This window comes from Sciurus carolinensis, chromosome 6 (assembly GCF_902686445.1).
Source record: "Sciurus carolinensis chromosome 6, mSciCar1.2, whole genome shotgun sequence".
NCBI classification, from domain to species: domain Eukaryota; kingdom Metazoa; phylum Chordata; class Mammalia; order Rodentia; family Sciuridae; genus Sciurus; species Sciurus carolinensis.
In genome coordinates, this window is record NC_062218.1 from 97717298 (window position 1) to 97777585 (window position 60288).

General features: G+C 45.7%; 5 protein-coding genes and 2 non-coding genes across 11 annotated transcripts; 2 read left to right on the forward strand and 5 right to left on the reverse strand.

Moving 5' to 3' along the window:
• Positions 1 to 209: 209 nt before the first annotated feature.
• Positions 210 to 20583, forward strand: Paip2 (poly(A) binding protein interacting protein 2). Of its 2 annotated transcripts, none has more exons than XM_047555660.1 (4): positions 210 to 354; positions 14223 to 14386; positions 16762 to 16941; positions 19557 to 20583. In XM_047555660.1, exons 2-4 carry the CDS (start codon positions 14249 to 14251, stop codon positions 19611 to 19613), a joined length of 375 nt encoding a protein of 124 aa, XP_047411616.1. In that variant the 5' UTR covers positions 210 to 354; positions 14223 to 14248; the 3' UTR covers positions 19614 to 20583. The 2 variants fall into 2 exon arrangements, with proteins under 2 accessions (XP_047411616.1, XP_047411617.1); XM_047555661.1 differs by having other exon boundaries at positions 257 to 388.
• On the reverse strand, positions 16260 to 36367 carry Slc23a1 (solute carrier family 23 member 1). Of its 3 annotated transcripts, XR_007109102.1 has the most exons (17): positions 36170 to 36367; positions 34687 to 34748; positions 33934 to 34068; positions 33341 to 33498; positions 32409 to 32497; positions 32183 to 32250; positions 31852 to 32033; positions 31602 to 31722; positions 31187 to 31343; positions 30741 to 30888; positions 30210 to 30315; positions 29847 to 29976; positions 29603 to 29746; positions 28909 to 29004; positions 23469 to 23734; positions 19010 to 19063; positions 16260 to 16985 (listed from the first exon to the last, which is right to left on the reverse strand). XR_007109102.1 is itself a non-coding variant. In XM_047555658.1 (16 exons), exons 1-15 carry the CDS (start codon positions 36249 to 36251, stop codon positions 23487 to 23489), a joined length of 1926 nt encoding a protein of 641 aa, XP_047411614.1. In that variant the 5' UTR covers positions 36252 to 36366; the 3' UTR covers positions 17507 to 19063; positions 23469 to 23486. The 3 variants fall into 3 exon arrangements, 2 of the variants coding, with proteins under 2 accessions (XP_047411614.1, XP_047411615.1); XM_047555658.1 differs by lacking the exon at positions 16260 to 16985 and having other exon boundaries at positions 17507 to 19063; positions 36170 to 36366; XM_047555659.1 differs by lacking the exons at positions 16260 to 16985; positions 34687 to 34748 and having other exon boundaries at positions 17507 to 19063; positions 36170 to 36327.
• Positions 36368 to 38335: 1968 nt separating this feature from the next.
• Mzb1 (marginal zone B and B1 cell specific protein) lies at positions 38336 to 41735 on the reverse strand. The gene is made up of 4 exons (XM_047554937.1): positions 40147 to 41735; positions 39208 to 39332; positions 38789 to 38899; positions 38336 to 38685 (listed from the first exon to the last, which is right to left on the reverse strand). The coding sequence occupies exons 1-4, from the start codon at positions 40345 to 40347 to the stop codon at positions 38529 to 38531; spliced, it is 594 nt and encodes a 197-aa protein (XP_047410893.1). The 5' UTR covers positions 40348 to 41735; the 3' UTR covers positions 38336 to 38528.
• Trnap-ugg (transfer RNA proline (anticodon UGG)) lies at positions 41723 to 41796 on the reverse strand. The gene has a single exon. It is a non-coding gene; the product is annotated as a tRNA-Pro (tRNA).
• On the reverse strand, positions 41735 to 45784 carry Prob1 (proline rich basic protein 1). Its single transcript, XM_047554930.1, has one exon. It carries the CDS (start codon positions 45718 to 45720, stop codon positions 42682 to 42684), a length of 3039 nt encoding a protein of 1012 aa, XP_047410886.1. The 5' UTR covers positions 45721 to 45784; the 3' UTR covers positions 41735 to 42681.
• A 1756-nt stretch (positions 45785 to 47540) lies between these two features.
• On the reverse strand, positions 47541 to 55562 carry Spata24 (spermatogenesis associated 24). Of its 2 annotated transcripts, none has more exons than XM_047554935.1 (6): positions 55395 to 55562; positions 54106 to 54171; positions 53749 to 53879; positions 53589 to 53659; positions 47821 to 47923; positions 47541 to 47739 (listed from the first exon to the last, which is right to left on the reverse strand). In XM_047554935.1, exons 1-6 carry the CDS (start codon positions 55509 to 55511, stop codon positions 47580 to 47582), a joined length of 648 nt encoding a protein of 215 aa, XP_047410891.1. In that variant the 5' UTR covers positions 55512 to 55562; the 3' UTR covers positions 47541 to 47579. The 2 variants fall into 2 exon arrangements, with proteins under 2 accessions (XP_047410891.1, XP_047410892.1); XM_047554936.1 differs by having other exon boundaries at positions 47545 to 47709.
• Positions 52963 to 53069, forward strand: LOC124987800 (U6 spliceosomal RNA). Its single transcript, XR_007109310.1, has one exon. It is a non-coding gene; the product is annotated as a U6 spliceosomal RNA (small nuclear RNA).
• Positions 55563 to 60288: the final 4726 nt, after the last annotated feature.

The window sequence follows — 60288 nt, forward strand, 5'->3', positions numbered from 1 at the left end:
CCCACTCCTGCCTCCCAGAGAGAATGCAACAGGACTATTGATAAAGACCTGTGGTCCATCGCGGTTGCACACACACACGTGAGTGGCTCAAGAGACCAAGAGACCAAGAGACCTTTGCAAGCACGCGTTCTCCGGTGCGCTCTCTAGTGGCCTAAGGAGCGCAACCCTGACAGAACGAGAGGGCGGGGCCGGCGGCGGCGGAAGTGAAGTCACTTCCGGGCTGGGGTGTTTGTTTGGACTGGAGAAGGGAGGCGGCGGGCGAAGCGCACGTCGAGCGGGGGAGCGGCGCTGCTTGTGGAGATCCGCGGAGGCCGACAGGATTCGTTGGCTGCCGTCCCCGCTGCCGTGCACTGGGTGAGGGGTCCCTTCGGGCGGAGCAGCGAGAAGGGTGCGTCGGTTCTGGCGGTCCACCTCGGCGACTGCTGAGGGGCCTAAAAGATTCTCCAGATTGTTGGCCACCAAGTCTCGTACGGCGTTCGATGTTCCCTGCCTATTTCCACCTAGTCTGAGGGATGAGCTTGGGCCGACTTAATTTTTCTTTTCTGAGAAATGGCCGTCGCGTTTTTTCTCATTGTCATTTATGATTTGGATCTCGCAGCTTTCTATCCGGGTCCTCGGTGGCGCGCGGGGGTTGCCGGGATAGCACTTTCTCCTGTTCCTCAACCCCCCAGTCCCTCCCCCCCACCCGTTTTACCCACTCCCCTGCCCCCCACTACCGCCTGGGCAACAAAGCTCATTGTTTCTACCCACTTTACGCCTGCGCGTCGGCACGCGCGGCTCCTACTCGCTGCGCGTGCGTGCTCCTGCTGAGACTAGGGTTGGAGAGAGGGGCGGAGGGACGGGTGGAGGGACTGGCGGGCTAGAGACGTCCTAGGGCTGCACTCTTCAACCATAGGCGGCCTTGTACTTTTCTGAACTACTGCTCCCTTTTCTTCACCATTTCTGCCTCTTATTTTTTGTTATGTTCCATGCTCCAGATCGGATAACCTTTGGGGGTACTGGGAATTCTTATTCTAGAAGGACTTTGAGCTTAATAAACTATTAAGAGCCCATCTGGTCCACAGTCTGATTCTGGTCCTCTTACCTTTAATTAATATATGCTTGCTCTCCTCCCTCACCTACACCAAAAAGTGGGATGTGGGGGAGTTGTGGTGAAGTTAATGCTTTGAAAACATTTGTTGCTGCAGCCAGCAGTGATATTTTTTTAATGACTCCTAAAAGGTGCCCTTCTTCCTTTTGTTGTTTTGCTTTTCCTGATTTTACAGCCCAATTCCTTAGGGAAATCTCGAACTAGAAAGAATTGACTTTGAATTTGCCTAAGAGAAGGTCTAACAGACCTAAGACAAATTCCTGTTTTGAATGTGCAAGCTAATCTTTTATTGTACCCTGGTGGCATTGTTTTTCACAGACTTCATTTGAGCACTTAAACAGGTACACATTTTCATTAAATGGCATTTGAAATTTCGACTATAGATTATGTTTGCAAACAGTTAAATGGTGGCTAAAAATTTTTAACGTGCCTCCCACCATTTGCTCTTTTGAGGTTCTGTTTCTGTTTTGTGAAAGATTATTTGGACCAAATAGTCTGTCACTTGTTAACTGTGACTTTGAACAGATTTCTTATTTCTCACAAATAAGCGTGTCACAAATAAAGATAGGTGACTTTCCAAAAAATTATAGCCTGTTTATGTTTCTCTAGGGTATGGGGGGAATGGAGATTAATAGTAAAGGCTGGCCTATTGCTGCTTGAGAGCTCAAATTGAAGTAGGTAATTTCAGCTTTTTGCAGATTTTTTCCTTGAATAAGCCTTATACAGGTTTGTTTATCCCTTTATAACTCTAAAGAGTAATTTATAAATTTTTCATTTTCATTATCATGACAGGCTGTGAGATAGATAGTGCAAATTTTACATTGCCCATTTTAATCTGAGGAAATAGAAGCTTGAGAGGTTATTCTTATTTTTTTTTAGTACTTTTTTAGTTGTATGTGGACACAATGCCTTTTTTTTTTTTTTTTAATGTGGTGCTAAGGATTGAACCCAGTGCCTCATGTGCTAGGCAAGTGCTCTACTGTTGAGCTGCAACTCCAGCCCTTATTTTATTTAGCAAATCTGTAGCTCTTAGTAATGCCAGACCTTGTTGTAAGTGCTTTTATAAATATAAACCAATCATCAGTTTCTCTAGGACGAAGGCACTACTGTAAAATAAAGCTAACAAGAGATGTGAAGTATTGCCCAATGTCACACAGCTAGTAAGAGCTAGAATTCAAAACCACCTAATCCAGATAGTGTGTGCTCCTAACTGTTATACTGAACTGCTTGTGATTTGGTAACATGGCAGTTCCTGTAGGTGGTTAGTGGTATAAGTGGAATTTGGATCTGGTTCTTTTGATTCTGGTCCTTGATTAATATTGTCCAAGACATTTCCTTTGTATCTGGATCACCCATTTCATGGGTGCATTAATATTTTGCATTTGATACTGCCTAAAGTTAAGTCCTAGTAACTTTTTTTGTAATTTCCTTGTTTACAACAGTTCTGTTCAATAAAGTAGTTACCAATTACATACATGTGACTGTTGAACACTTAAAATGTGGCTCTTGCAACTAAACAGCTAAATTTTAATTCATTTAGATAGTTATACATAGATAATGGCTGCCATATTGAGTGATATATAGGTTTGTAGAGTTTTAATTCCTGCTTATTTTTTATATCAGTTTGTGTAAGTTAGGACGGTGTTTCTGATGTGCTTGAGCTTTTAATAATGACAGTGGGGTTTGTGAGCCATTGTTTCATATAATCCCCTTTTGTTATATTATAGTGGAAATTAGGGTTTTAACCTTTAGGATTTTTTTTTCCTTCAGTACTGGGGATTCCACCCAAGGCCTTCGTGTTTGCTAGACAAGTACTTTACCACTGAACTACGTCCCCAGCCCTTTCTTTAAATTTTATTTTGAGATAGGGTCTCACTAAATTGCCCGGTCTGACCTTGAACTTGACACCTTCCTGCTTAAGCCTCTCAAGTAGTTGGGGTTACAGATGTGTGTCACCATGCCAGGCCCCACTAGGATTTGTATATGATATTATTTCGTTCCTACGGATTTAATACCTGTGATTTTTACCTTGCACCTTGCTCTAGAACTTTTAACTTGTATAAATGTTTAATAAACACCAAGATAGACAGTACTACTTGTTATGTGCCAGGTGGCTCAGTACTTTGTTTATTGCTCCTTTTACAGATGCGGAAACAGACTCAGAGAGGTTAAATAGCTTGCCTATCCATAGTCACAAAAGCTAGTGAGGCAGACTGGTTCTAGCACTCATAGTTTCTTTTTTTTTTTTTTTTTTTTTTTAAACCATTATTTTACTCTGCCAAAAATTAAAACCGAAAGCTGGGAACAGTGGTGCATGCCTATAATTCCAGTGACTTGGGAGGCTAAGGCAGGAGAATTGTGAGGTTGAGGCCAACCTCAGCAATTTAGCCAAATCCTGTTTCAAAATAAAAAGGTCTGGGGAATGTGGCTCAGTGGTTAAGCACCTCTGGGTTCAATCCCCAGTCCCATGCCCCCTCAAAAAGTGTGTGTGTGTGTGTGTGTGTGTGTGTAACTAAAGGAGTCACAATAGTTCAAAGTAGAGTCCTGGAGAATAAAGTGATGCCTATGAAGGTGGATTAATGGAAGAAGCGGAAGGAAACTCTGTTCGAATTTTAACCAGATTTTTTTTTTTTTTTTTTTGGTGCTGGTGATAGAACCCAGGGGCACTTTACCAGTGAGCCACATCCACAGCCCTTTTGATTTTTTTGAGACAGGATCTCACCTGAATTGCCCAGGCTAGCCTTGAACTTGTGATCATCCTGCCTCAGCCTCCCCAGTAGCTAGGATTATAGACCTGTGCCACCACATTTGGCTTTTAGTGAGAATTCTTAAGAGCTGAAGCTAGGGGAGAAAGACTTCTGTATTTTGAAACTTCATAAAGAATATAAAAGGACACTGCTGTAAACCAATATGTCAGTAAAGCCAAGAAGGGTAAAAAGCAGCTGAAGATGTAATTTAGTGAAGACCTGAGTTTGTAAATTGAAAGGGTTTGCTGACTTTCAGGAAACATTAATAGAATCAGAATTGTTCTTACCCAACCAAAATCTGCTGAAATATAAGAATTTAAGTGTTGACACATCTTAGCTGTCACCAGGTATGGTAGTGCAGGCCTGTGATCCCAGTGAGGCAGGAGGATTGCAAATGTGAGGCCAACCTCAGAAACTTAGGGATATACTGTCTCAAAATTTTAAAAAAGGGCTAGCATATAGCTTAGTGGTACAGTGCCCTAGGTTCAATTCCCATACAAAAATCAAGACAAAACAAAAACCCCCAAAAAACTTTAGCTCTCATTTTAAATTCTGTTTAAGATGTTTACAAAGGAAAGAAAACTGTGGGTTTTTTTTTCCTGCAACAGGTGAAACTTGGAATGATATAAAAATACAGATTATTGACCTAAAGGACAGACGTTTAAGAATTCTATCTCAGCTAAAATTTTTATTAAAATATAAAGGCATTTTTGGGCATGCAGTGGCTTAGAAATATGTATCCCCTGGTGACCTTTTGAAGAAGTGCTTCATTTAAATTAAAATCAGCTGGGCAAGGTTGCACTTGCCTGTGATCCTAGAGACTTGGGAGACTAAGGCAGAAGGATCACAAAATCCAGGCTAGCAGGGGTGACTTAGCAAGATCCTGTCTCAGAATGAAATTAGTTGAGGATGTAGCTCAGTAGTAGAATGCCTCTGAGTTCACTTTGCCATACTGCAAAATAAATAAATTAAGTAAACAAACATTTTAGGCACAGAGGTATAGGCCTATAATCTCAGTGACTTGAAGACTGAAACAGGAGGATTGCAAGTTCAAGGCCCAGCGTCAGAAACTTAGTGAAGATTTTCACACTGGGTCAAATAATCCCAACTGTTTTAGGGGAGGATTTGAATGAGGTACTTTAAAATTTTAACAGATCAAATGAAAAAGATTAACTTTATGTGTACATATCATGTTTGTGCCTTTGAAATAGAAGTCACTCATTCTTCCTTAGCTTTTTTTGGTACTGGGGTGCTTTGCCACTAAGATATACCACCAGACCTTCTTATTTTTTGACATGATCTCACTAAGTTGCCCAGGCTGACCTTAAACTTTCAATCCTCCTGCCTCAGCCTCCTGGATTTGTTGGGATTACAAGTATGCTTCTCTTTAGGCCCAAGGAACATTTTGCAAAAAATAATCCAAAATGTGAAGGTTTTTGTTTTTTTTTTTGCGGTGCTGGGGATTGAACCCAGGGCCTTGTGCTTGCGAGGCAGGCACTCTACCAACTGAGCTATATCCCCAGCCCACCAAAATGTGAAGGTTTTTATGGCTGCATTTTTAAAATTTATTTTTGTTGTCAATGGATCTTTTATTTATTTATTTATATGTGATGCTGAGAATCGACCAGTGCTTCACACATGCCAGGCAAGTGCTCTACCACTAAGCCACAACTTCAGCCCTGTGGCTGCATTTTATATTGTAAGATAAGAAATTGTGGCATTAGATGATAACCAAAAGAACAGGGCGCTATGGTGCACACCTATAATCTCAGTGATTTAGGAGGCTGAAGCAGGAGGATCACAAGTTTGAGACCAGCCTCAGCAATTCAGCAAGACCCTGTCTCAAAATGAAAAATAAAAAGAACTGGGGATATGGCTCAGTAGTAAAGTGCCCCTGGGTTCAATCCCTAGTACTAAAGAAAAAAAAAAAAAAAAACTTCCGGGGAAAATTTATAGATACATATTTTATTAAGTGAAAGAAAGGTAGGTTTTTTTTTTTTTTTTTTTTTTTTTTTTTTTTTTTTTTAGTAATGGGGATTGAATGGGGATTGAACCCAGGGGTTCAATTCAGCCACTGAACTACACACCCTACCCTTTTTCTTTTCTTTTTCTTGGTACTGGGTATTTAGCTTGGAAGCATTCTATCACTGAACCCAATCTCCAGCCCTTTTAATTTTTTATTTTGAGACAGTGTCTTGCTTAGTTGCTTAGGACCTCCACCTCCTGAGTTGTTTGTGCCACTGCTTCTGGCAAAAATAAATGTGTGTTACCTTGAGAAACTAAAGAGCAATGAATAGTCTGACATAAATACGAATGGAAAATAATCCAGAAATGCTGAAATAAATAAAAGGCAAATGTAATTAGAAAACAGTCATAAGACTTGGAGCAGAAATTGAAGTTGAATTATTTTAGTAACTAATTCATTTAAAACTCAAAAATTAAACCAAAAATATCTTTAACCGCCTAATTCTCCTCTTTGGAGTGACCAGTGTTCTTAGGGTTACGTGTTTTGTTTTGTGTCTTTTTTTTTTTTTTTTTAAGAATTTTATTGGTGAGTGTGGTGTTGCATGCCTATAATCCCAGTGACTGGGGAGGCTGAGGATCACAAGCTTGATGCCAGCTTCAGCAATTCAGTGAGGCTCTAAGCAATAGTGAGACCCTGTCTCAAAAAAAAAAAAAAAAAAGTGAGGCTGGGGTTGTGGCTCAGTGGTATGGCACTTGCCTAGTATGTGTGAGGCACTGAGTTCGATTCTCAGCACTATAAATAAATGAATAAAGGGTCTATCAACATCTAAAAAAATTTTTTTAAAAGTGTGTGGGAGTGGGTAGGGCACTGGGGATGTGACTTAGTGGTTAAGTGCCTTTGGGTTCAATCCCCAAATCTGTTTTATGTATGTTTTCCTTCACGAATCCCATGATTCTTATAACTCCTTCTGAATCACGAGGATCACTGGTGTGTACCACACCGCTGCACTTTTTTAAACATTCTTTTTGATATTCTGCAAATTGACTGTCTTGTATCTCAGTTCATTTCTGTTTTATCTTATTTTTAGAGACTTGCTGGGATTAGAGGTGTGTGCCATCAATTCCCAGAATTTCATGTACATTTGTGTGTGTGCGCGCATGTGCATTGTACATGCACACCCATGCTTACACGCACACCCGTGCTTGTACACACACTTTGTTTCTTGAACCCAGGGCCTCACACATGCTAAGCAAATGCTCTGCAGTAAGCTACATCCCCAGAACTTTCAGTATTTTTTTAGTTTTTAGTTTTGTTTTGTGTGGTTTTGGTTTGGTTTAGGGTTTTTTTGACACTGGGATAGAACCCAGGAACGCTTAAACACTGAGCTACTTCCCAAACCTTTTTTATTTTTTGAGACAGGATCTTGCTGAATTGTTTAGGGCCTTGCTAAGTTGCTGGGGCTGGCTGAACTTAATCCTCCTGCCTTCAGAGTTGCTGAAGGCATGTGCCATTCATGCCTTGGTCCTTTATATTGGGTTTTATTAGGCATTAGGACACTACCAGTTCAGGACCACCTTATACTCACTTCATAGTTTAGAGCATTTTGGTCTTCCTTTTTTTGCCCCTTTTTTCTTGATTTGTTAGTGCCAAGGCAACTTGGTGGGCAGTAGGAATTTCTTTTGGTTCACCTTTACCTTAAGACTACCCTACTCTTTGGGATTCCAGCTTAGAATGTTTTCCATAGACAAGCATGGTGGTAATCCCAGTGACTTGGGAGGCTGAGGCAGGAGGATTCCAAGTTTGTGACCAGCTTTAGCAACTTAGTATGAGACTGTGTCTCAAAATAAAAAATAAAGGACTGGAGATGCAGCTTAGTGGTAAAGCACCCCTAGTTTAGTCCCTGTTATCAAAAAAGAAAAAAAAAAAGTTTTTCATCACTTTTACTTTTCAGTGGGAAGACTGGTGCAAATAATCTAGCTCACCATTATTGGAAAAAGAAATCTCCATACTTTTAAAAATATATTTTAGTTGTAGATGGACAGAATGCCTTTATTTTATTCATTTATTTTTATGTGGTGCTGAGGATAGAACCCAGTGCCTCACACATGCTAGGTGAGCGCCCTACCACTGAGCCACAACCGCAACCCCCTCAATATATATAATATATATATATATATATATATATATTTTTTTTTTTTTTTTTTTGCGGTGCTGGGGATCGAACTCAGGGCCTTGTGCTTGAGAGGCAAGCACTCTACTGACTGAGCTATCTCCCCAGCCCTCCATATATGTTTTAAGAGACTAAAATCAGAATATTCATACCATTTTCTGACCATAAGAGATACTATTAAAATATCAATCCTGATCATATTGCAAAAGTAATGAAATGGCAGATTATTCTGGGCAGAATGATTCTAAAGCAAGTCTAGGAGGGAGTTAGGGGTATGACTTAGTAGTAGAGCACTTACTTGCCTAGCATGCTTGAGGGAGTGGTTCAATCCCCAATACTGCAAAAGAAAGTCTGGAAGAAAATTTGTGCTAATAGCATATCACAACAGTAACATGATGGGATTGAAATATCTGAGAATGAAAGGGTATGATGCAAGGTCCTCAGGGTGCAATTTATCAACAGGTTAAGCAAAAATGAGAGAAAACTATAGCAAAAAACAGCTAATAAATATAGGTGAACGGTAAAAGTGTTTATTGTACTGTTTTAGTTTTTCTGTAGCTTTAAAATTTTTCAAAATGAACTGAGCATGGTGGCACATGCCTGTAATCCCAGCTACTTGAGAAGCTGAGGCCAGAGGGTTACCACCTTGAGGCCAGGCTAAGCAATTTAGCAAGACCCTGTCTCAGAATAAAAAGGGCTGTTATGTAGCTTGGTGGCAGAGCACTTCCCTAACATGGGAGGCCCTAGATTTGATCCCCAGTACCACAAAAAAATAAAGTAAAAAAAATAAAAAAGTCTTACTGACACGAGGTTAATGCTGAAAAATTGTAATGTTTGAAATACATTTTCTGATAGTTTTAGTGGTTTTGACCTTTTATTTATACACACACACACACACACACACTCTCTCTCTCTCTGAGGATTTAACCCAGGGGTGCTTTACCACTGAATAACATTCCTAGCCCCTTTATTCTTACTGTTGTTTTGTTTTTGTTTTTGTTTTTGTTCTGCGAGTCTTGACAAATTGCTGAGTATCTCACTGAAATGCTGAGACTGACCTTGAACCTTTGATCCTCCTGCTTCTGCCTCAGGCACCACTATACCTGACACATACTTTCTTGTTTCATTGCATAGCATGATTTTTGTGGAAATGACATTTTGGATATTATAATGTGACAGCTCTGAAAATTATCCCCCTCCCCCCCCCCCCGTTGTTGCTACTTACTTTTTGTAGTTGTCTGTTTAGTGACCTTCTGAAATACTTTGCAAATTTTGTATTCTCTGTGTGTGTGTGTGTGTGTGTGTGGCCATCAGGGTTTCTGTTTCATTAGAAGAGTGGTCAGCTTAGTGATTTAAGAGATTTCTTTAAATACCTGAGAGCAAAAAACAAAACTCTCCAGGTCTTCACAAATGGGTTCTGTTTGTGTTGAGGCACAGTTCTCAGTACTCAGACAGTATACAACTCTGCCTTAGCCTTTACTTCCCTCAAGTACAGAACCTGAAAGTCGGTCGGAGGTAGGAACATAGAGTCTGCTTAGATTTTTTTCTGGCATGCATGCCCTTGGCATTTCAGGTTCCCCAAACTTCTTATGCTCAGACTTATCTACTTCACTAACTTTTTCCCCCAAATTTTATTTGCTTTATCTGTGACTTGCCCCAACTGGTATTGCTATTGTATTTATTTATTTAGGCACCAGGGATTGTACCCAAGGACACTTAACCCCAGAGCCACATCCCCAGTCCTTTTTACTTTTTTTTATTTTGAGACGGTGTCCCACTAAGTTGCTGAGGCTGTCTTTGAACTTGTAGTCCTCCTACCTCAGTCTCCCAAGCTACTGGCATTATAGGTATTGCTTAGGGTCTCACTAAATTGCAATCCTCCTGCCTCAACTGCTGGGATTAAAGGTGTGTGCCACTGCTTCTGGCTTATTTTTGTTTTCAACAAATGTGTGAGTGCTGCCACTCAGCCACCATAGACTTTTGAGCCAGTCCCTAGGGAGCTACCAGACAAGTCATAATAACAACCTTTTTTTTTTTTTTTTTGGTACTGAGGATTTAACCCAGGGATGTTTTACCACTGAGCTTCATCCCCAGCCCTTAATATTTTTTATTTTGAGACAGGGTCTTGATAAATTGCTGAGGCTGGTCTCTAACATGAATCCTCCTATCTCAGGCTCCCAAGCCACTGGGATTACAGACGTGTGCCATTCCACCTGGCCAAAATAAGTTTTTTTGTCAATAATATCTATAATGTACTTCGTCTTATATCAGAAATGTAAGCTGTTATCTTTAAGGCTGCCATGAAGCTAGGAAGTGGGGGATAATGAATAGTTTAAAATACCAAAAGATCTCTTCAATGGAATTCAAGTATTTTTTCCTACATTAAGCATTTCTGTGGTTGTTACAAACTTTTAACAACAAGTGGGGTCTTGTACTGGGTATTGTGCTTTTTAAATTTATTTTTGGGAGGAGTGCAAGGAGTTAGGGGAATGGAATCTAGGGTGCCTAACCAGTGAGAAACCGCACATCCCTGGTCCTTTTTTTTTTTTCTTTTTGGTACTGGGTATTGAACCCAGGGGTACTTAATCACTGAGCCACCTCCCTAGCCCTTTTTGTATTTTTTTTTTTTTTTGAGACAGTGTTTCACTGAGTTGCTTAGTGCCTCTTTAAATTGCTGAGACTGATTTTGAACTCAAATCCTCATGCTTCAACCTCCCAAGCCGTGGGGATTACAGGCTTGTGCCACCACACCTGGCTCTAGTTTATTTTTTTATTTTATTTTATTTTTTTTTGTGGTGCTGGGGATTGAACCCAGGGCCTTGTGCATGTGAGGCAGGCACTCTGCCAACTGAGCTATATCCCCAGCCCCTCTAGTTCATTTTTGATTATTTGTTTTGATTTGTTTTCCAAACGTTGCTTGACAAATTAATTTCAGTTATTATCTTTCATAGATCCTTTCGCTGGGATGTATAACAGCCACAGGTTGTTTGATGAGGTGATGATAGGAAAAAATCTGACCTAGGACCTGTCAAGCACAGGAATTAGTCTCTGCTACTCATTGTTGATATTTTAATTCTCCACTAGTAAGCATCAAAGAAGGAAGAAGGGAGTCCCCTGTTGATTCCCAGAGTGTGGAATTTGCTGAGGCAGATTTTCATTGTACAAGCTTGACACACACAAAAAAAAAGATTGCTTTTGTATTTATTTAGGTATACTTTAATCACCTGGTTTTTTTTGTTGTTTTTGTTTTTGTTTTGATACTGGGGATTGAATCCAGGGGCACTTTACCACTGAATTATACCCCCAGCCCTTTTTATTTTTTTATTTTGAGACAGGGTCTTGCTAAATTGCCAAGGTTGGCAAGGAACTGTGCTTCTTCTCCTTCAACCCCCCCTCCCTCCCACCAATAAATGCAATTGCATATACGTGCCACCACACCTGGCAGTTGGAACTTTTTAAAAAAGCAAGTTAGGACTATTTCTGCATGTATTTGTCTTACACATATAGTTGCTACTTTTAATTTTTCAGTTCTAACCTAGTATTGAATATCCTATACTTGGTGCTAAACTTAATTTTTTTCTATTAAAGATGTGTAAGTGGGGGCTAGGGTTGTGGGCTCAGTGGTAGAGCACTTGCCTAACACATATGAGGCCCTGCATTCAGTTGTCAGCACTACATAAAAAAATAAATAAAGCTATTATGTCCATCTACAACTAAAAATTAAGAAAAAAAGATGTATAGATGGTATATCCTGTTATTTATTCATATTGTGGTCTTCTGAAAGGTAGGTAGGATTTAGTGGATATAAGTTGGGATAGGATGCAAGTTGGGAAATGATAAGTGAAAAGCTGTTATACAAAGGAGAGTATCCCTGAACATAACTTAATGACTGGTTGAGATGCAGATTAAATAAATTGCAAGGCAGGGTCAGTCCCTGTTACTAATAGCTGTTGAAGAAAAATGTTAATTCGCTTGAAGATGAACATATGTAAGTGGTAACCTGACTTATAAGAATGAGTAATTTTCTTTAGAGGAACTGATGGCTGTTTAGTCAAACTTGTCATCAAAATAGTTTTATTTTATCCAAACTTTTTTTTTGGAGGTGCTGGGAATCAAACCTCAGTCCTCTTGTCACCGAGCCACATCCCCAGCCCCCTCATTGAACTTAAAAGATAAATAAAAATATCAGATCTCCAGTGTTTATTTTGTTTTGTCTGCTTTTTACAGGGTCTCAGTTTCCTAACGCAAGACACATTTTCCTTCCTTTCCTTCCTTCCTTCCTTCCATCCATCCATCCATCCATCCATCCATTCATCCATCCATCCTTCCTTCCATCCGGGATTGAACATAGAGGTGCTTTAAACAGAGCCACATCCCCAACCCTTTTTTCTTTTTTATTTTGAAACAAGGTTTTGCTAAATTGCTGAGGTTGGCCTTAAACTTACTGTTCACCTGCCTCAGCCTCCCGAGTTACTAGGATTATAGGCATGCACCACCATGCTTGGCAACATGTTTTCTTTCTACTGACACTCTGGCATATAACTCTCAGTCTGAATCTGCCCCCCATCCCTTAACCCCATACTGAAAGCTGAACCCAAGGGTGCATCTTCCCCAGCCCTTTTTGTTCTGAGACAGTGTTTTGCTGAGTTGTCCAGGCTGGCCTCAAACTTGCTAACCCCCTGCCTCAGCCTTTTACATCACTGGAGTTATAGGCATAGGCCACACACACCTTACCCCCTACCCCCAACTCATGTATTTTTATTTGAATGAAGGTAGTATCAAATGGTCTGGGTTTTTTAGAATCTTTTAAATAGCTGATAGCATGATGTAACCTACTTGATATGTTGTAGGCTAAAAGTGTAAAGCATTATGTTTCAGATTATAGAAATAATAGAAAATGTAAAAAGGACCAGCAACATAGCTCAGTGGTATAACACACCCGTGGGATCAATATCCACCCCACCAAAGAAACAGTTGCCTGGAATTGTGTATCAGGGTAATCCAGATACAAGGGAACGCAACATGGACCTAAAATAAAGCAAATAAGACAGTGGACTCTGAAGAAATAGGACTGAGGGCCTAAAGGATTGGTTCGTTTTTACTTTCAATCTCTGGACTTGTCAAAAACAGTTTTTTTTTTTTTTTTTTTTCCCGGTGTTGGGGATCGAACCCAGGGCTTTGTGCTTGCAAGGCAAGCACTCTACCAACTGAGCTATCTCCCCAGCCCAAAAAAACAGTTTTAAAAATAATTTGGGGACTGGGGAGATAGCTCAGTCGGTAGAGTGCTTGCCTTGTAAGCACAAGGCCCTGGGTTCGATCCCCAGCACCCAAAAAAAAAAATTTTTGGTTTTCATTACTTTATCGCTGAGTCTTCCAGCATGTGCTTTTTCAAGATATATAAACAAAGGATATTCAATAAAAAAATCAATTGAATGATTTGGAGGTTCTGTATAAGTAATTTAACACTTTGATTTTTCTTTTCCTTTTGCTTTGTTTTTCTTTTCTTTTTTCTTTTAATTTTTTTATTTGTTACCAGAGATTGAACCTAGGGAGGGATTAACCATGGAGTCCCTTTTTATTTACTTAATTTTGAGTCAGGGTCTTGCTAAATTGCTAAGGACCTCACTAAGTTGCTGAGGCTGGCCTTAAACTTGCAATCCTCCTACCTCAGCATCCCAAATTGCTGCGATTACAGGCAACTTTTTTGTTTTCCTTTTTAGTATAGAACCCAGGGATGTTTTGCCACTGGGCTTTATCCTCTGCCTTTTTTTTTTTTTTTTTTTTTCCCCCTTGTGGCAGTGTCTCAGTTGCATAGGGCTTCACCAAGTTGCTGTGACGAGCCTTGAACCTGCAGTCCTCCTGCCTCAGTCTCCCAAGTCACCGTGATTACAGGCTTGCACCATGGCACCCAACCTCTGCTCTTTCTCTCTCCATCTCACCCTGTCCTTTTTATTTTTTGAGACAAGGTCTCACTAACTCACTAAGTTGCTTTTGGCTCTGCTAAATTACTGAGACTGGCCTTTGAATTCACCATCCTCCTGTCCTGGCCTCCCGAGCCACTGAGATTACAGGCATGTGCCACAGCACTAGTCACCTCAGCCATTTCTTAAACATTAAGATCATTTGAGAAAAAAATAGGAAGCTTTCCAATTAACTTAATATGTCATACACCACCAATAGCTAACCTGGTAATAACAGATGCTAAGACTGAAAGAATAACTAAGTTTATTATATTGTTCTGCTTTTAAGGTTAAAAACGACAACTAACGCCAACCATGAAAGATCCAAGTCGCAGCAGTACTAGCCCAAGCATCATCAATGAAGATGTGATTATTAACGGTCATTCTCATGAAGATGACAATCCATTTGCAGAGTATATGTGGATGGAAAATGAAGAAGAATTCAACAGACAAGTTAGTTTTCTATACAGATATATACTTTTTGATAGCCATTATAGCCTGTATAATATGATTGTGCTTATCCCTGAAATGTGTTTAACTGATCCCTTATATATTAAATGTGTGTGTGTGTGTGTGTGTTTCACCACTCCTATTTTATTTAGTCGCTGGTTACTACCAGGCTTAACATTTCATAGGTATTACTTGAGGATGTTTTAGGATTCCACCCTAAAAATTCTAATTCAGAAGGATTAGGGTGGAACCTGGGAACTTGTTTTTCAAAAGCCTCCATATGGCTCCAGTGAGCAGTGAAGTTTGGAAACCACTGCTTTACACTAATCAGATTGCTGTATCATACTGCAAGTCAAGAAAATTCAGGAATCAAGAGCAAATGAACATATGTTAGTGTACAGAATTAGTTTTTCACCTGAGATCCTCCATTTTTCAAACTTGAAAAATCTGGCACCACTTTCTCTCTCTCTCTCTCTCAAAGACAGGGTCTTGCAAAGTTGCTTAGGGGCCTCACTATGTTGCTGAGGCTAACTTTGAATTCCTGATACTCTTGCCTTAGCCTCCCAAGTTGCTAGGATTATAGGCGTGCATCACCATGCCCAGCCCCACTTTTCTCTTTAGAGAACTCTCATACATTGATAAATATTACCTTTTATTCTCATACTTCTTTTTTGGGGGGTGGGGATTATTGGTGATTGAACTCAGGGTTACTCAACCGCTGAACCACATCCCCAGCCCTGTTTTGTTTGTTTTTTAGAGACAGGATCTCACTGAGTTGTTTAGCACCTTGCTTTTGCTGAGGCTGACTTTGAACTTGTGTTCTTCCAGCCTTCCCACTGCTGGGATTACAGGCATGCACCACCACACCTGGCTTATTCTGATACTTCTGGTATCTATTCCCATCTACCTTTTCATTCCTCCCCTGATGGTGGTTTTGGTAATCAGTAACCAGCTTAACTTATTGATAATCACTGATAGACATTCCAGAGTAAGACAGTTTAGTCTTATTCCAGAAAGTATCAGGTGGTGTATTTTGTTTTATTTTGTCTATAATGCTTGGGACCCAGCACTCAAACATGCTAGGATCAGGTCAGGTGTCACCCTGCCCCACCCTGGGTAGTGGGAACTGAACCCAGAGGCCCTTTACCACTGATCCCCAGCCCTTTTCTTAAATTTTGAGATAGTGTCTCCAATTTGTGATCCTCCTGCCTCAGCCTCCAAGTAGTTGGGATTATAGGTGTGCACTTCACACCCAGCTTTGTTGTGTTTTTAATTACCCATGCCCTGACCCTACCCCTAGAGATTGAATGAGTTTGTATAGTTTTAAGGTATCACAGATAACTCTGATGCATATTCCTCAAGAGAGCCCTCATTTGTTATTTCTTCCTTGCCATCAATAGAAAACTGTATTCTGGTAATACAAGTAAAGACATAGAAAAATCCTAAATAAATCTTCTTGGTATTTATGGTCAGCATTTCTTTTTCTTCAGTACAGAAATAGAGGAGAAAGCATGACATTGTTTTTACTCATATTAAAAAGAAAAATTATAGTTGGACAGGGATTACAGCACATGCCTGTAATCCCAGCTACTTAGGAGACTGAGGCAGGAGGATCAAAGTTCAAAACCAGCCTCAGCAACCTATGGAGTCCCTAAGCAACTTAAGAAGACCCTGTCTCAAAATTTAAAAAGTGGGGGACTGTGAATGTAGCTCAGTGGTAAAGCATCACTGGGTTAAATCCCCAGTATCATTTTGTGTGTGTGTTTGTGTATTGCTGGGGATTGAACTCGGAGCCTAGTGCATGCTAAGCATGTACTCTACCACTGAGCTATACCCCTTAGCTCCAAACTTCGTGACTATTTATTTATTATTTTTATTATTTTTTGTTGTTGTTGGTGAACAAAATGCCTTTATTTGTTATGTGGTGCTAAGGATCAGACCCACTGCCTTATATGGGTTAGGCAAGCACTCTGCCACTGAGCCACAACCCTATTTATTTATGTTACTGGGGGTTGAACTCAGGAACACTGAGCTATATCCCCAGACCTTTTTTTTTTTTTTTAAAAGACACAGTCTTGCCAGATTGCTGAGGCTAAACTTGAACTTGCAATCCTGCTTCTATGGTCCCCCTCAGTCTCTATCATCATGCCTGGTGGTGTCATTGTGGAAATAATTTAGTTCAAGATATTTTAAGCCATTCCTAGTCATATCTTAGCAATTCATATCTTATCCTTTTTTTTTTTTAATTTTTTTTATTGTACACAAATGGGATACATGTTGTTTCTATGTTTGTACATGGCGTAAAGGCATACCATTTGTGTAATCATAAATTTACATAGGGTAATGTATATCTTATCCTTTATTTATTATAAATCTAGATAGAAGAGGAGTTGTGGGAAGAAGAATTTATTGAGCGCTGTTTCCAGGAAATGCTGGAAGAGGAAGAGGAACATGAGTGGTTTATTCCAGCTCGAGATCTCCCACAAACTATGGACCAAATCCAAGACCAGTTTAATGACCTTGTTATCAGTGATGGCTCTTCTCTGGAAGATCTTGTGGTAAAAGTTATTTTTTCGTCTTTTTGGGTCCTAGGTCATCTTTCCTGTAAGTGGAAAAGCCAGCCATTGTCTAAGAAGAGTTCTGCATGTCTTCCCCTTCCAAATTTTATTGCTTCTTACAGAGATACCTCCCATGTCACATGTTACATGGGATGACTTTGGCAACACTGTTGAGTCTTGGACAATTAACAGACATTTTGGCTACTGCTCTTAAGTCATGATGTAGCCCTAGGGTGTTTAAAGATCTTTAAGAGTTAATCCAAAAAAATACACTATATTACCATGGCACTTGATTTTACAAAAGTAGTTTGATGGAGAAATCTTGTATGTAAATATCTGATGAAATTTATAGTTTTTCTGAAAGTTAAGATTGTGGAAATCTCCTGGCCCAGGGTTTTTGTCTAGGTAGCCGGTTCATTTGGAACTGTGATATCATAAGGGAATTTGCAAGCTCTTGGCAGAAAGGGAACACAGTTTTATTTTTAGTGTCTCATCACTGCTAATATATTTGCAGTAAAAAGTGTATTCAAGAATTATGATAACTAAACAGTACTGAGTCCTTTGCTAAAATTAAGATAAATGAATTTTTTGAAAGCAAACAATTTTCTCTAGGTCTGAATATTGACTTTTTTTTTTTTGCTGGTGGTAGTAGTCATTGATCTTATGCATGATTGACAGGTGCTTTACCACAGAGCTATGTTCCCTGCTCTTTTTATTTTATTTTGTTTTTTTGTGGTACTGTGGAGTGAACGCAGGAACTCATTGTACGACTGAACTACACCCCCAGCTCTTTTTATTTTGAGACAGCGTCTTGGTAATTTGCTGAGGCTGACTTTGAACTTTAAATTCTCCTTCCTCAGCCTCTGACTAGCTGGGATTTCAGGTGTACATTCACACCTGTCTTGAATATTTGCCTTTTGGTCCACATTTATAATATCTGGTTGCTTCTACTACCCACTGTACTCTGAAGCATTTTTTGCAGTTGTCTTTCACTGTCTTTGCTTCCTAATCTGTACTGATAATTACTTCTGAAGCTTCAAAAACAAAAATCAGTTCCTCTTGGGCATCATAGACTTGGAGAATTAATCTTCTAGGCATGTTAATTTTTTAAAAGCACCCCAGCTGATTCATTATACTGCATCCTACCCATTAGACATTTGGAAACTGTTCTCCTAAAGGACTATTTAGAGAACACTAAAATTTACGTTTTGGTGTATTTTGTTGCAGTAAATAATGATAACCCAATTGAGCCAGATGTATGATCTAAATACTCCATTGGGATGTGCTTGCTTATGACTATGTTATTCAAGTCACAGATAATCCTGGTTGCTCTGACAAGTAACACCCTTTACCAAGCTTAATGTATAAATTTAATTTAGACCCAGAATAAATCCATAGTAGAAACTTTTTCTACTCAGTCTGAGATTGATTTGTTCTAACTTTTCTATAGCCAAGAGAGTGCACATTCAAGTATACTGCTTTTTTATTTAAACTGTACTTCACTTTTTTTTGTCAGGGAATGACTGGGAATGACCAGGGGATTGAGCATGCTAAGAAGATGCTCTGTCACTGAGCTACATCTCTAGCCCTAAACTATACACTTAAAGTGTAAATATATTTCCCCTGGGGGATGGGAGAATATATCCTATCTAAGGAAATTGTTGAGTATAAAATACAAAACTAAAATTATTACTCCAGTGTAATTTTTAATATTATGTTTTGGTCCAAGTGACATAGGGGTCAAATTTAGTATAAAAGTCTACCAGCATACTTATATTTAGGTCCTGGAGTCTGTCCTGGTTTCTTTTTGTAATTAATTTATCTACCTGGAACCCAAATTGTTGTAGAGGAGAATTTCCAGCTATTCTTCCTATACACAGAGACATCTGCTTAGGAAAGTAAAGACTTAAAAACATAGCTTAATGTTGGTACAAGTCTTTACAGCTTTTAGAGACTTTAGTCCATTTCACCTTTTTTTTTTTTTTAACTGATGCAAAAATGGAGTCTCAGAGTGATTTATCCAAGCTTACACAAGAAGTTAGAAAGAGGCAGAACTGGAATTTCATACTTAGGTCTTCTGGCTCCCCATGTAGTTTTCTTTTGCTGTTATATATCATGCTTCCTGTAGGAATTAGAAGATAGCAATTGTAGAAAGACAATTCCATGTTTTCAGTGAGGATCAGAAAGTAAAATTAATCCATCAACAATGCCCAGGTTATATTAATCATTTTAACACTTAAAATGCTTGTATAATATGAAAGTGTTTTAAGAAAGGTTTCAGTTAAATTTACAGAATTTCTTATTCAGTGCTATTCCTTTAGATTATATGAAGATAGTGGGTTTCTGATTACATTTAAGCAAACTTAATTTCAGTTGCTACTTTCTCTTAAGAAAATTGATACAATTTGATAGTAATATACAAAACTTACATCTAGTTCCTCCTTTCCCTGCCATAGAGCTTTTGGGTTAAGTGTAACCTTACTATCCTGATTCTTGCTTTTGCTTTATATATATATATATTTTTTTGGAAAATACTTTTGCTACTAGGCTGAAACTTCTGAGTATCTGAAACCATCTGTAATGAACTTGCTTTTTTTTTTATGTATTTTTTCCAGGTCAAGAGCAATCTGAATCCAAATGCAAAGGAGTTTGTTCCTGGGGTGAAGTACTAAAATATTTGAGTAGACGGGGCCCTCTTTTGGTGGATGTAGCACAATTTCCACACTGTGAAGGCAGTATTAGAAGACTTAATTGTAAAAGCTCTCTCTTGTCACTGTGTTACACTTATGCATTGCCAAAGTTTTTGTTAGTCTTGCATGCTTAATAAAAGTGCTGAGACTGTTATTAAGTAAAAATCTGTCAAACATTTACTGAAAAATAGAATTTGCCCCATGGCTTAATGTAAAGATAGCAAGGAAAAAAGCACCAGTCAAGTTGTGACAAAGCACCAAATTAAATGACCTTTAAATCTTACTGAATTGTTGTCTTTGAGGCTAAACTGGTCCCTTAGGATTAACTAACACTTGTTGATGCTGATACTTTGTAAAATGGGTAAATTTAAATTAAGTCCTAATTGCTAAGCAGATTTCTCAGTTGTATTTGTCTTCATCAAAAAGAATCTCATTTTTCTGAAGAGGGTATGTTCGTTAATATAAGATAGTTCATTAGAAACAAGTGTGTCTTTAATGACTGAAGTTACACAAGGTAGTGATCAGGTAGGAACTAGTCCTGGCTTTTCTGGTATGTTATCATGTTAGAAATGTCAAATTCTATTCCTGATGTTACATTTGAGGAAGTATGTGATTTGAGAATTGCATCTCCTGAGGATTCACTGCATCACAGCCATTCATACCTGTGTGAAGTCTAACTTAGGACCAACAGAAATCCATAACCTAATTGAACAAAGAGATTGTAACATGATTTGAGTGGTGCTTTTCCTTGCTTTGTTAACCATCACGACAATAGTCTGCAGCACAACTTTTCTTTTAACAAAGCTAGAACAGTTTTGGCTTCTTAAACTTCATATTTGAGTAGGTTAAGCTGCCATACGTGTTCAGTGTGAATAGTGTTTAAGTTGAAAATATTGTAAAAAAATTATATTTTTTCAAAAATATTTAAAAAAATAAATAATGGTAGAACTGAGCTGATGCTTGTGTTTATTGATGCTAAACTGCAGACTCTCCAATGGTGATACTCACTTTAGTGTGGGCTCAGTACCTCAGGACAACCTTGCTGGTAAATTGTGCTTGGAGAACAGGATTTTTTAGAATCCATCATGGCAAGTATGTTGCTATGCAAATGTCTTTCCACGGTTCAACTCTAAAATAAACCCTATTGCCTTGTCCTTGGCTTTTTATTGCCAGAGACTGCAGTGTCATGGCAATCATAGATAACCATGTTGTGAAAGTATGACTGGACTGGGGATGCAGTTCAGTGGTAGAGTGATTGCCTAGCATATGCAAGGCCCTGGGTTCAAACCCTGGCATCACAAAAAAAAACTATGACTGACCCATACAGTGGTGACCTTACTATAGTATAATCTCAGTAAGTCTCATCCATCCTTCTAAAAGACTTTTCTTGAGATTACCTAGCCAGAAATTAGGAAGAAAGACCATGTAGTGGTGTCTGGCTCATATTCTTTGTGGGGATGCACCAGTAATCTTTCATCAAACCCTGCAGTGCTGGGGATACAACCTAGGAACTTCACTTCCCACTGAGCTATACTCCCAGTCCCAGTGACAGTACTTTTTTTTTTTTTTTTTTTTTTCCCTCTCGGTACTGTGGATCTAACCCAAGGGCACTTAATCTCTGAGCTGCATCCCAGCCCTTTTATTTTTTTTTATTTTGAGACAGGGTCTTGCTATGTTGCTTAGGACCTTGCTAAATTGCTGAGGCTTAGCTTGAACTTGGCAAAACTTGAAATCCTCGTACCTTAACATCCCAAATTGCTGGGATTACAGGTGTAGGCCACCATACCTGGCTGGGGCCCATTTTTAATGACTCCTTTTTTGTTCGTTTGGATTGGGGTTTGAACCCAGGAGTGCTTTACCACTCAGCTACATCCCAAGACCTTTTTATTTTTTTTATTTTTATTTTTTTTTGGGTGCTGGGGATCGAACCCAGGGCCTTGTGCTTGCAAGGCAAGCACTCTGCCAACTGAGCTATCTCCCCAGCCTGTTTTTTTATTTTGAGATAGGTTGTTACTTAATTACCGAGTGGGTGTTCAACTTGTGATCCTTCTGCCTCAGCCCCTCAAGTTGCTGGGATTATAGGTGTGTGTCACTTCTCCTGGCTTAATTGTTACCTTAATAAACTAATAGGCGAGTTTTCTGAAGAACCTGTGAAACAAATAATTGTTCTTGACTTCTTTTTGGAGCCATGATACAACTGTCCTGTTTCCTAACAACTCTGTATGAGAGGCATGGCTATCTACCAAGTATATGAATCTTACTAGTGCTGTGTCTCTGAGCTCAGACAGGGGCAAATTCCCACATACTGACAGATTGTTACAGTGCAGTATAATTTGCACCAATCAGAGAGGCACTGTAACCTAATGATTAAGAAAAAGTTCTGCTGGGCATGGTGGTGCATGCCAGTAAATAATTCCCAGCAACTCTGGAGGCAGGAGAATCACAGGTTTGAGACCTTAAGCAACTTAGCAAAACCCTGTTTCAAAATAAAAAGTAAGAAGTGTTGGTGATATAGCTTGGTAGTAAATTATGTGCAAATCATTTAACCTTTCTGTGCCTTTGTTTCCACATCTCAAAAATGCTGACATGACACACAAAACATTTTGGGTTTCAGAGCATTTTGTTTTTTGGTGGTATTGGGGATCCTGGATCTCAGCATGCTAAGCAAGTACTATACCATTGAGCTATGCCAGTCTCTGGATTTCAGTTTTACAGATTGGGGATGCTTAACCAAAAAATTTGATTCAAATATTCTAGAATCAGAAAAACTCCAATCTGAAACAGTTCTGATACTCAACCTGGAATATCAATATCTGTCTGGATTATGTAGTTTTGTTCATGTTTTGGCACTGGGGATGGAACTCAGTTCAAGTGCCACTGAGTTAGGTCCCCAGCTCTTTTTTTTTTTTTTTTTTTTTGAGACAGTCTTGCAAAGTGCACAGGCTGACCTTGAACTTAACAATCCTGCCTCAGCCTCCCAAGTCATTGGGTTTACATAACTGGTGAATGATTATTAAATACACATCAAGTACTTAAAACAACTCTGGTACATAGGAAGTCCTGTTTAAATGATTGTCATTATTACTATAAAAAGAGTAAGGCTGTGGGTATGGCTCAGTGGTGGAGCATGCAGTTCACATGTATGAAGTACTGGGACCATATATATATATATAAATAATTGTCTAGGCTCAGCTTTTTTTATTGGAATGTTTCTTGTCTGTGTGAAGGAACGTGCCCATTGAACAAGAGCCTGACATCTGCATTCCAGGTAGAGACAGTTTCAGAGTATCAGCTGCCTGTACATTTTCAAGTCCTAGGGACAAATGATCACCTCATCCGGGATTGTACTGTCATAGTTTTAGGCTAACCGAAGTTACCCTTTTTAGAGAGTTTTAATTATATGACCACTATTGAAACAGGGCAGCATATATGAGAGGATTTTTCCTGTTGGTTTGCTCTGTCAATATTTCCCAGCCTTTCCCATGTTAAATGTCAAGTATTTGTTTAGCTCACTGGAGCTCAAGAATGAGGCTGCCCATGACTGGTTTATGGACTGTAGGTGGCCTGCGTTCTGCCAAGTATCTGGGAGGGTTAATATTTCAGCATACTTATACCCACTTAATGACCTGGACCAGTTGGGAAGTCCCACTATCACTATAAAATGGCTGTGGATTTCCATCCAGAATCCATATGTTGACTTTTTACTCAGTCCACCTTCCCCTTGAGGACCCTCAAATAGGTCACAAAAATGGAAACTAAATAGTTTGGGTTTTCTTTTGTTGAAGCATAAGAATGTTTTTGTTCCACCCTACCACAAAAATCATAGAGACATCCTACCTTTCTTGGAAGTAATGTTCAGACCTTGGTGCCTGCAGACCCAGCTTCTATATTTTCCAGAATGTCTTCTGGAACACGAGACTGATTTTTTGACTTTGAAGAAAATCCTTTGAAGACTGGGCAGATAGGAATGTATTTCAGAAAGGCAATCCTTTTTACTGTACCCATCCCAATGGGAAAGTCATAGCTCTTCAGGCTTGCAGATGTCTCACTGTTGGCATTGGCCCCAGCTTTCCACTGTATCAGGCCTCGTTCCTCTGGACTCCCTAGAAGGGGAAAATGGGGTCATTCATCACAGCTAGCAACCCTCTACTAACTCCCCTTTCCATAACTTAGTTCTGAGGCAGCTTTTTGGAATCAAATGTGTGTCCCCAACCCCTCCACCCCATGGTGCTGGAATTGAACTCAAGCCCTCACACATGCTAGAGAAGCACTACCACTAAGCTACACCCTTAGTCCTCGGGTCTTCTGGTACTAAAAGGTTGCCGAATCCATGATTTCTGAGCTCCTAACTTTGCCAGAACTCTCAGAATCCGTAAAGCCAGTTGGTATTGTCTAACTACAGTGTGCCAGGCTCTTTGCTAAGTGCTATAATTTCATTATCTTATTTCTTCAAAACAGGGAGTGTATAGACACTGTTACACAAATTTTTAAGATGAAGAAATAGGTTAAGTAATTGTCAACTTACATTTGGTAGTATGGGGATAGTGTGTGCTGGGCCTGTGGAAACCAGATGGTGCTAAGGTGGTGCTCTGGGATAGAAAAGTGTATTTTGAAATACTATAGTCAGTATTAATATTGTTAGGATGCCACATTTGGAAAATAAACTTGTTTCCACAACAAACTTCAGAAGGTCAAGCTAACCAAAATCTTTGGTGGGGTTAGTGATGCTTCAGAATTTTACAACTAAGGAAGTCTGTCAGGGAGGGGCACGTGCTATCTCAAGTTTTCATAAAAGGGCTGGGGGCTGACAAAGACTAAAACACTAAATCTAGTCAAAGGAGTGAGGTCAGCCCAGGCTGAGAATAACCCATAAGATCACAAACCAGATGTGTCCCCAGATCAGCAGAGAGGGTTCTGGAGGAGTGCTGGGGTCTTCAGGAAAGAGTGCCAGGAGGAGGATCTGTTGGAACTGGCTGGGCCTGGCTGCACAAAGCACAGATGGCCAGAGGAAGATGGCATGCAAAGGACGATAGTCCCACTGTCCAGTTATCCTCCCTCCACTGCCAGGACCCTCAATAAATAGCTAGCTGGGGCTGAAGCTCCCTCCCTCTGACGGGCTGGTCAGTCTCCCCCACTTTACTGCTCTGCTGTTTCAACCTCTTTTCCTGGGCCCTAGATTCAAGTCCCTGTAAATGACTCCAGCCCAGCCTTACTGACTTCATTGCTTAATTAAATCCAGTTTTACTTCCCATCTTTGTGCTAGGAGCTCCTCAAAACAAACTGACCTTTGCAACTGCTGGAAGAAAACAGGGTCAACACCCCAGCACTCCTTCGTACCCTCTGCTGTTTTGGGAATACATCTGGTTTGTGATACAAATGGGTTATTCTCAGCCTAGGCTTGACCTCACTTCTTTGGCAAGTTTTACAGTATTTCAGTTTCTGTCAGCCCCCAGCCCTTTAATGAAAACTTGAAATCTTATGTGTCCCTCCCCCAACAGACACAGGAAAGGACTTCCTCAGCAGGTATCCTGAAGCTTAGGAAATAATACCAAGAATTAATTAATGGGATGGCATCAAATTAAGAAGTTTCTGGTGGGGTGCAGTGGTGCACATCTGTAATCCCAGCAGCGAGGGAGGCTGAGACAGGAGGATCATGAGTTCAAAGCTAGTCTCAGCAATTTAGCAAGGCCATCAGTGAGACCCTGTCTTGAAATAAAATACATAAAAGGGCTGGACATGTGCCTCAGTGATTAAGCACCCCTGGGTTCAATCCCTGGTACCACTCAAAAAAAAAAAAAAAAAAAAAAAGCAGCTTCTGCATAACAAAGGAAACAAATGTGAAGAGTGAGCCTTTCAGAAAGGGAAAAAATCTTTCCCTGCTACTCCTTCCTCTGAAAGGATTAATATCCAGAACATATAAAGAACTCAAAAAACTTAACCACCAAAAAAACCCCAATCAGTAAGTGAGCAAATGAACTAAACAGACACTTTTTTAAAAGCTGCGCTTCAAACTCAACAGCAGTTGCTCTTTTTTTTTCCCTTAAAGATGTTGCTAGCCCTTTAAATAAAGGTCTATCATCTTTAAATAAATATTCATTTATTTATATGTGGTGCTGAGAATTGAACCCAGTGCCTCACACATGCTAGGCAAGTGCTCCTACCACTGAGCCACAACCCCAGCCCAAACACACTATTTTAAAGAAGAAATACAAATGGCCAACAAATACAGGAAGAAAAAAATTTCAACATCTAACAATTAGGAAAATCAAAACTACATTGAGCCTGGGTGCGGTGGCAGCGCACGCCTGTCATCCCAGCAGCTTGGGAGGGTGAGACAGAAGAACTGTGAATTCAAAGCCAACCTCAGTAAAAGCAAGGCACTAAGCAACTTGGTAAGACCCTGTCTCTAAATTAAAAAATATAAAATAGAGCTGGGGATGTGGCTCAGTGGTCAGGTGCCCCTGAGTTCAATCCCCAGTACCAAAAACAACAAAACAAAACTACATTGAGCCGGGCGTAGTAGTGCATGCCTGTAGTTTCAGCAACTCAGGAGGATGAGGTGAGAGGATTGCAGGTTTGAAGCCAACCTTAGCAATTTAGTGAGGCTATAAGCAACTTAGACTGTCTCAAAAAATAAAAAGAACTGGGTTAAGCACCCTTGGGGTCAATCTCTGGTACCAAAAAAAAAACTATCTTACGATCTCATTCCAGTTATAATGGCAATCTTAAAAAAAATATATATCTATATATCTATATATATCTATATCTATATATATATATATATATATAGTAAATGGACACAATACCTCTATTTATTTTTTATGGAGTGCTGAGGGTCGAACCCAGTACCTCACATGTACTAGGTGAGTGCTCTACCACGAAATGACCCCCAACCCCAGCCCTATAATGGCAATCTTCAAGAATACAAATAAATTCTGACAAGTATGTGGGAGGAAAGGAACACTAACACACTGTTGGGGGATTGTAAATCAATATAATCAGTATGGAAATTAATTTGGAGCTTCATCAAGAATAGGGATGAGGCTGAATGGTAGAGCACTTGCCTAGCATCGATGAAGTCCTGAATTCAATGCCTAGTACGGCAAGGGGAAAAAAAGACTAGGAATGGAGCCAGCAGCAACCCATGCTTATAGCAATGCAGTTCACAATAGCCAAGTTATGAATCCAGCCTAGGTGTTAATCAACAGATGAACAGATAAAGAAAATATGGTGCATACACACATTGGAGTTATATTTAGCCATTAAGTACAAAATTACATCAGTTTTAGGAAAATGGATGGAATTTGGGAGTATTAAGTGAAATAGGCCAAACTTAGGAAGTCAAGAATTGAATGTTTTCTCTAATGAACTAGAGAGAAAAAGGGGGGGGGGGAAGCAGGGGGAATCTCATGAAAATAGAAGGAGGGGGACCAGTATAGTAGAGGAAGGAGACCAGGGAGTGGGAAGAAGGGAGGAAAAAGGGAGATACTAGGGAATGAAATGGACTAAATTATGTGCATAGATAAATATGTCACAGTGAATCCCACTACTATGTATAATGCACCAATAATAATAAATTTTTTAAAGACTTGGGAAAAGGGGCTGGGGAGATAGCTCAGTCGGTAGAGTGCTTGCCTTGCAAGCACAACGCCCTGGGTTCGATCCCCAGCACCGCAAAAAAAAAAAAAAGACTTGGGAAAGCATAAATTTGGAGTTGACATAGAACAGCCTGTTTCTTCTTCAGAATAGCTCATCAACGTCACATTTTTATGAAAATCTCCATCATAAACTAAGTTGTTTTCATTGTACACTCCTAATTTTTTTCTAATTAATTCAATAAAAGAATCTTCAGGGCATTAAAAAAAAATTGACTCAACATTATTCTGCACATCCTCCTTTGTCTGATTTAGGGCCAAGCTGCTAATCTCCACCACCATTTGCTGAACTATATTGTCTAAGGTTAGACTGTGGGTAAAGAGAAAGCAAATGTATGGAGACCCATCTGCAAATTAAGGGCTGAAGAAAGCAGTGCTTTTCCATAATTAAGGACTGGGTTCTGAGCCAAGAAGACCTGGATTTGAATCCAGTTTTTGATCTCAGGCAAGTGACTGTACCACTAAGCTTCATATTCCTCATCAATGTACATTGAAGGACTATTGAAGAGTATGTGGCATAATGCATATGATCCCTGGCAGGGATGGTTGCTGAAGTTCAGTTGGGTTAAAAGATTGGAGTGTGAGGCAGTTCTGAGGCTATTGTTAGACATCTGGATAACTGGTCTAGCTATCTGGATTGCAAAAAAGAAAAAAACCTCTATGTGTACATCTGCCACCCAGAGGCTCTCCATCTCCCTAGACTTCCTAGGCATCGAAGCTGCCATTTCACTGTCTTAGAACCACAGGTTGGGCTGCTCCAACAGACAGCTGCTACCAAGAGATCCTGCTGATTCTACCCAAAATCCACCTAGGAGCCTTGGTCCTTACCCTGCCCTCCCCTATGACCCAGGAGCTAAGCACGGTCTCTGGATCGCTATGTGCTGCCAATATAAACACTTGAGTCTTTAGAGAGATGAGACAGGCAGGACCTGTGCCTTTTTTTTTTTTTTTTTTCCTGATACCAGGGATTGAACCAAGGGGTGCTTCACCATTGAGTCACATCCCCAGCCCTTATTTTTTCTTTTTTAGACAGGGTCTCGTTAAATTGCTTAGAGCCTCACTAAATTGCTGATGTCGTTCAACTTCCTGCCTCAGCTTCCACAGTCACTGGTATTATAGGTGTGCTCTACTATGCCTGGCACAGTTATATCTTTTAAGGATGACATGAGGCACTTCGTTCCGTGTGTGACTCATAGTAGATGTTCAGTAAATTGCAACTTTATTCTGGGGCTGGGACTGTAGCTCAGTGGCAAAGCGGTTGCCTAGCATGCATGAGGTACTGGGTTTGATCTTTGGCATCATATAAAAATAAAAAACAAAGGCATGCTGTCCATCTACAACTACAAAAAATTTCTTTAAAAAACTGATGCTGCACTTATACCGGTTCAACTCTATGAAAGCAAAGACACGCCTCAGTCCAGTGGCTATCAAGAAATAGTTGAGCCTTGTCTGTGCCTCCTCCTCTCCCCTCAGCCAGCAGGCACTCCACCAGACCATCTGTTCCCACTGCTCCCTCCAGGGCCTGTGTGACATCAGACCTGGCCACATCTTGGCTTAGGGGCATCTGTTGGAGTAAGTACAAATCCAGTATTCTGCACTGCCCTCTTAGGGCTGACCCATACCTGGCACTGTGTTGTCCAGTATGAAAGCAAGGCACCCGCCCACAAACATTTCGGTGCTCAGCAGCACAGTCAGAATCTGGTCCATTTCAGGAGAGCCTGTGGAATAGGCCAAAGACCAAGGAATGTCATGTCCCCCCTGGAGAGCAGAACTCTAGGAGTTCTGCTTATGCACCTTACTGACTTCCTTGAGCTGTCATGGCCATGGAATGGTACAAAGTCCTGACTTTCAAGCCTGTCTGTGCCCACCTCCCATCTTAGGGCTCAAATCCCAGTTCTGCCAGCTGCTGGTTGTTGACTTGGAACCAAACCTCTCTGAGCCTCATGGTTGTATCTGTAAAGCAGAGATGATAATACTATCTGTCTCGAACTGTTTTGAAAATTAAATGAGCACATGTAAAACTCAATACCTATCTACAGAAAGTGTTTTTGTAGAGGACAGCTGCTAAGAGACTCTCAAGCTGCTGTTTAGCATCCAGAGTTGGAAAGGTTTGATCTGTGGTTCTACCTGTGTGAAGTCTTTGAGGGAGGGAGCTGTGCTCAACGGTTTTTGTTTGTTTTTATCTTGCGGTGCTGGGGACTCAAACCCAGAACCTTGTGCATGCTAGACAAGCACTCTGCATGCTAGACAAGCACTCTGCCACTGAGCTACACCCCCAGCCCACCCACCTCCCACATCCCTGGAGTCAATAGGCACCTGTGTTGATGGCGCCGGGGTTGGAATCCAGGTAATTGGGCAGAGTGAGCCCAAAGAACATGGAAAATCCGAGCACAAAGAGGTTTCGAGAGGAGTTCATGTCCACGAACTGCAGGTTGGAGAGCCCCACAGCGGTAATCATGCCTGCGGGCACAGGAGAACCGCTAAAGGCGCCGCGCGGCTCGGTGGATCCCACCACTCAGAGACCTGCGCCGCGCCCCCCGGGTCCTCGCTTGGCACTCACCGAAAAGGGTGCAGAACATGCCCCCCAGGATAGGGTCAGGGAGGGAGGCAAAGAGGGCCGTGAACTTGCCGATGACACCCAGGACCAGCATGATACCCGCACCATACTGCACCACGCGCCGGCTGCCCACCTGCCAGGAATCCAGGGGCGAGGCTAGACGTGGGGGCGAGGCTAGGGTGGGGTTAGTCCTGGGGGCGGGGCCTGTTATAAGAACTAGGCATAAACGGGCTAGGTCTTGGCGTGGGGGCGACGTTTTTCAAAGATGGAGGCGTGGCTAGGCCTAAGTAGGGACGGGCTTGGGGCGGGGCCTCTGGCACTAGGAACCCTGACGCGCGCTTTGGGCTGCTCTGGGTGGTACTGCACCTTAGTAATCCCTAGGACGCCAATGTTGGGACTGGACGAGGTGGACCCGTTGCCCGTTCCCAACAGCCCCGCGATAATGCAGCAGATGCCTTCGGTGAAGATGCCCCTGTAAGGAAAGGACAAGTGGGGACTTGGTCCAGCCCCCGGGCTGTGGAGCTGCTACTATCTGCCCGAAGTACTTCCCACTCCCGGCCAGAGGGAGTTCTGGGAGCTAGAAACCCCGGTACAGGAGCTAGTCCCAGTGCTCTGGCACTTACTCCCTTGGATAATTCTGGGCTTCAGTTTCCTCATCTGTACAATGGGCATGGTAAGGCCTGTCCTACAGAATGGTTAGCAGATTACATAAGAGAATGCACATGGAGGGCTGAGCACATGGAAGGTTGTCAATGACTGTGGTTTCCCTGGAACTCCCTTATCTCCTCAGTTACTCCCATCAGTCACTGAGTGATGAGAGCGTTCCCATCCAATAAACAAGGATTCTGAGGTCTGGAGGTGGTAGTGACTTGCCCTAACAAGGGCAGATGAGCATACCTATTGATAGCATGGACTGGAGGGGGTGGTGCACCAGCCAGTCGGGCACAAGCATAGTAATCACCAATGGACTCGATGATGCCTGCCAGTGTGGCACTGAACATTCCCAACACAGCAGCCACAGTCACTGTGGGCAGGCCCCACTGACCTGGGTTGTGGGAAGACAAGAGGATGGATATAGTGAGGAGCCTGTGGTGGGTTTGCAGGGATAGGGTGGTGCGTGAGAGGGAGAGGGATTACTGGGGAGTCTTAAGCAGGGACAGGAGTCCCACAGTTGTGGGAGCTTATTTGGGTCATCCAGATGCATGGAATTGTAGTGAAACTGAGCCAAACACCATTACTTGGCCCACTATAAACGTGTGGTAAATGTTGGTGCCATCAGTAGCACCAAGGGTTTCACAGGTGTCTCAGTTGGAAGCAAAGGGGACCCAGGTGGGGTTGCTTACAGGGGTATGGAATGCGAACCCAGGGTGAAATACTCATGATCTCTCCACGGGCATCAGTTCGTGCCTGGTAGCCATAGGCTGTTGGATCTGAAGGCAACATATCTGTCAGGGTCAGCACATAGCAGAGCAGCCACATGGTCATGATGGCCAGCACGATCTGAAACAGACAAGGTAAGAGGTGCACTGCGGGAACTGGAGGTCTTCCTCCAGGCTAACCTGCTTCTACTTCATCCCCAGCCTGCCCAGACCAACCCCAGCCCTTGTCCCTGCTCAGACTCCAGCCCCAAACCCGCTCCACCCTCTGGATAGGACCTCATCTCTGCTCTGGCTCTAGTGCCTATGCTGTTCCTGCCTTTGCCCCCACCTTGGCCCTGGCACAGGTCCAGCCCCTGTCCTAGTCCCAGCCCCTCCTTACGGGAAACATCTTGAACATCTGGATTCGGAAGAGAGTCAGGCCCTTGCCCCAGCGGTAGACGGGCAGCAGGAAGGTGACATTGCGCAGGTACTGGGAGAAGAGGATGATCAGGAGAATGGAGCTGGGGGCAGAGGCAGAGGAGGAGGTGGCTGGTAGGTGAGGCTGGGGCCAGGAGATAGGACTAAGGCAGCAGGACATAAAGGGGTGAGAGGGTGGGAGCTGGGTTTGGACAGGATCAGGCATTGCTCACCAAGCTGAGATGCCCCAGTGGGAACCTGCTCGGTCACCAGCAGCTTGGAAGACAGACAGGCCAATGAGTGAGACAGTGGGGGTGACTGTGAGAGGCCCAATGTAGCTGAGCAGGGCCCCAGGCAACCCCATCAGCCCAATCACCACCTCCACCATGCTGGACACCATGATTGCACCCTGGACCTAGAAGGGCAAAATGAGTGTAAGTAAAGATCATGACCTGGCTACCAGCAGGACAAAAGTTCCTAGACCACCTCCTTGAATCCCCCAACTCAGCAGTAGCTCCCACTGCCATCTAGCCCCATCCTCAGGTCCTGGTATCTTCTACCTACCTCTCGTATTCGGGGGTGCCAGATATGAGAGGTATTCAGAGGCAGACTCCAGTTGCCGTAGATCTCCTCTGGGGTCAGAAACAGGGACACCACACAGACAGAAGACAGAGGGGAAGAAGATGTTGCTATGAACACTTCTTGGTGTCTGGACTCAGGACATTTGCCTAGACCTCCAGATCCCTGGGCCTCCCCTCACCTCCAACCCAGACCCAAAACATATGCCCACCTTCCGGGGGGCATTTCCATTTCTCCAGGGCCAGGATGGCTTTGACTGGAACCAAAAACGCGAAGGCACTGGCCTGGAACAGTGGCAGCCTGGAGGACAGCGGCAGAGCAGGAAGGGTGGGGTGGGGTGGGAGAGGGTTACAAAGACATAGAGGGGCACAGGGACACAGAGGGACAAGGATGGGGGAGGGCAGAGAGAAGTCATTGAGATCCCATGCAGGACTTTAACATTTTTTTCGTGTGTGCGTGCACATGCGTGTTTCGGGGAGGGAGAGGTCACTACTGGGGATTCAACCCAGGGGTGATCTACCAATGAGCTACATCCCCAGCCCTTTTTATTTTTTATTTTGAGACAGGGTCTCACTAAGTTGCTGGGGCTTGTCTGAACTTACGATCCTCCTTACGAGTCTCTAACAAAGAAAAAAGACAAAAAGCTCCCCAGCTTCAAACCTCCACCTTGCTGTGGAGTGCCAGCCTGAACGGAAGTGGACATCTTAGTTCTGGCATCAGAGTTGTGCTCACAACCTCCCCCAGCCTCGCCACTCAACCATCCTTTTGCCATCCTGGCCTAGGACTGTGCACTGGGACAGGGGCTCCCAGCCCACAGCCAGCTCATGCCCTTGGGACACAGGTATGTGGTCCTGAGCTTAAGAGGAGGAGAACCCAGGTGGGGCACATTCCCTTAAGCCTACAGACTCGTCCTTGAGGAGCCCCAGAGCAAGTTCCCTAAATTCAGAGTAGAAATCCAGCTGCCTAGCTCTGAGGCTGGCCCCGGGGTAGGAGCAGCAGGTAGGGGCAGGTAGTGGTTTGTTTTTTTTGGTCCATAAAAGCTCTCTGAGGGAGATCACTTGCTCTTGTGTGTGTCATAGTGTGTTTGTGTGTGTGTGTGTGCACGTGCGCGTGTCTGTGTGTGTTGGGGCAGGGGCGGCTCACCGGATGCCCAGTGTGGTCTGGATGAGAGTGGTGATACCCACGCACATGAAGATGGTGCCAATGAGCTGGCTGACCATGTTCTGGTCGTGGCCCACACACAGCGCCTCAGCCAGGAGGAAGGGAACAGCGATGGTGCCACTGAAGCATGTCAGGTAATGCTGTGAGTGGCAAGAGGAGAATCATGAGGTAGGGCCCACGGAGCTCACAGGGAAAGGGGCACCCTAGGTCCTCATGCCTGCCTCAGAGGGTCTGAACCCCGGCTGCCCTGGTGGTGCACCACCCCTTACACTCCCCACGAGGCATTCCCAGAAAGCTACTGCTCACCACTCTGGGGGTTACTAATCTCCCCCCAAGTTACCCCTGTGTCTGCTGTGGGTGGGTCCCCTCCCTGCCACCAGCTTTCAACCCAGCAGGTACCACAATCCTCTCAGGCCTCATCTGTGTTTTCCCAGCTTCTGCTTAGTGACAGTCACCATGCTGACCTTAGTTTTCTCTTCCTCTTACCCAAGGTAACCTTGCTGGCCAGGGAGGGGCCAGGATCTCTGGGGATTGCCAGAGAGGCCACAGGGGAAGGGAGGGGACAACCCACCTACCTGGAAGCCAAGCAGGATACACAGGTACCAAGGTGGCACGTCCTCAATCTTATACAACATGTCAAATTTGGGCTCCATGGGTAGGGGCAACTGTGGATTCCTGGTGGAATTTCCTGTTGAGTCCTGGGACTCATGCTGGGGCAGTAGAGAGAAGCAGCTCAAAGTGGAATAATGGGGTGGGCAAAGACCAGGCTGTCCCAGAATCACTCAGGTAGCCTGAGTGGCCTGTCAGCAATGCAGAGTGAGGCCCTGGCCTGGGGTCTCCACCCTCTCCCATAGTCCATTCACCACACTATCACCTGGCCAAGAAGCACTTGGCCCCTCCTCACACTGCTCCCTGTGGCTGGAATACACTGTGCTGGCTCCTAGAGCCCTCAGGAGGAGGACTTCTAGTAGGGGGAAGAGCGTCCAAGTCAGAAGACCTGAGAAGCCCTAAGGAGGGAGCCCAGAGGGCAAGAACTGTGGATAAGCCACTCTGGTCCCACCGCTGCCCCTGGAGGACCTTGAGGGTGTCACTGACAAGGAGGTTGGGTGCCTACTGGCCCCCAAGCTCAAGCCAGCCAGTCCCCAAATTAAAGGCTCCTTCACCTCCACCTCCATCCCATTCCATTCTCCATTGCCACTTTCGGCTTGGGGTTGTCACTTGTTATCAAGTTCATCAGAATTTCTGTCCCTTCCCTCCCAGAGAGGCCTGCACAGGTCCTCCAGCCCCCACTTACCCTGCCCCTACCCAGCTTCCCCAACCCCCAGCACCTGTGTCCGGCCCTCGGGATCCTCCTGGGCCCTCATGTTTGGAGCACAGATTTGAGAAGCTCCTGAGAAAAAGAGGATGACTTTACGAAGGCCAAGGAGGACTTTACTCCATGTATCAGACATTGTTCGAAGTAAATCTGTAACCAGGTCCAGAGCTCCAGATTGCGAAAGGGGGAGCTGGGCAGAGGTAAGGTATTAACCCTGGCTAGGTGGTAAAGGCCACCCAGGCCTCTGCCACGTTTGCCTCCTGAGCACGCCCTCCCTGCCCACACCCGAGCCTGGCACGAGACTGTGCTTGTTTTCCCAGAGAGAGCCAGGGTCGAGGGGTGAGGAGGGGACAATCTTGGAAGTTCACCACAGGCAAGGTGAGAGGAAAGGGAGTGGAAGTGGACACTTGTGACGTCACCTCTGCATTTATTAATAAGTTAATCCTTATCATCGTTGCCATAATCATTCTCATTACTGAGGAATGACTGCATGCTAAGCCCTCTGTGTTTATATATATATATATGCACTGTCATGGAGATGCCCTGAGGCTGGGTGTATGAACCCCTTCACTGCGTACGGGAAAGGAGAGTGATATGACCAAGGCCACACAAGTAGCTAGGTTTCAGAGAACCAGCCCTAAAATTCAGATTGGCTGAAGCTGTCCTGTCTCTATGGCCCTTCATCACTCAGGGTCCTGAGGCAGCAACACACAGGTCTCTGCAGGCTGTGTTTTTTGACAATAGAGATTTAACCCAGGAGTGTTTTGCTCCTGATCCACATTTCCAGCCCATTTATATTTTTTACATATTTTTTGCTGTTGTAGATGGACACAATACCTTTATTTATTTGTTTTTTATGTGGTGCTGAGGATCGAACCCAGTGCCTCACACGTGTTAGGCAAGTGCTCTACCACTGAGCTACAACCCCAGACCCTTATATTTTATTTTGAGACAGGGTCTTGCAAGTTACTTAAGGCCTTGCTAAGTTCCTGAGGCTGGCTTTGAACTCCTCGATCCTCCTGCTTCAGCCTCCCAGCCTCCTGCTGGGATTACAGGTGTGCATCACCATGTCTGGCTCCTTTTTATTTTTCATTTTGAGACAGGGTCTCATGAAGGCTGAGGGCCTTGCTAATCCGCTGTGACTGACTTCAAACTTGAGATCCTCCTGCCTCAGTCTTCCAAATCTCTGGGAATACAGGTGTGGGCCACCGTGCCCAGCTTCCAGTATTAGGAGTTTTAAGACAGCAACAACAGAGAATTAAACTAAGCACTAGGCCCCATGTGCCTATGTCACACAGCCCCATAAGCCAATCCTATGCCCAACCTATTTCCCTTCCAAGCTGTCCAGCCCAACCTGGCCAAAGGCCTAGGGACTGGCAGAAGGGAGTCTCTAAGGGGCTTGGTCTTGGAGCCCAAGCTGGTCGGGGGTGGGCCTGGGATCCCCACATGCTTCCCTCTGGTCTGCTCCAGCCCCAGTCACCCCAGGTTGCACCTACTTCGGGGTTGCTGCGCCCATTGCCAGGCTTGGCCCTGGGGGCCCAGAGGCAACACGGCTCTCCAGCTAGGCAAAAGCTTCATCCTGCAGCCTTGAATCTGGTTGCCTGTCTGTCCTTCAATCCATTCCTTTGTCCACCGTGCTACTTCTCTTCCTCTTGGCTCCTGCTCCCAGGTTCCCAAAGTCGTCTGACTAGTTTGGAAACTCTGCAACTCCTTAGGACTTGCCTTTCCACCCCCACCCCCTGCAGGCGCAGCTCCATGGACACTCAACTGAACTGAAACCACACCACAAGGCACCTCACAGGCAGTTGTGTATGTCCTGAGGCATAGTAACCCAGATGGGCCTACACCACCCAGACTCACAGTCTCTACCAAAACACAGGGTCACAGAGTTCCTCCTCAGAGGCACCCACCCAGATTCACATTGTTGACTCCACTTCCTTAGGCCCTGGAGCTGGTGCCTGGGGGCTCTCTTCTGGGGTAAAGACCAGGAAAAAAGGGGCCCAGGCAGAGTCTGGAACAGGTGATGGGATGTGCAAAGCTGGGGCTCCAGAACGGCTCCCAGGACAACTGGAGTGGTCAGGGAATGTCTGGGACACCCCATTCCTTCAGCAGTGGACCCTGCCCCACCCTCAAAATCTGAATCTCCTTACAGCCCTGCCACTACTCAGCCTGGGACTTGGACTGAAACTCTATTGTCTAAATCTCAGTTTCTGCATCCATTAAATGGGTGTGTTCCATTAGAGTGTGTTCTGCCCATCTTCTGGGACATTGGTGGGTCAGGAACACGAGGAAAACTATAAGTCATAATGCTGTTACTGAAAGTTTGCTCCTTGTCCCTGATGCCAATCCAATAACGCAGACATGGCTTTGAGAAAAAGGAAAAATAAGTTTAATTGCTTTGCTAGCAAAGGAGAAACACAGAGGACTTCTGTCCCAGAGGCTGTGACTCTGCCCATCAAGGGTAACAGGATTTTTTTTTTTTTTTTTTTTTTTTTGCAAAAAACCCCAATAAGGGCTGGGGAGATAGCTCAGTCGGTAGAGTGCTTGCCTTGTAAGCACAAGGCCCTGGGTTCGATCCCCAGCACCCCCCCCAAAAAACAAAACAAAACAAAACAGACAAAACCAATAACAGTTTTTTTTTTTTAAAGAGTTGATTCGGAGGTCACATTCCACGCATTTTGTGTTGGAGTTGTAATTCACCTGTTAATTTGGGAGATAGCCATTTCTGAGATCGCCTGTGCTATCCCCAAAGTCGGGATTACTTCGTTCCTGTGGTGGGCGCATACTCAGGGACAGATAACTCTGCCTAGGATGGAGAAGAAAAGGTAACCCTGTTTCCCCTTTGAGATTGGGGAAGGGGAGAGATTAGGGAGGAGAAGGGAGAGAGGAAGAGAAAGAATCCTTTTCAAAATAAGTTGTAGCAGCACAGCAAGGGCTACATTCAAAGCCTAAAGTGGACCACTATTCCAGTGTTACATGGTTCCAGGTTCCCAGACCCAGCTGGGACCCAGGGCTCCTTTCCCAAGGGTAAGGACCTTGGCTCGAATTTCTAGAGAGAGCAGTATGAGAGTCAAGATGCTGACTCAGCTAGTTCCAGGAATCCTGCTGGCTCACCACCCCAGCTGTGGTCAAAGGAAGAGTGCAGAGAGTAGGCATGGAGCAGGGAGATGTATTCTGTTTTCTTTGTTTTTGTTTTCTTGATACGAGGAATTGAACCCAGGGGTGCTTAACCTCAGAGACATTCCCAGCTCTTTTTATTTCTTGAGACAGGACCTTGCTAAGTTGCTTAGGGCCTTGCTAAATTGCTAAGGTTGGCCTGGAACTTGAGATCTTCCTGCCTCAGCCTCTGGAGACACTGGGATTCTGGTGTGTGCCATCAAGCCTGGCAGGAGACATGTTCTGAGAGCAGCACAGTTGCATGGAGTAAATACATAGGTGTGGCCACAAGGTGGCTGCCTATGGTTTCCTTGATTTTCTTACCCTCTTGATGAATCTGAGGACCTGGGCTGTCCCTGTTCCAAATGCCCTTCATAGCTCATTCATATTTCCAGCCAAGCCTGCTCTTTCATACCTCTCAGGAGTTCTATTGATGTCTATTTGGCCCTTTCTAGAAGGGACATCAGCAGAAACACCAACGTCTGTCCTTCCAATCCCCCGAACACCTTTTGAAGACAAGAGTCAAGATCACTGGCTTTTATTTCAGAGAAAGACTGTGTCCCTCCCAGGACCCAGTGCACTGGAGTGGAGGAGGAAATAGTAGCAGCACCTCCCTGCCCTCTGGCAGTCTGCAGAAAGAAATGGGAAAGGTCCAGAGGCTGTCCCAGCGTCTCTATAAGCGACAGGAGTAGTGGCGGACTAGAGCTCTTCCCTTGTGGCTGTCTCATTGTCCAAGCAGGCCCCTTGGGAGCCCCCACACAGCAGTGCCTCCAGAGCTCCTGGGCCTTGTTGGTGGGCTTTGTAGATCTGGTCTTCTCCAAACTCTCCCAGGTAGTGAAAGCATGTTGCAGAGAGCCTACAGGAGTCCAGCAGGAGACTTGGACTCTGCCCAGCCCACAAGGAAGTGGTGGGCAAAGCAGGGTCTGGGCACTCCATCCCATCCCCAACCCCATCATCACCTGTTGGGCCAGGGGCCTCCTGTGATCATCACACTGATGCTTGGCTCTGGTCCCTTGCTAAGACCTGGGCCAGTGAGATGTTTCACCTGGTTCACTTCTCGGACCCCATAGCTGGTGGCAGTTGGAAGGGGAAGGATATACGATTGGTGGGAGTCCAACCAGGGTGAGATACCTGTTTCCACACTAGGATGGACACCCTGGGCATTTGAGCTGAGAGGGAAAACTCTGGCCCAAGGCTGCACACAGACGTTCTGCTGGTCATTTGCTCTTGCACTTGCTCCCAGTCCAGAGCACAGACTTCATGGCAGCCAGCCCCCTCCCTCAGGCCAAGTATGGGTGTGGTGGGAGTGGGAGTGGGGGATCTGCACCTCCAAGCCCTGCTCCTGAAGGAGGGAGGCAGGGGCCCAATTGCAACTCACTCCTGCCAGTTCTGGGAGCAGCTTCGGTCCAGGATGTCTGTGTATACCGACTCACTCAGCTCCTGTTGCCCCCTGGAGTCTGGAGTATGAAGCTTGGCCTCTGCCTTTGCCAGATGCTGCCACATCTAGAACATGGAGGGGCTATGAGCCAGGGGATTGGGTCCGCAGGTCAGGGGTGGGGAGGAGGGAAACCCAAGTCTCTGGGGATGATGTGGCAAGGGAGCCGTTTGAGCAGGAAGCACCTGTGAAGCAGGTTTCAGGACTTATCTCCCAGGTCCCCAAAGCTGGGACTGGGCCAATGGAGATAGCATCCACTTTCCTGGGATGGGGGTGGAAATACTGAAATGGAAGTTTAGGCCCAGGCACTGTCCCCACCACCTGGGACACATCTGCCCAGTAGCAAATGCCATTTTAAACCATGTGAATAAGGAAAGCAAAAAAACAAAACAAAACAAACAAAAAAAAAAACAACAAACACCAATCAAAAACCAAACAAACCTTACATATATTCATAAGCCGTGTGCATGAGCGCAGTCACATACAGGTATGCTCAACAGGGGCAAGTGTGCACTGAGATACACAAACTCGTACATGTATGCACTCAACGTATGTACCCCACATGCACATATACAAGGCACCCTATGGATTTGGGGAGGGAGTGAGACCTGAGGGTGGGTCTGAAAGGGAGTCTAAGAAAACGAGTAATTCCCTGGGGGTCTCAAGATACTGCAGGGTGTTGCAGATTGTCTATTTTCTGTTGGGCAGGCAGATGGGCACACTGAGGTTTCAGGTGAGGAAGGGACTGCAATCTTTTGGAAGACTGGGCCTGGGAGTGATGTCTGATGGTGGGGGTTGAGGATTAAGGGTCAGTGGTGAAATCTGAGGTAGATAGAGGGGTCTGGGCAGGGACAGGGGGACTGCTGGAGGAGGGGGACTCACCTGGTAGGACACGGCCCTGCAGGCATCACAGCGCAGGTGAGCAGGCATGTGGGCTGAGTACTTCTCCTCCTCATCAAGTTGTGGGGCAGTGGCCGAGAGCGAGGCCTTGTCCCCAAAGTCCCCTGGGGCAGCCCAGGCTCCTAACAGCAGCAATAGTGGCAGTGATAGTTTCATGGCCTCCGGAGCCAGCTCAGTGAGCATGCACTGTGGTTGGGGTGCAGATGTACGCGCTCAACGGTGCAGTGGGGAGTGCCTCTGTCCCAGACCAATGGGGAACTGACACCTCACCCCTCCCCCAGGGCCCTGGAGATGCCACGTGTGCTCATTCTCCGGAGGACCCTGACTCTGGACAACTTGGCTCCATTTCATACATAGGAACCATGAGGCAAGTAGAGGGGCTGTGGCACAAAGGGGCTGCTGGCAACCTCATGCTGGGACCTGGTCAAGTGGCAGGCACTGTGCTGGGCACCTTGCATGAGGAAGTAGTTGATTACTGTCATCCTTATTCTACCCCTGAGGACATGAGAGCTCACAGAGAAGTGACAAATCTCCCAGCTATAGAGGGGCGTGCTGAGATTGGAATTCAAACCTGATTGACTCCCAAAGTCCACTGGCCCCACAGCCACAGATGAAGGTGGCCATAAGGGCAGTTGCCAGCCTAGGTGTCCCTCCCTGGGAGGCAAGTTCATCCAGGCAGAGAGGCCAGAGTGTGTGAAGGCATATGTCCTTCCCCAGCCCTAGGTTCCCCTCAGCCAAGGTCAGACCTAGGCATGGAAGGACACTGTGGAAGGTCTTCAGAGGCCGCAGTAGGAAATTAGGCACCTTAAACCAGTCATCATTTCAACCATCATGGTTCATGGTCAGCCATTTATTGCACAACAGGATGAGGTGAGGTGACCAGAGGTGGCCAGGGACCCAAGATTTTCCATGCCATCAGTGTCCCTGGCCAAGAGCTATCCAGGTTATTCTGACTCAAAGTTCACCTAGTCAACTTCCAGTCCAGGGCAAGGGACAGGGACCATAGGGACATGGGCCCCAAGATCTGTAATGAGGAAGGCATCCATTCACATCCCTGACACTGCTTCTAATGGAAAATCTTCTTCCCCAAATCTATCACTTCACACCCCAATCCAGTAAGTCCCTGTCATTTCAGGCTCGGAACCACACACAGACCACCATGCACACACACGCCTCCTGTCCAGCTCCTTTGGCCTTCTCAGAGGCTCCTAAAATCTCAGAGCAGTTGGAACACAGGTTCTGGGTCCTGTCCCTTGCTGTGCTATGACCATACAGCTCCTCTCTGGGCACTATTATCACATCTGTGATATAAATTGAGAACTTTGTCCTCTCTGGTCTACCCCACACAGAGGGGCCATTTCTCCTACTGCCAGCCCAAACCCACCTTCCAGACAGTTGGAGGGGTCAAAGCTTCCCCTGGAAGCCAACAGCCCAAACTCCTCTTGTAAGTCTTTTTTTTTTTTTTTAATGTGCTGGGGATGGAACCTAGGGGCACTCAACCTTTAGTACTCACCTACATTCCCAGCCTTTTTAAAAAAATGTATTTATTTATTTATTTTGGCGGTGCTGGGGATCGAACCCAGGGCCTTAGTGCTCCCAAGGCAAGCACTCTACCAACTGAGCTATATCCCCAGCCCAAAATGTATTTATTTTGAGATAGGGTCTCACTAATTTGCCAAGCTGGTCTTGAACTTGTGCACCCAGCTCTGTAAGTCCTTGGTGACTTATTTCACCTGCTCCTAACCAAGTGGAAATGGCTGATGCTTCTACCCCTAAGATCAGTCAACTCAGCTCCCAGGGCTCTGAGGAGAAACCCGGAGTTCAGGGAAGGAAGGAAGAACTAGGCTCCCCTCTGAGGGCCATAGGCATCTGGACATACCTCACCCCATCTTCTCACCCCCAATTCCAGGCTGACTCCCCCTAGTCCCTCCTTCCATTGCTTCCTCACTCCACCTCCACCTGCTGCTTCCACAGTTCCTTTCTCAGTTCCAACTTGGCCTGGGGCTGCACTAGCCACTTTCCCCCCAGCTGCCCAGGCCAGAGCTCAACTACTTTTCCAAAAAACAGACTTGATACCAGAGTCCTTCCCCTTCATCTCAACAGTGCCCACTGGCCTGCTCCACATCAACTAGGTCCACTTTCAGAGAGGGACACAGCTTACCACCTCTGGAGATCACCCTGTTCTGCAGTTCTCATTTCTGCTGCCCTTTGGAGAACACTTCCTCTGGCTGGCTCCTCACATATTTGCTTGCCTGCATAAACACATACATAAACACCCAGGGAATGCTTGGGAAAGGGACATACATTTTCATTGGGGGTAGCAAGTAGTTAGCTACCTCCTGAGCTCCAGCTTCATCAACCTGGGGTCTCACATACATTCTCTGAAGATTACTTCTGGCCTGAAGACTGACTGGGACAGACCAAAAAAGGTGATGGGAAGAAAAGACAGGGAGCTAGAAGCCAGAACCTCTAGGCCATTTAAGGGGGCTCAACTCCAGGGGATTGGGCCCTAAGGCCTCACAAAGGGAACACTGAACCCTTGCTAGGTTGTGTGGGATCCGAATTAGCAGGAGGGGCACAGAGGAGCAGAGGTGGAGCAGGGCTAGGAGTCCCGCTCATGGGGAGGTAGTACATCCCGTCCAGCGGTCCTGCCTCAGAGGCCCAGGGCAGCTGGGAGCTGCCAAGGGCTGGCAGGCCCGGGGATGGAGGGAGTGAGAGGCTAGGAATAGGCCCATAGGCAGGCGGGTAGAGGCCAGGCCCCAGGGCCAGCGGAGTGTAGATATGGCGGGGCTGCCTTGGGGAGGAGTGCGGCAGCAGCACCTCCACGTACTGCCCGCTCTCGGGGTCGAAGAGAAGCCGCAGCCTCGGCTGCCGAGGCGCCTCCACAAAGTAATAGCGGCCGGTCTCTGGATCCACCAGGACCTTCCCTGGGTGTGTGGCTCCCAGAGGCCTACGCATCCCCTGGGAGAGGCCTTGGGACCGGTCCGTGGGAGGTGCAGAGGCAGCGCGGGGCTGGGGCGGAGCCGTCATGCTGGCCAACGCCTGGGACTCCCGCAGAGGTGGGGAAGACGCAGGTTCGGGGTTCGCAGCGGGTGCCTCTAGTTTGGGTGCTATCCCAGGGCTCGAGTTAGGGCACGCCTGAGGGGAGCAGGGGCGGGATGGTCGGGTCGCTGAGGGCCCGATAGAGGACCGCTGCGGGGAGGTGCGAGCGCCGCCGAGGGGGCTGGTCCGACCCTCGCCGTCGGGAACCAGGCGCTGTGCTTCCGCATCCCGATTCTCTCCGCGCAGACTGTGGACCAGGACTCTGGAGATCCTCTCTGGCCGCCCGCCCAAGGCCAGGGCACCAGGCAAGCGGATTTCGGTGCGCGCGAAGGGTTTTGCGGTGCTGTTCTCTGCCCTCCGCCGCAAGACGCCGTTGGGCTGCGAGGCGTCCGGTGGGACTCTGTCGAGGGATGGCTCAGGGGACTCGTAGGGGTGCTGCACGACTGGCAGGAAATCCTTGAGAAAAACGGAAGTGTAGTGAGCCGGGGCGGGGGACCCCAGCACCTGAAGCTCTGGCGTCTTGGATGCGTCGCCCTCCTCCCCGCCAGAATCCGAAGGAGGCCCAGGTAGCCCTGAGCCTGGGCTTCCGGATGGGAAACTTGGAGCGTAAGTGGTCTTCACTATCTTGCGCACATCTCTTGGCCGCGGAATGGTCACGCGGGAGCGTCCAGAGGCCACTTCGGAGCACAAACCTTCTGGGCGAGCATCGGCGTCCAGGGACCCCACGACGTAACTGCGGGGCGGCTCAAAGACATCTGTCTTTGGCGACGGCTCACTGCCTGTGGCGACGAGATTCGGACTCTTTCGCGTGGGGGTACTCTGCACCTCTGTTAGTTCTGGAGTCCCGGGTGCGGCTGGTGTAGAAGTTGCCAACTCCTCAGTTACACCATTCATAGCTTCCCGCGTAAACGCTATCGATGAGCCCTGGGCCATGGGAACCCATGTCTCTTGGGGCGATGGGCTCCGTGTTCCAACAGGAAGATCTGTTGCCTCCCATGGGTACAAGGTCAACGGAGACCGGCTTGTACCCCGCCCTACAGCCTCCCCGACTGCCGGTTGCGGAGCCTCGTGGGAAGGAACTTCGGGGGATGAGCTCCTTGCTCCAGCAGCACCTTGATTCCACTGGGAAAGAGTTGGAGGGGAAGGGGTCCTCCTGCTGGAAGTTTCCTCCACAGAGGGATTCTGATTTTCCCACGCAGAGGATGCTTCAGGCAAGGACGGACTACTCACCCTCCGTACAGTCCGATCCCATGGGAAGGGGTAGTGAGGACCCCTCTCGGTCCCATTTGGAGCCTGCCACGATGGAGAGGGGCTCCTTGGCCTCACAGACCTGCTGGGAATCTCCGAGGGGACCCTAGACTTAAAAGATGGACTGTGTGCCCTAGGGGAGGTTCGATTCGGAGACTCTCGTGGGAACCGAGTCTTGGGTTCCTGGTTGCGTGCCTCGGAGATCTTTTCCTCCGACTGCAGGAAGATACTGGAACTAACCGGACCCAGCGGCTCGGTCCCGGGCGTGGGCTTGTCGCGCCGAATCGCGCGCTCACGTAGGCTGGGCCAAGGTCGTGGGGCTCTCGCCCGTGCCGAATTATCTTGATCGTGGAGTAGCCGAGACCTAGACTCTTCCAGGACCATGTGGGTGCTGCCGGACGTTTCCCGAGTCCTAGGTTGTGGCCGCTCGGTGAGCCGAAAGGTGGCGCTGCTCGAGGCCGGGGCCGTGGGGTCCAGTTTTCTGGCCAGTGCTGTCTGCACTAGGCCCGCAGCCGCCTGCAGGCGGCCCATTGACTCGTCTAGGGAGCCAGTGCGCAGGAACAGTTGGGGGCGCGGCGCGTCGGCGGCTCGCGAGGGACTCCGGGGCCGGGGGCGAAGCTCGATCTGCCGTTTCGGCACGGTCCGGGACCTGCCTGGAGCGGTGGGCTCCTCCTCCAGTGCCACTTCCACACACTCGAACTGCGCTGAGGCCACAGGACTCGGCCCGCGAGGGCTCGGCCCACGGGGCCGCAGCTCCAGATAGGTGGCCCATCGGGAGCCACCGTCTGGGGACTGGGGCTGTGATGGGATAGGGGAAGGAGACACTGGCTCCGGCAGCGACAGGTTGCTGGAAGTCGGCGCCGTGAGCTGTTGCACCTCGCAGTCCTCGGCGTCCGAGTGGCTCAACAGAGGCCTGGCGCCGAAGATGACTTCCATCTCCCCCGACGGCAGCATGCGTAGCTGGGGCTGGGGTGGCGGCGGGCCGGAGCCCGGACCTCGGTGGAAACTTGAGCCGGACCAGATCTGCTGGCTGCTATTCTGGGCGCTGACGGACAGGAGAGGCTGCGCGCCCACCCCCCGCCTAGGGGCCACGCAGGGCCAGTTCTCCTGGTCTTCTGCGTCCGGCCCAACGTCCGGGGGCTCTGGAGAATCCGGAGCTGTGTGGTAGGAGCCAGACGAACCCGAGGAATCCTGGCGACGCGCGGGGGCCGCGGGCAACCACCTCGGGAGCCCAGGCAACTCTTGCGGGACGAGCGCGGTCAGCATGGTGGGCCGGACACCGCGCACTACCTCCCTCTCAGTGCCTCTGCTGGTGGCGCCGGTACTGTCCCCGCCCCGCCGGAGGATGCGATGGGGTCAAAGCGCCTTAAAGTGGCCGCGTCCACTCGCAAGTCAGCGGCGTTGGCAGCAGGAGAGAAGTGAGCCTCAAGCCCCTATGCCAAACCTACCCCCTTCTCCAACTTCACGGTTTTGGCTGACAGGTGAGAGAGGAAGGCAGGCCCAACTTTGGAAACTTTGGAGCAGGCAACTAGATTCAACTCCACCTATTACAGGTGAGGAAATGGGCCCAGTAGGGGCTTGCCTAAGGTCAAGTCTCTGGTGTGCAGTGTGAGCCATTCAGGGTGAGCCAGGAAACCAGACCATCAGGTCCGGGAACTCCGTCTTGCTATTTCCACCTCCCCTTAGCCCCCAACACCTTAATTTTGCAGGCAACCCTCCTCCACTCCCTGAGCCCTCTCATGGCTTGCCCTGTTAGAGCTCATGAACTTCAACCATCATCCTGTCCCAATAACTTCCACAGTGTGTGGAGCATCGTGAGAGACCTCTCCCAACTCCAACAAAGGTTGCGCTGGGGCCTCAGGAAGGTCCTGACCCTAGCAAGACACAGTGCCTTTAGTGCAGCATTGGAAGGGGCTGGAATGGACAGCTTTACTTTTCATAAGCTGCCTTAGCACCCAGAAGACACCCTGGATATGCCCTTGGGAACAGATGTGTGGCCCCTCTAAAGCCCCCACAACCTTTGGTCCTACCCTAGGAACAGGCACTGGTGGGGGAGCTGCCACCACCTGTCATTATCCTGTGACAATGGGCACCACTTGCCCTTCAATTCTGGCATCAAGGTCTTGCCATGACTCAGGCCCCAGCTGACCCTGGATCAAAAGCTCTGGATTGTGCATTCACCCTCATAGTGACCCAGAAGAGGCAACACTTGACAAATCTGACTCAGTCTCATGGGTGCCCTGCCTGGGTATCCCCTTAAGTCACCTAGGGCACACTCAGTGATGGCTTCTGAAAGCTAGCCTGTCTGTTGCATCCAGTCCTACCAAACAATCCAAGCCCATCCAAGCAAGCAGTTGCTCCTTCTTAGACTATTTCCCACTTTAAAAAAAGATGCAGTTAAGTGGTAGAGCACTTGCCTAGCATGTGAGACCCTGGGTTCAAACCCCAGTATTTAAAGAAAAAAAAAAAAAAAAAAAGACGCAGCATTGTTTCCCCTCATCCACTTGTGAGGACTGATGAGCTTCTGTTTGGGGAAGGTAGAAGAGGATGCAACTGTGATTCATAGGTATGATATTCTCATTAAGTGATAGCAACTGGGTTTCTCAGATCTGTTGGTAGTCCTGGAACTTGCTGTCTCTGAAGTCTCTGGTCAGGGCTTCTTATGCACAGTTATATTTAAGGAGTACTGAGAGTGGGGTGAGCTGTTGCTGTGGTAACCATGGCTGTTTCTATATATAGGAAAGGATTAAATACCAAAAGGGATGGTGTCAACTAGTGAGGACCCAGCTCCCCAACTTCCGTGGCTATAAGCCCGACTCCCATGGACCCCACCCCTACCTTACTCTCAGGAATTGGAGGATTGAGGAACATCTCCTTCTGAGCCCAGAAGTGGCCTGGCAGGTGGTGGTCCAACGCATACCCCCCCACCCAATTCCTGTTGACTACAGGTCACCAAGGCCTGGGAGGCAGAAGTGACTGCTGCCTTTTCCCCTACTCCTTTCCTGGAGGTCAGGCCTGAGGTAACTGGACCCACAAGAATGTAAAAGGAAGGGTTGGGGATCCCCCAGAGCAGAGAAGGCAGAGGTTGGGCATTAAGGTCAGAGATCAGGAAGGTGACCACCATTTTATTTTTCCCTGAGACGCTGGTGCCTGCGGGCCTGACGCATTCCTGAAGTTTTCTTATGCTTCTGGTCCAGCACCTGGGCCATGTAGTTCTCCTGCTGCTTCTGGATCCGGAAGTCAGACATGTGATTCCTGCAACGGAGCCAGCTGGCTGGTCGTGGACTGCAGACAGCCCAGGGTAGGGGCCAGAGGTCAGGCTCCCCACTTCCATCAACAACCCCCAGCCTGGCCCAGGCCCCTCACCTGAATATCTGTTTTTGCTGGCAGATAACTTGCTGCAACTCCTTAATCTCATTCTCTTTGCCATTAAGTATATCTTCTTGCTTTATAATGTGAGACTCAATTTCTGTGGGGGAGAGAGGCAGGGAGGAGGAGTGGTTCCCATCCCAAGGACCCCTTCATGAGCTAAGTTCCTCATGGGACTTTTTAGAACTTGGTTTCCACCCCTGCTCCCAACCCAGGGCCTCTCTGGGAACATTTGCTAATACCTTAGTAGGAATGAGTTTATTATGGAGTCTTGGGATGAGGGACAATGTCTGATGACTGTATTAGTGACTTCACAATCTATTCTGTACCTCACCCATATGAGGCAGGTGAAGGTCCTTGGAGAAATGAGTAATCCTTCCTAAAGGAAGGATGGTGAATGGCTCCTGTCCTCATTCCTGCAGGTTTTTACAGATGTCATCTCCTTGGTGAGACCCCTCCTAAGACTAAAAATTACAACCACTCCTAATACTACCTATCCCCTTTTCCTGCTGTATTTTTTGCCTTAGCATCTATCATACCATATAGTTCATTCATTTTTTTTTTCTCTCACTAAATATATAAAGTCCACAAGGACAGGGATTTTTGTGTTATTCACTGCTTTATCCTTGAGGCTTAAAACAGTATCTGGCATATAGTACGTACATACTAAGTATATTTATAGAATGAATGGACAGGACATCCCCTGGGGTGCTAGGACTTAGAAACATCATCTAGTTCACCCATTTCCATCCAAATGACCCACTGAGGACTAGGGATACAGCTCAGTGGGGTTTCTATCCCTAGTACTAAAGAAAAAAAAGGCTTCCACAACTTCCCAAGTGGGGTACCCACTGGGAGGGCTGACTAAATGCCTAGTACTGTGCTAGGGTTTCATGAGTAATGGGAGAAGGTGGGATCCCTGCCCTCATGAGACAACTCCTTAAAGGAGCATTAAGACCCAGAAGCTGGGCTGGGGATATAGCTCAGTTGGTAGAGTGCTTGCCTTGCAAGCACAAGGTCCTGGGTTCAATCCCCAGCACCACAGGGGGGTGGGGGAAGGGGGTCAGGAACTGATCAGAGAACAGGACAAGGCTACATTCCAATAATGCATCCTATCAATGAGGCAACTTTGGGCCAGTTGTCTCCCTTTTCAGATATGTTTCTTCATCTATAAGTTGGTAATAGAGATAGCCCCTATTCTACAGTGGGGTGGGGAGGATCCAGTGAGATAATGGTGACAAATTAAGTACACATTAGATACAAGGATGATTTTTGTGTTTTGGGTCAAAATCCAAGGAGGCTACAGGGATATGGGGATGCTTTACTTATGTAAGAGCCCTTCGTGGAGCCCTGGAAAATTTGGATTCACACGGGAAAAAAAAATCTCACTGCCTTTAGATGTTGGACAGGATTAACTAGAACACAGTCTCTGACAATACAAAAATGCCGATACATTTAGGTTTTCGGGAGAGAAGATCTGGTACCAAGTGAATGTACAGCATGGAAAAGAGGAGAGAATAAAATGGTGGAGGGCAAGAATAAAAATGAGCTCACTGGGTGATGGGACCAGGACTACTGAATCTTCCTCCCAAGGTCAACCAGCTCCAGATTAATTGCTTATTAAGTTCTTTTGGGAATAAAGATTGTAAATTTGTGTGACTCTTAAAATAAGTTTGTAGTACCCAATGGGAATGGTTAGAAAATCCCTTTGAGGGGCTGGGGTTGTGGCTCAGTGGTAGAGCGCTTGCCTAGCATGTGTGAGGCACTGGGTTTAATTCTCAGTACTGCATATGAACAAATAAAGGTCCATTGACAACTAAAAAAATATTTAAAAAAAAAAAAAGAAAACCCTTTGATAAGAATAAAGAGCTATGTTAAGTGTAAAAATCAAACAAACTGATCTTTCCCTTCTTGCTTCTCTCTCCTACACACTTGCTTTTCCTCCTCCTCGCTTTCTACTCTCTCTAGCATGTGCCCTTTCTCTTTCCTTTCTCTTTTCCTCTCATTTCCTCTCTTACCCTGCAGGGAGACACTCTGTTTGCTTAATAAACTCCCTTATGTGATTTCCTGTGTCCGGCTTGGTTTCGTGGGAATTCCTTACAATAGTGCCGTGACTTGGGATGGGATCTTTCACTGTCTCTTAAGCAAGTGGAACCCCATCCGATGCCCCAGTGCCCCTGGACACGGCCCCACCTTCCATTCTGCCCAGACGCTCTGCTCTGCATTCATCACCGGACTTCAGAAGCACCCATCCCCAGATGCCTTTACAACCTGCTCTTCCCCAACCGGATTTCTACCATGGACCCCTCAATTGACCTGATTTCTAAAATGGGAACTCCAAACTGCTTGCCCCACGCTGCCCCCTTTCAGCTTGAAGAAGCCAGAGCGGTCATGGATCCCCTTTCCCTACAGCAAAGGAGTTCCTAAAATGAGAGGGGTGAATGAAGCCAGAATTGGGGACAGGCAGTTAGTGTAGAGTTAGGGGATCAGTCAAATCAAGGAAATGAAGTCCATGAAAACCATCTGCCTCTGGAAGTCTGGAAGGAAAATGGACTTTTTACATCTCACCTGCAAAACCAGCCCCAGTCACTTAGGCAGGAAGGAGAGAGGCGGCTTCGGAAAGAACTGGAGAGCAAAAGATTTTCTTATAAAAACAGAAATGGGGGAACGTAATGTATAAAGCTGCTCTTCCGCTCATTCCGTTGCAGTCATTTTCCCCGCCTCCCAACCACTTGTCAATCTGTGAACATCCTAGCTAGCTATTGGTTCATCAGTCAGCTTGCAAGTATCCTTCTCCATTATTGGTCCCCTGTTAGCCTGGCGGAATTTGACTGCCATCTTTCCCTTCTTGCTTCTCTCTCCTACACACTTGCTTTTCCTCCTCCTCGCTTTCCACTCTCTCTAGCGTGTGTCCTTTCTCTTTCCTTTCTCTTTTCCTCTCATTTTCTCTCTTACCCTGCAGGGAGATACTCTGTTTGCTTAATAAACTCCCTTATGTGGAAAAAAAAAAAAAATCAAACAAACTACACAAGGGGAAGTAGTGGGGGTGGGAGAGTGTCAGGGTTCATACTAGACTGAGTCAGGTAAGGTGTATGACCCACTGGAGGGATTCAGGACGCTCTGGGGGCAGGCAGCCATGGCCTGTCCCTATGGCACAAATGAGCAAATAATGAGTTAATCGGTGGCTTGGGCTGATCTCAGTTGGAAGGAAATGCCCTAGAGGAAGGATGTTTCTGGTTGTACTGGGAGAGAACTCTATGTTCCTTTGGGGGAAGAAGGGGAGATGCCCAGTGAGAGAAAAGTACAAAGGTACCTATAACCTTTGTATGAAGGCAGAGACTACTTGTTGGGCCCAGGAGGCCCTGGTGGGTGCCAATGCTCAAGCAACACTGAGGCCTTTCAGCCTGCTTGACCAGATCAAGATGGCAGCCTGCTGGCATTTTCCACTGAGAATTCTTACAGGAGAGAGTTTGGAGTGGTGTGTGAGGGGTGCCTAAGGTTCTAAATGGGGTACCCATAAGGAAAAACCATGACCCTCTTTTGGGTTTGGGCTGATTTCCAGCCTATTTGAGATCTGCTACAGATGTTGCATATGGAATTTATACCCACTTCTTAAGCTAGGTAAGAGGAGCTCAGCATTCCAGGAAAATGAAAGAGGTTCCCAAAGAACACTGGGTAGCTGACTTTGAAAGTACCCCTTAACTCACAGCACCAACTGAGCCAGCAAGTGGCTGTAGGCATGTGTGTAGAGCAGAGTTGATAACGGTGGCCCAGACATATTTTACTTGGTTCCCACAATATTTTTTAAATCTTTAAATCAGTTGTAAACACTAAAAAAAGTAAAAAAGTTTTCATTAAAACTTGATTTCAGGACTGGGGTTTTGGCTTAGTGGTACAGTGCTGGTCTAGCATGTGTGAGGTACTGGGTTTGATTTTCAGCACTGCATATAAATAAATTAATGAAATAAATGTCTACCAGTAACTAAAAAAAACAAAAACAAAAAAACTTGGTTTCAGTCAGGAGTGGTGGTGCAGGCCTATAATCCCAGCAACTGAGTAAGACCTAGTCTCAAAATAAAAAAATAAAAAGGGCTTGGGGTATGACTATGTGGTTAAGCACTCCTGGATTCAATCCTTAGTACCACAAACCCCCACAAAACTTGGTTTCAGCTGGGCATGGTGGGACAGGCCTGTTAATCCCAGCAACTTGAGAGGCTGAGGCAGTAGAATCACAAGTTCCAAGCCAGCCTCAGCAACTCAGCAAGGCCTTGAGTAATTCAGTGAGACCCTATCTCAAAAGAAAAGAAAATATAAATAAGGGCTGGGGATGTTACTCAGTGGTAAAGCAACCTGGGTTCAATGTCTGATACCAAGAAAACAAAACTTGGTTTCTAGCTTTTTTTCCTTCTTGGTACTAGGGGTTGAATCTAGGGGCACTTTACCATTGGGTTACATCCCCAGCCCTTTTTATTTTTTAATTTTAACAGAGGGTCTCACCAGGTGTGGTGGCACACACCTGTAATCCCAGTGCCTCAGGAGGTGGAGGCAGGAGGATCATGAGGTCAAAGGCAGTCTCAGCAATTTAGCAAGGCCCTAAGCAACTTAGTGAGACTGTCTCAAAATAAAATGTAAAAAGAGCTGGGGTGGGCTGGGGTTGTGGCTCAGTGGTAGAGCAATTGTCTAGCATGTGTGAAGCACTGGGTTTGATTTTCAGCACCACATATAAATAAATAAAATAAAGGTTCACTGACAACTAAAAATACATTAAAAAAAAAAAAAAAACAACTAACTCGATTAAGAAAAAAAAAAAAGAGGGCTGGGGATATGGCTCAGTTGGTAGAGTGCCTGCCTTGCAGGCACAAGGCCCTGGGTTCAATCCCCAGCACCGCCAAAAAAAAAAAAAAAAAAAAAAAAAAGAGCTGAGGATGTGGCTCCGTGGTTATAAGCATCCCTGGGTTCAATCTGTGGTACCAAATAATAAAAAGTAAATAACATAAATAAATAATTAAGAGAGGGTCTCGCTAAGTTGCTGAGGTTGGCTTTGAACTTCTGATCCTCCTATCTCAGCCTCCCAAAAGTTGGGATTACAGATCCCACCATGTGCCACCATGCCTGGCTCTAGCTTCTTTTTTAAAGATCTGACAATTTGTGGTCCCTTCAGCACTAAAATTGGAACGATACAGAGAAGATTAGCATGGACCCTGTGCAAGGATGACATGCAAATTTGTGAAATGTTCCATATTTTTAACAACAACAACAAAAAAAGATCTGACAATCCTGGGACCCCATTCGCACAGGGGAGGGGTTAAACCCATGTGAGAGGGCATGGCTCTCCATTTCATCACAATCCCACTCCTCCCTACTGAGCGTCTGATCCTGAGACTACCAGTCAGCTCCCCAATAGGACTGTCTCGCCCTGTTGTTTCTCTTGTAGCAGGGTTATGAGTAAAGTATACTATTTCTGGAACTCTATCCAAAGTGGGAAAACAAAAGGTGGACTAAGAAGGTTGTATGTTTCAAGAAAAGTGGGAGCGAGCCCGTTCTTTTATGGCCAAGAAGAATATTGTACACCAACTGCTTCCCTCATTTCCGTGGCCTGCCTGGTCCCTGAAGGCCTTTTCGAAGGTATGGCCCGCCTGGGCCTGCCTGTATCCTCAGCCGGGGACAGAAGTTGGGGTGCAACCCTGTTTTTGACACAGGCACTGGGCTGTTAGGAAAAAGCCCATGTATGATAGCGTGGTGGGGAGCACGAACCTCCCGCCTACCATTGCACTTGGTGATGAGCTGGTCCTTCTTGCTGGACTCCTGCAGGACTCTGCTCTTGACGCTGGAGAGCCTGTTGTGGGAGGATGAAACCAGGCAGTGGGCAGGGCAGCAGACAGTGGGATCCCCCACTCTCCAGAGCCCCTCCTGAGGCCCACTCACGCTTTTTCAAAGGCCAGCTTCTCTTTCTCCAGCTGCTTGGACAATACCTCCACCTCTCCAAGGGCAAACTGCAATTTCTCCTCTTCCTTGGCCAGGAGGACCTTGGTCTTAGCATGGGCAGCTTTCTCTTCCTGCAGGAGCAGCAGCAGTCACCTCACTACCCCAAGCCTCTTTGGGTTTCTTAGGTTCCATTAAGCAGCCCCCATTCTCAGAAGGACACAAAGAAGCCAGGGTATAGAAAGATTCTGGCTTCACTATGGGGGTTTGGAGGTTCTCAAAAGCCAATACTCAATAACTCTGCCCAACCACAGGGTTCCTGGGAAATGGAGATTAGGAGCCTGCAGAGGCATTACTTACCACCAGCTTCTTCTCCACTGCCTGGAACTCTTCTTTACTGACAAAATTTTCGTCCTGGAGAACCATCTGCAACAGAGCCTGGCTCAGGGAGGGCCTGGGGCTGGGGTACATAGGGTATCCTCTAGGACCAGGACAAAGGATGGATAATGGGATGATGCCAAGGTCACCAAGGATGCCTTGGAGGGGAGAATCAATTCCACCCATTCACTGAATTCCTTCTTTAAGTCCTGCCCTCAAGGAGCAATCAGGTCAAGAAGGGGATAGCCCATAGGTGTGTTTAATGCCATGTATGCTGTGATGGGAAAGCACAGGGGCTGTGGTGCCAATAGGGAATCCTGATCCAGCTTGGGGAAGGGTCAGAATTGCTTTTGAAGAAGTGGTATGAGTCCTGAGATCTGATTGCTAAATAGGATGGGTCAGAAGAGGCAGAGAGAAAAGTGTTCCAGATGGTGGGAACACACATGCCAAAGCCAGCTGCCAAGAAAAAGATGTACCTTCAGGGAATGGAAGGTAATTCAGTGCCTAGAGCTACAAACATTTTGTTGAAAAAGGGTATTAAGGTAGCTAACAGAGCATGTCTCTCGCTTCTTCCTCCCACATCCAACTTCCCAGAAGGGAAGAAGCTGTCTAAGAATCATTAGAGTGAGAAACAGATGTGAAGCCAGTTTTATTTCTGAGATGGAGATGCATCCTGACATTCTTACCAAGACAGAAAAACAAAACCAGAAAAACCATGAACTCCAGCTGGCTAGCACTGGAAGTAATTTGTGGCTCCAATGCTTTGCACCTATTAGCTGGAATTTGAGAAGGCAAAACACAGGGGCACACATACGGGTTGGAGGCCCTTGAGTCAACGTGGTCAGGGGCCAAATCTGTGCTAACTGCACTCATCATGGCACCGCATTTTGACACTGGAGAGGGAGGGGTGCCCATAATAGAAGAGATAATACAGTGTCCTCTCTGTGCATTTGAGGGTATTGGGAAGTCAGTGAGGTCGACTCCACTAAAAATGGAGAAACTGAGGCTCAGTGACTATTCACTATGCCCTGCAGCAATAACGAAGAGTGCAGAAAGTTGCTTAATTGAGGTTAAAATTCCCTGGTAAATATTCAAGAAGGTCCCGCCCCCTTTTGTTCCCGCCTTCAGCCAAGTCTCATTCGGTCTCCTCCTTCCCAATGACGCCATTAGCAGTGTCTTAGCCACGCCCCTTTCATCGAAACAAGGCCTGGCCCCGCCCCCGCCAGTGAGGCGTCCAGTCCGGCCTCTACCCGAGTTCTTCCGCTGCGTACCACGTTCCTCAGCTGGTGAATCAGTTCCTCCTGAGATTCAATCACGTCCCGCAGTTGATCGAAGGCGAGGCACACAGATCCTGACCCCCCCTGCGACCACCCGAGGGGCGTCGCCATCTTTCGCCCCCGCCAGCTCGTTGGAAATGGCTGCTGCAGGGCGCCTCACTACTGTCGTTCACCAATGAGAATGCGACGCCACAGAGCACTCTGGCAACGGGGGGCGGGGACTTCCTCTGTTAGTAGGGGTGGGTCCCGCCTCTTAAAGGAGCCGCCCGGGGTAGAGGAAATTTTTTTTTCATTTTTTTTTTTTTAGTTGGCAATGGACCTTTATTTAATTTATTTATATGCGGTGCTGAGAATAGAACCCAGTGCCTTCCACATGTCAAGCAAGCGCTCTGCCACTGAGCCACAACTTCAACTCTGATAACTCTTGAGACTTTGACTTTAAGGAAATTTGCTCATCTATTATATCTTCTGGTTCTCCTTCAGTTCTGAGGGGCAGGAACTACTTCCTTTAAGTGTCGTCTGAGTGGGCAATACTCAGACGCCAACATTGAGCCTTTTCCCAGGCCTATTAAATTACAAAATGGGGAAGCAAGAGTCAGTTTAAGCACCCCTGTGTGTTTAGCTTCACAGACCTTTTTCTCCTACCCTAATCTCCAAATTTCCCCTGTAGTATGAGCCTCCTGGAGCATACATAGTACTTTGGAGGGCAAAGCCTATGCAATGAAGATAGAATGAGAAGACTTCACCCAGGACGAATACTCACACTGATATCAGGCTTTATATGTGTGTGTGTATGTGTGTGTTAGGGATTGAATTCAGGTCTTCGGGCATGCTAGGCAAGTGCTATACAACTAAGCTACATTTCTAGCTTGATATCAGGCTTTGGAGAGTCACACTAGAGTCATGTGGGACCATGTCCAGGAGGGCCCTAAAGAGCCAAGAAAAGATTAAGAAGGCTGAAGTGGGGCTTGAAGGAAAAGAGCTCTAAAATGGAGGGAGGGAAGAACAAAGTGATCACACACATTTACCAAATCTCTACTGAAGACTTTGAAGGTTTTTTTTTTTTTTTTTTTTTATTCCTCCCAAATAAGATGAGACTTGGGAAGGATCAAAGTTGATATAATTGAGTATTCGCTATTTCATGGCACTGTTGCACCTTTTTTTTTTTTTTTTCTTTTTCCTGATACTGGAAATTGAACCCAGGGCTTTAGTGCAGCAATCTACCATGGAGTTACATCTCCAGTCATCTGTTATGCTTTCTGAGTTTTACTTCATGTTGTCCCTGGAGAAGAGGTGTCTCCTAAAAAGGGTCTGAGGAGTTCCTAGAGGGAACTCAGCTCAGGACCAGTGGGATTCTTGGCATATGTGATGGAAAAGAATTTTAGCATGTGCCAGTCAAAGGCAGAGACAGAGGTTTATTAAGAAAATAGATACAAATCAAAGAGAGAAAGGGCCATCACAAGAGAGAAGTTGCCTTTAGAGGGAATAGGAAGAAATACACCTATCAAGGTAGAATGCTGACCATCTCCAGAGAGAGTCTTATTTTGGAGGTTCCCAGTTCTTTTTTTTTTTTTTTTTTTTTTTTGGTACCAGGGATTGAACCCAGGGGTGCTTAACCACTGAACCACATCCCCAGACCTTTTTTGTAGTCTCACTGAGTTTCATAGGGCCTCGCTGAGTTGCCTAGGGCCTCGCTAAGTTGCTGAGGCTGGCTTTGAACTCATAATTCTCCTGCCTCAGCCTCCCCAGCCACTGGGATTACAGGTGTTCACCACAGTGCCCAGCTTCCAGTTCTTCTTCTTCTTCTTTTTTTTTTTTTAAGATTTGTTTTTAAAAATATTTTTAGTCATAGATGGACATAATACCTTTATTTTATTTGTTTATTTTTCTATGTGGTGTTGAAGATTGAACCAGTGCCTCACATGTGCTAGGCAAGTGCTCTACCACTGAGCCACAAACCCAGCCCCCCAGCTCTTCTTTTAAAGGAAACTTGGTGAGGGGTGGGAAGGTATGAAGGAGTGATATCATTCGGTGATCTCGAGATGGGTTCTGATTGTCTGGCTAGTTTCCAGAATCTCGAGTTGATGTGGCCTTCATTAGCTGGTCAATAGAGAATGCTGGAAAAGTCGCCTAAATTTTAGGTTCCTCAAGATATCATATCTCTTTGCTTAATCTGATTATTGGAGGGTTAGTTAACAGTGCACAGGTAGATTTGTAGATTTCTCAGGAATTTGGTAGTAACAAGTCTGGAAAAGAGACAGCTTAGTGGGTAACAGGCCTGCAGAAGTATGGAGAAATTCTATTTTCTTGTCCTTCCTGTGTGTCTCCTTTTTACCATTTCTTATTTCTTCTATTCTACCTCAATGTGATACTCATAACTTTGTGACGCAGGTTATACTTTCCTCATTTTATAGATGAAATGGCAACTCTGTGAGAATGAGTCTAGTTAATGACACAGGGTTCTAATGTGGCTAGTGTGACTGTCTAGAGCCTGGAGTCCGATATCAGGCTGGGGATGTAGCTCACTGGTACAGGGCTTCAAGATCAAAGCCCCGGATTCAGTTTTTACAACTTGGGGCTGCGGGGGTGGGTGTTGTGGAAACAGAGCCTGATATCAGAGTATGAGGAATTGTCCTGGGTGAAGTGTTCTCATTTCCTTTTTCTATCTATCTTCATTGCATAGGCTTAGGCCTCCTAAGTACTATTGTGTTCAAGGAGGCTGGAGTCCCATTCTTCAAGGTCATCTAAGCTAGTAAATTGTGAAACAGGTTCTGACATGGGCAACTTAATTCCAGCATCCATGAGTTTAATCATGATGCTGTGCTGCTTTGTTTTTGGTATTAGGGGTTGAACCCAGGGGCACTTTACCACTGAGCTATACCTTCAGTTCTTTTTATTTTTTATTTTGAGACAGGGTCTTGCGAAGTTGCCAAGGGTCTTGCTAAATTGCTGAGGCTGGCTGCAAACTTGCAATCTTCCTATGTCAGCCTTCCTCCTGAGTCACTGGGTATACACGTGTGCATGTGCCACCATAACCTGCTCTGTGGGTGCATTTTTGTTGAACATAGTGAATAATAAAGTTATGGAATTTGATACCCCACAGAAAAGGAATGTTAAAAAGGAATTTGGAAATAATGGTAACAGTGTCAACAAAGGGAAGTAATAAAGTTTGGGTCACTCTGATTGCTCCCCAAAGCTCTGCAGGGCCTCTTGGGATGGATGGTGTGGGCTGACAAACTTTGCCATTGCTATGGGTCTCTTGGTGGTAGCCCTTATTTTGTCTTTCTTTTTTTTCTTGCACCCATTCTCATTCCTTGGGGTCAAGGTCATCTCTATTGACTTCTGTTAAATGTCCTAAAGCAGCACAGTTCAATAGAATATCAGTAATGAAAATGTTTTACATCTGCACTGTCCCATAGGGAGCTACTAGTTACATATGACTGTTCAGTACTTGAAATGTGACTTGAGTGCCTGAGGAATTGCCTTTTTTTTTTTTTTTTTTTTTTTTACCCAGGGGCACTTTACCACTGAACCACATATCCAATCATTTTTAAAATTTTTTTTATTTTGAGAGATGGTCTCACTAAGTTGCTGAGAATGGCTTTGAATTCAAGATCCTCCTGCCTCACCTACCCAAGTTGCTAGGATTATAGATGTGTGACATTGTACCTGGCCCTTTTTTGACTTTTTATTTTTAGAGAGGGTTTCACTAAGTTGCTGTGTCTGGCCTTGAACTTGCAATCCCTCTGTCTTAGCCTCCTGAGTTGCTGGTATTACAGTGTGCACCACTGCACTCCAGGGTTTTTTAAATTTTAAAAAATTTTGCAGGGCATGGTGGCACATGCTTGTAATCCCAGCTGCTCAGGAAGCAGGAGGATCATAAGTTCCAGAAGAGCTTTGGCAACATAGAAAGACCCTGTCTCAAAAAATAAAAAGAGCTGAGGATGTAACTCAGTGATAGAACACCCCTTGGTTCAATACCCAGTACTGCAAAATTTTTAAAAAACATATTAGTTGCAATTTGTACTTATTTTTGCATGCTTGGAATCAAACTTGGGGCCTTGTGCATACTAGGTAAGTGCTCTACACCTGAGCTACGTCCCCAGCCCAACAATTTAAATTTTCATAACCATAAGTGGTTAGTAGCTACGGTATAGGACAACTTGAGCCTAGAAGGTACTGTGTAGGTTTTGTGTGCAGCATAGAGCCTTTGCAGAATTTTGTCAACTGAATGTTCACTCATATCACCCTGGACAAAGCTGCACGTTCCTCTGGGACAGTGATCCCTGAATCTTCCCCATGAACTGTCCCTCCCTAGAATCTTTCATGAGGTGCAGCTTGATGCCACTTGCCCGTGTTCACCTCCACCAACTGGACACAGACTGCTCTTCATGTATTTGGGGCAAAACCCTGGAGAGCACTTAGGCTCTAGCAGCCAGTTCCCTGGGGACGAGGTTATGAGAAGGGAGAACCTTGGATCCCAGTCTACATCTGTGTACCAGCATGGACATGAGGGGTAGTCACCCTGGTCAGGGCCCACCACAGACTCCTACTCAATAAGTGACACTTACTGAGAGATGAGCTACACTGAGCTACACTTCCAGCCCTTTTTATTTTTTAAGACAGGGTCTTGCTAAATTGCTGAGGTTGGCCTTGAGCTTGGGATCCTCCTGCCTCAGTTGGGAATATAGGCATGTGTCACCTCACCCAACTGGGTCTTCAGATTTTTGCTGTCAATAAATCAACAAGCACTCTTAGACTTCTGGCCAACCAGGGCTCAGTGAGACTCAGGATGACATGACATCACAAACAGCCTGTGGTCTTGTCCCAGGAAAGGCTTTCTTTCTGCACATGCTTGTCATTCTGATTGATATTCAGGTTATCTATT

What these genes read in the sequence shown, in the direction of transcription:
- Paip2 (XM_047555660.1), top strand. Translation starts at nt 14,249, where the DNA reads ATGAAAGATCCAAGTCGCAGCAGTACTAGCCCAAGCATCATCAATGAA. An exon ending in AAGAAGAATTCAACAGACAA is followed by an intron (nt 14,387 to 16,761) that starts GTTAGTTTTCTA and finishes TTATAAATCTAG; the next exon opens with ATAGAAGAGGAGTTGTGGGA. An exon ending in CTTCTCTGGAAGATCTTGTG is followed by an intron (nt 16,942 to 19,556) that starts GTAAAAGTTATT and finishes TATTTTTTCCAG; the next exon opens with GTCAAGAGCAATCTGAATCC.
- Slc23a1 (XM_047555658.1), bottom strand. Translation starts at nt 36,251, where the DNA reads ATGAAGCTTTTGCCTAGCTGGAGAGCCGTGTTGCCTCTGGGCCCCCAG. An exon ending in GGTTCGCATTCCATACCCCT is followed by an intron (nt 30,889 to 31,186) that starts GTAAGCAACCCC and finishes CCCACAACCCAG; the next exon opens with GTCAGTGGGGCCTGCCCACA. An exon ending in CATGTTCTGCACCCTTTTCG is followed by an intron (nt 29,747 to 29,846) that starts GTGAGTGCCAAG and finishes CTGTGCCCGCAG; the next exon opens with GCATGATTACCGCTGTGGGG.
- Mzb1 (XM_047554937.1), bottom strand. Translation starts at nt 40,347, where the DNA reads ATGCTCACTGAGCTGGCTCCGGAGGCCATGAAACTATCACTGCCACTA. An exon ending in GCAGGGCCGTGTCCTACCAG is followed by an intron (nt 39,333 to 40,146) that starts GTGAGTCCCCCT and finishes TCCATGTTCTAG; the next exon opens with ATGTGGCAGCATCTGGCAAA. An exon ending in GGAGGCCCCTGGCCCAACAG is followed by an intron (nt 38,686 to 38,788) that starts GTGATGATGGGG and finishes GGACTCCTGTAG; the next exon opens with GCTCTCTGCAACATGCTTTC.
- Prob1 (XM_047554930.1), bottom strand. Translation starts at nt 45,720, where the DNA reads ATGCTGACCGCGCTCGTCCCGCAAGAGTTGCCTGGGCTCCCGAGGTGG.
- Spata24 (XM_047554935.1), bottom strand. Translation starts at nt 55,511, where the DNA reads ATGGCGACGCCCCTCGGGTGGTCGCAGGGGGGGTCAGGATCTGTGTGC. An exon ending in AAGCTGGCCTTTGAAAAAGC is followed by an intron (nt 53,660 to 53,748) that starts GTGAGTGGGCCT and finishes CTCCCACAACAG; the next exon opens with GCTCTCCAGCGTCAAGAGCA. An exon ending in GCTCATCACCAAGTGCAATG is followed by an intron (nt 47,924 to 53,588) that starts GTAGGCGGGAGG and finishes TCTCCCCCACAG; the next exon opens with AAATTGAGTCTCACATTATA.